The 72,089-nt window shown below is 40.7% G+C and overlaps 2 protein-coding genes across 2 annotated transcripts; both read left to right on the top strand.

Moving 5' to 3' along the window:
* Positions 1–18,646: 18,646 nt before the first annotated feature.
* cart1 (cocaine- and amphetamine-regulated transcript 1) lies at positions 18,647–29,615 on the top strand. The gene is made up of 3 exons (XM_028814685.2): positions 18,647–18,935; positions 19,583–19,666; positions 29,218–29,615. Exons 1-3 carry the CDS (start codon positions 18,807–18,809, stop codon positions 29,323–29,325), a joined length of 321 nt encoding a protein of 106 aa, XP_028670518.1. The 5' UTR covers positions 18,647–18,806; the 3' UTR covers positions 29,326–29,615.
* A 3,704-nt stretch (positions 29,616–33,319) lies between these two features.
* LOC114662621 (electromotor neuron-associated protein 1-like) lies at positions 33,320–71,864 on the top strand. The gene is made up of 7 exons (XM_028816206.2): positions 33,320–33,495; positions 39,766–39,867; positions 58,092–58,174; positions 58,643–58,783; positions 59,133–62,193; positions 67,161–67,384; positions 69,341–71,864. The coding sequence occupies exons 1-7, from the start codon at positions 33,339–33,341 to the stop codon at positions 69,494–69,496; spliced, it is 3,924 nt and encodes a 1,307-aa protein (XP_028672039.1). The 5' UTR covers positions 33,320–33,338; the 3' UTR covers positions 69,497–71,864.
* Positions 71,865–72,089: the final 225 nt, after the last annotated feature.

Genomic DNA, 72,089 nt, shown 5'->3' with positions numbered 1-72,089 from the left:
GCATCAACATATATACTTGTACAATACGATACTCTTTCAGATTTGTTTTTAAATTACCTGTTCAGTAAAGGAAAAAAATCGTAATCTGTGTACTCAGGGGTACACCATTATTCTAGCGGAGCCCAGTTACAAATGAGGAGAAATGTTTTAATAGACTGCACTAACAGGCTTCAAAAAATCACTCAATTTCCATGACAGTAAAACTCACATTTTAAGGGCAACAAATTATGAAAAAAATAAAAATAACTTGAAAATGGTGCAGAAGTTTAGGTCAACACAACATTTCCAAGCTTCGTTAATCAGATTCAGAAGCACAGGGAGCCAAACGCGGCAGCTAGAGGGGTCAAGGCAACAGCCAATCACGGACCTTTGCGTGTCAGGACACACTTAAACACCTTCAATCATACTGTATACCCAGTTTAAAATCGGGAATGAATCTCAACACTCGCATCTTTTGGGGATATTGGACAGAAACTGTGGAGTATCAGAGACAGGCTTAGGCAGCCACTGGGAAAATGTGCAAACCACACAGACAAATATACAATAGAGAGAGTGATAGGGGAAGAAAGACACCATATAAGAGAGATGGATTCTTTTTTATTAGTATATTTTATCCCAGGATTGTAGGTTGCTCCTTTCTTCTCACTGTCCAAATGCATGGCCTCTACTGTGACAGATGAACCCGAGTTGCCACACTGCAACTTCTCATTCATTCTGGGACTCCCTTGTACGTCACCTTGTCGCCAGTGTGTTCACCTCTCAGATTTTATTCAAAAAAGTCCCTCTTGTTGCTTTCACAGTAGAGAAAATATCTGGAAGAGCACATATATAAATGTAATGAATTATTATTATTATTATTATTATCCCTATTCGGACCTACATTCCTAATGTCCATTTTTTCTCTACTCTGTCCTATGTATCCGGTTTTGTCATATTTTATATGATTTTTTTTTTTTTTTTTGTAAAAGTAACTTTTATTTACACATTACAAAATGCAATCCACAACAATTCCATCACCTCATAAAAAATAGTTTTGTTAAGGAACACTTATTTTCCCATTTTCATTTCTTAACCAAAGCCATACTCCCCCTTAAGCAGTGCTCCAGACATGAAAACTATACACATACATTTTGCATTTTAACTCAATTCCCATTAAAGCTCTATTTCCCATTTCCCAATGTTTTGTCCATATCTCCTTCCATCTCTCCTTAGCTGCTGTGAAACCTCACTTCTTAATATCTCTCTTAATTTTTCTTTGTAACTCCTTTTCCAAAATCTTTTTTTCCACTGTACATCTCTGGTCACAAATCTCTTTATCATGATAAACCTGGCACTTCTTTGCCAGGCTAATAATAAGACATCTTGTACGTCTCCCATTTCTAATTCATAATTAAACTATGCAACATTTCCCATTATCAATAATCCTTCCACACTTGTTGTGTCCAACTGCACTCCCAAAACACGTGTCTAATTGTCACCATCTGGGCACAGTCTGTTTGGGGGCATTTCCTCGTCTGTGTCAAAGCTTGACTATACATCCTCTCCCTCACACATAATCTACCCCACACCGTCATCCAATGTCAATGTCAATTCATTTATAGAGCACGTATAAAACAACATCAGGAAATGCTGTGCCAAAGTGCTTAACATTAAAACATATCTTCTTCTTTCGGCTGCTCCCGTTAGGGGTTGCCACAGTGGACCATCTTCTTCCATATATTTCTGTCCTCTGCATCTTGTACAGATGAGATTAGACAGGAGTCCCCGTGGACTATGATGTTTGCTGATGACAGTGTGATCTGTAGTGATAGTAGGGAGCAGGTTGAGGAGACCCTGGAGAGGTGGAGATATGCTCTAGAAAGGAGAGGATTGAAGGTCACTAGGAACAAGACAGAATACATGTGTGTAAATGAGAGGGAGGTCAGTGGAATGGTGAGGATGCAGGGAGTGGAGCTGGCGAAGGAGGATGAGTTTATATACTTGGGATCAACAGTACAGAGTAATGGGAATTATGGAAGAGAGGTGAAAAGAGAGTGCAGGCAGGGTGGAATGGGTGGAAAAGAGTGTCAGAAGTAATTTGTGACAGACGGGTATCAGCAAGAGTGAAAGGGAAGGTCTACAGGATGGTAGTGAGACCAGCTATGTTATATGGGTTGGAGACAGTGGCGCTGACCAGAAAGCAGGAGACAGAGCTGGAGGGAGCAGAGTTAAAGATGCTAAGATTTGCATTGGGTGTGACGAGGATGGATAGGATTAGGAATAAGGACATTAGAGGGTCAGCTCAGGTTGGACGGTTTGGAGACAAAGTCAGTGAGCTGAGATTGTGTTAGTTTGGACATGTGCAGAGGAGAGATGCTGAGTATATTGGGAAAATGATGTTAAGGATAGAGCAGCCAGGGTAGAGGAAAAGAGGAAGGCCTAAGAGAAGGTTTATGGATGTGGTGAGATACAGCCAACAATGAAGTTAAAGAAAAGAAAGAAGATGACTAAGAGCAGAGCAACCATCAGCATCAGTGAAGGTCACTGAAAGCAAGAGAATAGAAATGCATCTTCAATCTCGTTCAATTGATGGTGACTCCTTAATGTAATGAGGTAAAGAGTTCCACAGATGAGGCGCTGCAGCTGCAAAAGTCCTGACCCCCTTAGTTTTACACTTAGTGCGAGAGACCATAAGAGACAACTGACCAATAGATTTAAGTTCTCTGGATGGCACAATTCAGATAATTAGGCAGGAGCAGACCCATGTGATGGTTTCAAAACTAGTGTGATGGATGGCCAGAACTCTTGCCCTGCCGGGACACCTCCGTATCCAAAGGACCAGAGAAGTGACTGTGTTCTGGGCATTTCCGTCCCCAGGACACTAGAGGACAGCTGCCCTGGCTTGCTGTACGACCATAGGTTTGGAACTTAGAAGCTCCACCTTGCTGGGGCACCATGGCCACCGCCAGAGGGCACTTGGATTGTGTTAGAGCCCTGCGTGTGTTGCAGCACTACCACCACACCCAGAAGTGCTGCTGGAAGCCGGTCAGGAAGTACCTGGAGCACTTACGGGTGCCTTATAAAAGGGGTCAGCAGCCACTACTCTACAAAATCTAACTTTCTTGCCCCAACTGAAAAAGGAGCAGCAGCATTCTGAACCAACTGCAACCTGCGGTGTCATGGATTTGCTGATCCCAGAATACAACAAGTTGCAGTAATCAAGACGAGAAAAGACTAAAGTATGAGTAGCTTTCTCAAGATCCCTAGGAGATAAAAAAAAGGTTTGATCTTAGCTAAAAGACAGCTGGAAAAATCAACTCATGACTACAGAGTTCATCAGTTTCTCAAAAGAGAGGTTACTGTCAAAAATGACACCAAGATTACGGACTTGAGGTTTGCAAAAGTCAGCGACATAGCCGAGAAGTTCGAAACCAATCTGAGCTTTGGCAGCTAGCAGCACTTCCATTTTATTTTGATTGAGATCCAGAAAATTGTCAGCCATTCAGGATCTCAGTTCAAAAAGACAATTGTGCATCTGATTAATTGTAGAGATCTAAACAGGAATATAAACCTGTGTATCATCAATATAACAATGAAAAGAAATATTAAATTTCCTGAAAATAGCTCCTATAGGATGAAGAGAAGCAGAAAATAAAATAGGACCCAAAATGGATCCCTGAGGAACATCACATTTAACAAGAGCCGTAAGACAAGAAACAGGAATTGAACAAAACTGAAAGTGTCTACCAGTAAGATATGAGCTGAACTACACATTTCCCCTTTATGTGTGGCTTTCCTTCAGGGGCTTCAGCTTCCTCCCACAGTCAGAAGACATGCAGGTTGGGTGATTTGACGATGCTAAATTTGGCCCCTGGTGTGTGTGTTCACCTTGTGATTGACTGGTGGTCTGTCCAGGTATTGTCCCTGCCTTGCGCACACTATCACAAACTAGACACTGAAATCTCATCTAGCATTATGGGATGATACAGATGAAGAGCCATCAAGACCAGACAAAGGAGCAAAGGAGCTACACTGGGATAGGCTCCAGCTTCCCATCACCTCTGCTCTGGAAAAGGCGGTTAGGAAAATGAATGGACGAATGATTTCTTACCACATCACGTGTGCCATCACCCACCTTCAAACAGGTGTTGTTTTCTTCCCACACACAATACAATCTCATCCCCCACTTTTATCTGGTTAATTTCTTTTTCTCACACCTGAGCTTTAATATTTCTTTTAGAGATCTCTTCACACCACGTTTCATGTTGGCATAGTCTTAGACCCACACTACGAGGAACGGCAGGGAGTGACATGCTGTCCCTTCAAACATGTGTTACCATAGCAACCACTCTTGGTCACATGGAGCATTCAGGCAGGGCCATGGAAACGTGAGGTTGGTATGTGTCTTTGCACGTGGGCTTCAGGAGTATTATTCTGTGGCACAGAAATGTGAGAATGGGGCACATGCCAGCGTGGACGTGTGCGTGACGGGGTGGGTTCTCCTTATATCATCTTGGCTGTTGCAAACTAAGACAGCAAAAAGCACCTCCATTTCAGATGGACTGTGTAATCAGATAAGATTTGTTGGTGGGCATCATCTCACATGAGACCATGTTGGCCAGCCCAAAGCAAGTGAAATGAATCCATTGAGAACAATAAAAAGGCCTACAGGTTAGCCAGTTAAAAGGCAGCTGCTCAGCTTATTGTTTTTATCTGATTAAACAGTCACATCTCACTCTCCTTGCTAGTGCTTTAACTGCCTGCTGCAGACGACTTTCAGATCTTAGATGGGCAGTATATGAATCTTTGTCATGCTGACCAAACACTGCATGGCAGATGTGGGTTGGCACCTGGCAAAACTCAGGGTATTGGCACAAGTGACAGCATCTCTGTTTCGAGTGTGGTGACCACTTGAACTCATCATCTGTCCTCCTCGCAATCCAACTGCCTTTTTGTTTTCTCCCAAAATTAAGATTGTTTCATGTTAGTGTGGAACTCATATGGCTTATAGTGCAACACCTTAAGCCAACCTGAAAAAGCACAGCGTGAAATGATCTGCTGTGAAAGCTGCTATATAAAATAAATAACAGATGGATTGTGGCTAATGTTGGTCTTCTGTTTGGAAAAGGAAAAGTCTACCATCAGGTGAAATAAAGAGAAAGGGAAAAACTCAGGCCAGAATAGTAAAAGAGCAGCCTTGGGTGCTCAGGAAACATTGATCAGCAGTAACTAACCTGGCACATGGAAGGTTGGCAGACAGTCCTATGCATTACTATGGTGGGGATCACCGCAGAAAGATGTGTAGTCCTTAGTCCGTGGTCTTAATGGCGATGCTGCAGAAGTGATAGCCCAATAACCTACCCCCTACAAGGCCCTACAAGTTTAAATATGGCATGTGAAAACATTTGATAAGATGCCACATGAGAGGTTGGGCATCAAACTAAAAGAAGTGGGAGTTCAGGGTGATGTTTTAGATGGGTGAAGAATTGGCTCAGACAGAGGAAGCAGAGGGTGATGGTGTGAAGAACCTCATCAGAACTGGCCGATGTTAAGAGTGGTGTCCAGCAGGGTTCAGTGCTAGGGCCGCTGCTATTTTTAATACATGTATATATAAATGATTTGGATAGGAATATAAGTAACAAGCTGGTTAAATTTGCAGATGATACCAAGATAGGTGGATTAACAGATAATTTAGAATCCGTTATATCATTACAGAGGGACTTGGATAGCATACAGGCTTGGGTAGATTTGTGGCAGATGAAATTTAATGTCAGTAAATGTAAAGTATTACACATAAGAAGTAAAAATGTTAGGTTTGAATACACAATGGGCGGTTCGGAAAACGGAGAGTACACCTTATGAGAAGGATTAAGGAGTCATAGTGAACTCTAAGCTATCGACTTCCCGACAGTGTTCAGAAGCCATTAAGAAGGCTAACAGAATGTCAGGTTATATAGCGCCTTGATGTGTGGAGTACAAGTCTGAGGAGGTTCTGCTCAAGCTTTATAATGCACTGGTGACGCCTCATCTTGAGTACTGTGTGCAGTTTTGGTCTCCAGGCTACAAAAAGGACATAGCAGCACTAGAAAAGGTCCAGAGAAGAGCGACTAGGCTGATTCCAGGGCTACAGGGGTTGAATTATGAGGAAAGATTACAAGAGTTGAGCCTATACAGTTTAAGCAAAAGAAGATTAAGAGGTGACATGACTGAAGTGTTTAAAACTTAAAAGGGAATTAGTACAGTGGATCGAGACTGTTATTTTAAAATGAGTTCATCAAGAACACAGGGCACAGTTGGAAACTTAAGGGTAAATTTCGTACAAACATTAGGAAGTTTTTCTTTACACAAAGAACAATAGACACTTGGAATGAGCTACCAAGTAGTGTTGTAGAAAGTAAGACTTTAGGGAGATTCAAAACTCAACTTGATGTTTTTTTGGAAGAAATAAGTGGATAGGATGGCAAGCTTTGTTGGGCTGAATGGCCTGTTCTCGTCTCGATTGTTTTAATATGCTGGCTGAGGTGTTGTTGACCTTCTCCATGTCCCTTTGAAAGATGGCACCTGCAATATAAGGGCTGTATAAATTAAGCCAATACTTGGCCACACTGCCTCTGTGACAGGACAGGCAGTTCCACATCTTAATGGTGGGGTAATCAATCAGAACTGTAATGCTGGATGTGCCACCAGGTATTGCCATCATCAGATGAGAATAAGCTTTTTTGGAATGACGTTTATGGTGAGAACTCATTGGCTGGAGAAATGGCAACCGGAAAAAGAAGAGAAGAATGGAAGACGAAAGTCATAGAACATGACAAGGGAGACATGTCCCAAATGAGCAAAGATTCAGTGCCTTTAAAAAGTATTCACCCCTTGGAAGTTTTCACATTTTATTGTTATACAAATCTGAATCACAATAGATTTAATTTGGCTTTTTTTGACATTAATCAACAGATCAAGACTCTTTAATGTCAAAGTGAAAAGAGATGTCTGCAAAGTGGCCAACATTGATTACTAATATAGCACAAAAAATAATTGATTGTATAAGTATTCAAGTCTGCCTCGCAGTTAGGAGACCCGGGTTCACTTACCAGGTCCTCCCTGCATGGAGTTTGCATGTTCTCCCTGTATCTGCGTGGGTTTCCTCCGGGTGCTCCGGTTTCCTCCCACAGTCCAAAGACATACAGGTTAGGTGCATTGGTGATCCTAAATTGTCCCTAGTGTGTACTTGGTGTGCGTGCGTGTGTGTGTGGGTGCGCGCCCTGCCTGGGGTTTGTTTCCTGCCTTGCACCCTATGTTGGCTGGGATTGGCTCCAGCAGACCCCCGTGACCCTGTAGTTAGGATATAGCGGGTTGGATAATGGACAGATGGATGGATGTATTCAAGTCAGTATTTAGAAGATGCCCATTTGGCAGCCATGACATTCCTGAGTCTTTGTCCAATGGTCTCTATTAACTTTGCATATCTGGACTTGGTCATTTTTCCCCCATTCATCTTTGCAATACTGCTGAAGCTCTGTCAGGTTGCATGGGGATGGTGGGTGAAGTGACTTTTACAAGTTCAGCCACAAACTCTCCTCTGGACTAATGGCTAGTAAGATTATAATACTTGACTTTCTTTCATAGCAGCTTAGATTTATTGCATACTGGTTAAAGTATAGAATTATCCCCAAACATAGCATCAAGGTGGCTAAAAAATATAACAAAGAAAAGTAACAAAAATATCAAATACAGAAGGGAATTCATTGATGGAAATTAGTGATGGGCAAAACAGGCAGTTTCTTGAATATGGCGCTAAAATTCACAGCTCTACAAAATGTTTTTTTGGGGTGGAAAACAAAGAATATTGCCCATAAAGTCTCTTTCACACTTTGTGTTTACCTGTGTCCCCTTCCATAGCTGCCCATTGCAGGCAATCCATAGCCCACCTTGGAAGCACAGCGCATTTTTTATTTTTTTAATGTGACATGCTGCATATTTTCCACACAAAGTCTCACCAAAACACACCATCATGTACATTACTGTTTTATTCCATAGAAACATTCATTAAACAGGAAGCCACAAGTTGAATAAATTATGTTTTTTTAAACAAAGTATAACCACAAGGAAGGGGAAATATAAGGAGGTTTAAAAATGACTAAATAAATTGAAAACAAAATAAGCCCCCCCCCCATTACCTACCAACCACCCTTTCCTGTTTCTTCTTTCCTGCAGATGAGCTTGAGGGTATGGATGCTCCAAGTGCTGTTGAGTTGCAAAGCTTCTTTTCTGTCTCTGATGTATCTTTAGGATTGCAATCCCAAGATTATCTTCGTCATAATTGGCAAAGTGAGAATCGTACTACCAGGACACATCTGGTAATTCAGCATAATGTCTACAAATGATAGGAAATCACTATGGATCTTTATTTAAACACTAAACAACAGACGGAATGAATGCATATAAATGCTGCTGTACAGGAAATAATTGCCTTTATTTTTGTGTCTGTTTAGCCATTATTACTGTTGTGCACTATGAGCTACAGTCGTGTATGAAAAAGCACTATATAAATAAGTGCCAACAGAAGATGGAATTCTAATTAATGTGCACTGACAAATACGTTGTGAGATTTTTCAGGCAAGGAATGCAAGTGTTTCGACATGAGGTTCATTATCACTAGCTGGAAAGTGGTGACATGTTGTATGTTGATTAGTACTTGCAACTGTCACTGTACCCTGTGAATAATAAAGACACTATAAACCTATCAGCCCAAAATTCCTTAATTTATCAATATGCTTTTTTATTTGTCTTTTGCAGCACATTGACTAGATTTCATTTGTCTATTGTTAGAAGTAAGTTTTGTTGCTGGTTACATACATGACTGTGGCATTGCATGTGTCATAATTAGTGCGATTGATCTTTGTTTTTACACATTTGGAATCATTTACTATTTTTGCAAAGGTTTACATTTGTTGGCCATTTTTGTGGGGGATTGTTGGTTGCAGGTGCCCCCATTTATCCAGCTCTACATGGCTATGGTCACAGTTTGTGGTTGCTATGACTGTTGCCAGTCATGTGACATATTATGGATCTTCTACCTATATACAGTAAGATGGTCGAAACCAACAGCATGCAACTGAGCGTAGATCAGAGATAAAAGAAGAAGTGTTGATTACTTTTGTAAGTTAAAAGTTTGGTTGTTTGATTTTTGTTTGTTTTTTTTTTCTTTTGTTTGATTTTATTGATTTAATTGAAATCACACAACATTCCTTACAAATAAATCAATTTTTACAAACATAAGATCGAAAACAGATCAACCCCCACTACTGAGAAAGAGAGCTAAGCCAGCAGAGTAAAACTTAAAGCTAGTAAAAATAAGTAAGCAGAGGAATTAATCTATATATATAAAATTCTTCTCGCGTTTGAAACAGAAATTTCGTATGACCACAGAACATATTATAATACAGGAACTAATCACTTCGTTTGTGGACAAAATTTTTATATCGTCTTTACAAGTTGTCATTATTTGTGTGAGAGTTATTTTACTGATATTGAAAAGAAGTAAACACAAACACGCCGATCTATCCCATAGAAGTGCATCCCCTGTCGCCCTCTCCCTCCTCTGTGGACTACAGCGCTGAGCCGTCCGCTGCCAGGCGCGTTCTGACAGAGAAGTTTTATTTATTCGTCCATGTGACTGTCATGGAAACTACCGCATTGTAACTTTTTTTTAGTTGGCAGTACTTGATAGTAGAAGAGATGAGTAAAACAGCTTTGCATCTTTCTACTTTTTAATGGCGCCAAGCTGTAAACAATGTGAAGATGAGACCGCCTTTAGAGGCGAGGGGGTCGTGAGAACAAAGTGGACGCTGGGAGGTGCGGAATGTCGGGCTGCTCCGCCGGGCAACGTCCTCTCTTCTCACACTGTTTGTGACACTTCAAGTTCCCCGTCGGATCCTGGGAGAGTGGAAATCTTTGTGAATGAGTGTAATCCGCGCCATCGAAGCAGGACTCTGTTTGTAAATTGCCCTGCACGACTACTTACTGTCTCTTAAGGTGAGTTTGGGTCACTAAAACCCCGCAACATTCAAGGTTCCTTTTGTGATGAATTATTTTAACAAGTAAATCACAGGCACATAGTGCAAGGTTGTCAGGCAGAAATTTGGACGATCACATAGAAAATGTAATTTCTATACCACAGCAGTCATGTAGCACCTTTAACAAGGGATCTGCTACCGAGAAATTATCCAAATACATTTTAGCTGCTGTTAGTACTACTTACCTGTTGTGTTATAGCGCCTTTAAAATGTAGTTTACCCGAAACCACTCCAGTAGTGCTCAATGTATCTTTACTTCTTAAATGTTCATGTTTTACTGTTTAATAACTTATAGACTACATTTTATTTTTTTGCCTTGCGCTCAGTGAGCGAAGCCACTGGGTAATCAGCTAGTAAGTGAATAAAGATAAATGGAGAAAAAAAAGGAAAAAAGGGGAGAGAATCTGCTTCCTCAGTGCTTTAAAAGCTTATTCTAAAATGTTATCGATTAGATCCTGCCAGGTTTTGAAAAAGTTCTGCACAGATCCTCTAAGTGAGAATTTGATTTTTTCCAGTTTCAAATAGTATACAACATCAGTTACCCAATGACTTAGAATAGGAGAGTTAGGATTCTTCCAATTGAGCAAAATAAGTCTACGTGCCAGTAGTGTAGTAAAGGCAATCACAGTTTGTTTGTCCTTCTCCACTTTAAGCCCATCTGGGGGTCCACCAAACAAAGCTGTTAGTGGATTAAGAAGGATTGTGACACGACGGATTTTTGTTTATGGTTTGATGATTCTTTTAGCTTGATCCTGTAGTCAAAGTTTTGAAGTGTGCCACTGTGATCTGTGAGGTTTATTCCACACACATTCCCTGTGAATGGCAAATGCAAGTTCTTATATTGGAACCTGAAAAGTATAAAGCTCTGGTAATTGTACTGGATATTAGAGCTCACCAATGGATAGATGGAAGACATCCCTCCTGCCCGTTCTTAGAAAATATGCCTCCCACACTCTCAAAGAGGCCAGAACCAAATGCAGGAGCCCTCAACTGCATCATGCTTTTTCCAGTAGCTCTTCTTTAAATACTGTAATATTTTAACTGTTTAGCCCATATTAAAAAGCAGCTTTCTGTAGTGCTAGATTTTCTTTCTTCATCAAACAATCATCACCGTACCACTTGGAAATATATACATACAGTATTTTGGGAGATGGCCGGAGCCCTTACCTGGCCGGGGAGGCCCTGAGTATGGAAGGACTGGGGGAGAGAGTGTTTTCTGCAGAGGCAGAGGGCAGCCCCCTTGGCTTGCAGCAGGGCCATGGGTTTTGAGCTCAGATGCTCAACCCTGCTGGGGTCCGTGGCCACTGCCAGGGGGTGCCTGGACTTTTACAGGGCCCTATTTGACCGCACTTCCGCCACACCTGGAAGAAGCTCGTTGGACACCTGGAGTCCTTACAGGTGTCTTATCAAAAGGGGCCGGTAGCCAGAGGTCAATGGCCAGAGTTGGGAGGAAGAGGACAGAGTCTGAGGAGGAGTGGAGGCGGAAAAACTGGTGGCAAAGAAGGGACTGTGTTGGTACTTTAATGTGTGTGCTGGATTATTGTAAATAAACCGTGTGGTGTGTGGCAAAGTCGTGTCTTGCCTGTCTGTGTTGGGAGTAGGGTGGCTGTCCTGGGAGGCACAGGAGGAGGACAGAGAAGGAGGGAAATTCTTTATTGTGTGCTGTGCTGTGTTATACAGAGGATTCGAGAAGGGCCTGTAGGGTACTAGAAAGAATAAACATCACTCTGTTTGAAACTGTGACTGTGTCTGTGGTAATTTTGTCCAGGATTTGGGGCTCAGTGACTGCTACTACCTTTCACTGTATATTTAAGTTTGTGTTGAACTTCTGTAAAAAAGCCAAATTTCTCCTTGGGGACAAATAAAGTGCTATCTATCTATCTATCTATCTATCTATCTATCTATCTATCTATCTATCTATCTATCTATCTATCTATCTATCTATCTATCTATCTATCTATCTATCTACAGTGGATTCCAATTAAGATTAGGCTGATTTTAAAATCCTCCTTCTTGCATATTAAGGTTGAAATGGCCAAGGCCTTGTTTACCTACCTTAGCTTATTTTTACTTATAAATCAGATTGCTCAGTACGCTTGTAAGATGCCAGCCTACTAAATATTCAAAGGATATTCCAGGTAGTGAGTCTTCAGCCTGGATATAAAAGTTGAGACAGAAAGAGCATCTCTTTTGTAAGCAGGGAGATCCTTCCACAGCATTGGGGCCCTGTAACTAAAAGCTTGACTTCCTTATTGCCTTATTGCCCTTGGCCTGTGATCTAATGGATGCTCAAAACTCGAAGGAGGAATAGCACCTCTGATCTGATGTTAGCAGTGTTTGAAGTGGGCCAGTACTTACCAGTACACAGTAATGGCACTTTTTCCAATTTCTACCTAGAGTCATTCATTCATTCAAAATACTGTGCCAGAATCTTGACATGGGTGGCAGCTTTGGCTTCTTTCTCATGTATATATTTGAGATTCCTCAAAATGTCGAGAGTCTTCATTCCAGTTACTCATTGCAGCCAGCTAAGAAACATTAATCATTGATGACCCCTTACCTGTTTACCCTCTATCTGTCAAGTCAATACTTCTTCTTCTTCTTTCAGCTGCTCCTGTTAGGGGTTGCCACAGCGGATCATCTTCTTCCATATCTTTCTGTCCTCTGCATTTTGCTCTGTCACACCCATCACCTGCATGTCCTCTCTCACCACATCCATAAACCTTCTCTTAGACCTTCCTCTTTTCCTCTTGCCTGGCAGCTCTATCCTTAGCATCCTTCTCCCAATATGCTCAGTATCTCTCCTCTGCACATGTCCAAACCAATGCAATCTCGCCTCTCTAACTTTATCTCCCAACCATCCAACCTGAGCTGACCCTCCAATGTACTCATTTCTGATTTTCTTCATCCTCGTCACACCCAATGCAAATCTTAAATATGAGTATGATTTATGAATATGATTAGATACTGGATATGAATAACTGAAAATCATAAGGAGTGTGAATGAAATAAAAAACCAGAAAGAGCAACATATAAGAACTGGAAATGAATAAAAAAGTCATAAAGGTACAGTATAAACAGACTGTAAGGTTTAATGGAAACATAAAAGAGTAGTGGAAAGCACAGTGAAGTGATAATAGCCAACGTTATCTTGAAAATGACATGGAAATGAATGAAATAAAACTTTATAGAGCAAGAAGTGAAAAGAGAGTAAATGATCAAGTATTAGATCTAAAATAATTCATTTAAAAAAAGGCTAACAAAAAGAATGAGGACATTACATGTCAGGTAGCTTTACAAGATCTTGGACACACAACAGGGTGGCATGCTGTGCTAGGCAATTAAAAGTGATGACAGCATCAAAGCTCACATCCTCATTAAGACTTTCACTTGAGACACATTGTTGGACAGGAGCATCATGATGATAAGCAGTCTTTCCATCATCTGTATTAAATATCCACTGAAGTGAGTCTGCAAGTGATGAAAGGGATCTGAAGGCCATGTCTGCCTCCTGGGTTTGAAGCATTGGCCTCTCAAAGTTTTATTCCCTCATCTCTTCAGCCCCCATCCCATCACCATGAGACAATTTAGATGCGGATGTAAAAGTGAGGGGCAATGAGAAGTCTTCAATCTTTACTATAGATTCAAATAAGAAAAATTAGCTGACAGTGTTCTTCCCTCCTCATTTGTGCTCAATATTTCCTGTGGGCCATTTCAGGTCACTCATGGGGCAGTACAGCCTGAAGGGCATGGGGGGTGGGGGTGGCATTACTGACAGAACATCTTTCATCCAGTGCAATTTGCATGGCATAGTGTTCATCGATGCTGAGGTGCTGACGTTCATTATCTCTATTCCCAATGCATTACCCACCCACTCACCTCTCTGTTCAGCAAATGAAGAAGCAGAGCCAGGCTTCAAAAAATTGTTCAATAATCATCCAAGTATGCCTGCTGTTGAGTTTGATGTTTGCATAGCATTCTTATTACAGGCAATCTACCTGCCAGCATCTACTTGTCCCCAGTGATCCAAGCAGACATTCACCAGGGTCATACTATGCATTTGATCACTATCAATTTTTAATGAGGCCCTTATTGGAAAGCAACTAAGGGCATGCAAGTCTGAGTCTGAGGTCCCTGCTGTTTGCCAAGCCTACGCCTGTTGACGCAGGCTTCCAGCTGCCTCACGTCAGAGGTCAGGGGTCATAGAATAAAACTGTATACTGCCATCCGTTAAAGATGGAAGCTCTTCCATGAGCCTTGCTCACTGATTTGTTTGAGAAGTGTGTGAAAGTTGGCATGTCTCAATATACAGTACAAGTGGTTTTCTATGTATTTCACATAGAGCAACTTGTCCTGAAAGTTATTCAGTAGTCTGTAAAGGATTCTGTTCTAGAATATAGGACTAGATGTTTCAATAACTTAAATGAGCAATCCTAACTTGGGTCATAGCATTGGGATCTTGAGGAGGGTTTTAATGGATGGCAGACACTTCCCAGGGGAAATCAGGTGAGCACCCCATTCTTAGATGTTTCAGTGATTTAACCCCTCCAGGGGTCTCAACTGTGTACTCTGGCATTCTTCCACATCTAACCACCCATTGATATCCATAAATCATTTTGAGGTCCAGCTGCCATCACTCCTCTTAATCTATAACCAGTGGCTGCTTTGCTCAGCTGTTTCAGAAAACTGTTTAATAGCTTTCCATTGGTTCTGGCCTCAGACTCTCAACCCTTTTAGTAGTCTTACCATGGAAGTAGCCACACATTCTCTGCAACCAACCTCTACTGGAAGAATCTACATCTTCTATCCATGCTGCTTAGCATCTGTGGCTAAATCAGCATACAGTATGTTAGAAATTCTGCTTATACACCACCAGACTGCATCTTCCCTGAGCATTGTGATCTGCGAGGTTAATACAGCCATTAGACTGCCAGATCACAAGACCAAGTCTGGTTGGTAGGTTGTAGTGGCTATCTCTTGTGGAAATATTAGCCTTTTATTAAGGTCAACAAACATAATCCCATCATGAGCTGGTTCCAGTATGCTTAACACCAATTATGTCACTCCAGGATGCACTGAGTGTCCATTCTGAATGAAAGGAGATCCTAGTTGTTCCAGTTGTAGGGGGCATTGAGTTGTTTCTCTGTCTTTGCTTCTACACAATGGATGCCAAACATCTAAGAACCATGTTATGAATCGGGTTAAACCTCCATGTGCATCTTCATTGAGTGAGGCTTACTTTGTAAGATGAGAAGATGAGTTTTGAGGTTTGCTGTTGTTCTCGAAAGTAGGTAAGCAGGGTCATCAACAAGCCCCTGATTCAAATTTTTGTGAATCGGAAGAACATCATAAACCACTGTTATATGGAAGTTAATCCTGCTTCTTTCCTTTTCCCATAAATCTTTCCAATTGATGTTTTTTTTCTCAGTGCTTTCCCACCTTGGTCATGCTCCCTGTTTTGCCTGAGACACTGCTCTTGCATAACTCCTGTCGCTGTACTTCCTCCATTACCACAGCTCACCTTGCCTTTGTGTTGCATTTTGACACCTGGGCTTATATGAGCCAGTACCAAGACCCTCTACTTCAAATTGCACCTGACCCACAATGTCTGCAAACCTGAGTGCTGATTTTGGCTGCTTAACGAACTCTGCTGCAGTCCACTTCCTTCCTGTTAAGGTCTTGGGTGCAATATCATTAATAACAGAATATCACGGGAATATGAAAGAATCAACTCTCTTGGCACTCATGGACTCTTCTGTAAACCCTGTGACAGGAAACTCCGGAGCCCAGGATGACCTGGAGAAGCAGCTCCAGTACCCAGAGACCATCACTGCAACCATGCTCAGGGCAGACATTGTGCTTATGTCAGTCATTAAGGCAGGTGGTTGTGCTGGAGCTCAAGTCAGAATGGAGAAGGCCACAGAGAGAAAGTGAACCAGGTATGCTGACTTGGCAGTGGAGAGCTACAGACAAGGGTGGAGTACATAGTGTTTGCTCACAGAGGTGGAGTATAAAGGGTCTGCTTGCCTATTCCTTCTGTAAGGCATTCCATCTTCTCGGCTTCAAAAGAAAGAAACCAGGCAATCAGGAAAATTAGTGAGGCAGCAGAAAGGGACTCAGGATGGCTGTGGTTGAGGAGAAGTGAGCCATGGACTAACGCTGCTCACACAGGTGGGGGTCTGATCAATCTCTGCTGTGTTACCTGGGAGAGCTTGTATGATACTGAAAGACCTGAAACACCCAGTGACCCTGAGCTACATCAATGATGCTGTGTCTGACTGCTTTAGCAGATGAATGTATGAAGCTTAGAGAAGGTATGATTGATTTTTACATAATATAATAAATAGAAGATGATGTCTGACAATCAGTGCAGCTTCACTAATCCTGCAGTTCCAGGATCTTCATGAAACTCAGCATAAAATATAAAAATGCATTAACTGCTATATCCTTAAAAAATACAAGATTTTTTCAATGATAGGCAGTACACAACATACATAACAGTAATCTTGCTGTCATCTTCAAAGCACATTAATATGGTCTTAATACAAATTCAAATACAATATAAAGTAGATATGACCTCTCTCAGCATAAATCATTTTGTGGTGATCTTTAATGATCAGTTAATTAATTACAGTACAACGATATAGTGTTTTTCTCACTGCTCAAAGTGCTTTACATAGACAGACAGAGATAACCACTTCAAGCACCACCAATGTGTAGCACCCAACTAGATGATGTGACAGCAGCCATTACAGCACCAGTATGCTTGCTACGCATTAGCTTTTAGATAGTGAGGGGTGAGAGGGATAGTTAGCCAGTTAAAGACAGTGGATGATTAGGGGGCCAGAATGAATGAAACCATGATGGGCATTTAAGCCAGGACATTGGGATACTCCTTACTCATTTCAAAAGATGTCTAGGGATCTTCAGTCACCACTGAGAGTCAGGATCGCAGTTTTACATCTAATCTGATGATTGTCGCCACATTTACAGCACAGCACATTGGGATCCACTCACATTAAATAGTGAAAGTCCCTATGCAATACAAGGGTGGCGGCACGGTGGCGCAGTGGGTAGCACTGCTGCCTCGCAGTTGGGAGACCTGGGTTCGCTTCCCGGGTCCTCCCTGCGTGGAGTTTGCATGTTCTCCCTGTGTCTGCGTGAGTTTCCTCCGGGCGCTCCGGTTTCCTCCCACAGTCCAAAGACATGCAGGTTAGGTGGATTGGCGATTCTAAATTGGCCCTAGTGTGTGCTTGGTGTGTGGGTGTGTTTGTGTGTGTCTTGCGGTGGGTTGGCACCCTGCCTGGGATTGGTTCCTGCCTTGTGCCCTGTGTTGGCTGGGATTGGCTCCAGCAGACCCCTGTGTTCGGATTCAGCGGGTTGGGAAATGAATGGATGGGATACAAGGGCATAAAACTTTTTTTAAAAGCAGTTCCTAATTCAATTTTTAATTAAAGTTGGTGTATAATTGCAGGCAAACTGTGCAGCCTATTAGCCGAGGTGTTGGTCTATACATGACGAGAGTTCAGTGATCCTGAACAAGTTAAGTAACTAGTTTGTGCACCAGTTGTTAAAATATAAGTGTGTATGTGTGTAGGTATAACATGTACTGTATGTATTGTTCATACAAATTTATGCATATAAATGTAAATAAATGCAATGTGTGTGTCTAAGCAAATGAACTGTAGCTCTCTATTTGAAAAATGAGATGCAGAAGACTATACAATAATGAGAAACTGTGTTATTCATCAACCATTTTCTAGGTTTATCTCTGTTAAAAAACACCAAAATACAGTATAACAAATGGTGGATCATATATTATTGCACTTTAATCATTAACATTTCTTTTGTTGTGACATGGTGAAGCAGTTATTAGTGATGTGGCTGCATGTCTTTGAATCTTTTAATTCTGGATGGGTGTCTGGCTGTGTTTAGTTAGTGTACATTCCCCAATGCCTGTGTGTGTTTTTATCAGGGCACTCATATTTTCCTTCAAATAATGCGCATTTTCATTTAAATAACCTTATACTTTGATACTGTTGCATGTGAGGATGTGTACTCAAGTGGACTCTAGGCCATGTTCAAGTTAATTCCATGCCTTGTGTTTAACGTTTTCAGGAAAAGCTCCCACCAGCACAACAATAACTGGACAAAATGGGTTTAATAATAGATATGTCATGTTATTTTCTAACCCACTTAAACCAGATCAGAGTCATAGGGGGGCCTGGTCCCGATCTAAATTAGCAAAGGGTGCAAGGCAGGAACAAACCCTGCACACAGCTCCAGTCCATAGCAGGGTGAACACACACATGTCAAACACACACTGAGGCTGATTAAGCAGAACAAATTGACCTAACATGCATGTCTTTGGACAACGGCAGGAAACCAGAGCCCACACAGACATGGGGAGAACATGCAGATTCCACTCAGGCTTTCATTACTGCCAGGCAGCAGTGTTACCACTGCACAACCGTGCCACTTATGTTGGGTGTGTTTTGAACATTACATCATTTATTATTTTTTGGACTAATTTGACGGGAAAGGTGATTGTGATTTTCTTCTTCTTCATCATCTTTTTCAAATAGTTTTCAAAGCGTAATCCATTCTGCTAGATTATTTTCCAGTAAAGCCCTCCGGTTCTCTACATCACCGAAATGGCCCCAACCCAACAGTCATGGGTCTGATCACGTGAGACTAACCAGGCATATAAAAGTAGCCCCGGGGTAACTCCCGGTAGAGAGGGATTTGAGCAACATGAGCAGCGACCGCGTCCTCATCCTTTGCCTCGGCGCCTCTGTCCTACTGTTCCTTGGCTGCTGTGAAGATTCGGTGGAGCTCCGTTCACTGGAAACCCCTAACAAGAGCCAAGAAGAGAAGGAGCTGGTGAGGAATGAAAGGCGCTATATGGGATAAGAGGGCTAAAACAAACATTTAAAAGCTAAATGCTTTGACCGTAGATAATCGTGCACCCGAGGTATGCACACACCACAATAGGTGGACGGGTTATTTGTCAAAGAAAGGGGCTATAAGTAAAGCGCTGATTGCCGATAACTACTTTGATTAAGTATTTATTTTTGCAATTTGCAAAGCAAACAAAAAAAAAAGCTCAAATTGAAACGTTTTAGATACGTTTGAAAAAGGGTAGATGATGTATAACCGTTCAAAACAGTATGGATAGATTGGCACTCTTTACGATCCCTAAATAATTGCACCCATTTCCATATTCCCACTGAGCACCGACGCACCTGCCGCGGGGTGTTTGCCTGGGAAATTGGACGGCTCATTGAAATTAAATGTTTGCAGTTCAGTGTGCTCCTTGCGCATTAGAACGGGAACAAAGGGTGCATGTGGAAAGGCATATTTGTGACCGAGATAAAGTACTCGATCCAAGCTCTCTTTAATAGAACGTGCAGACAGCATGTGCATTTGGACGATTATCTCTTTCTTACGCTCAGCATAGCCAGTAGGTATAATTCCTCTATAGAACACAAGCATATTACACCCGCCCACTGTGTTTTATTTCATCGCAGATCGAGGCGCTACAAGAAGTACTGGAGAAGTTGAAAAGCAAGAGAATGCCATCCGCGGAGAAGAAACTGGGCTGGGTACCCTCGGTAAGTGCCAGAAAAACACTCGTTTGAATTCCATGGGGAGTTTGTGTGGTCGTGCTCATCAGACTTTGTTCACAGGCATTTCACGTGTAGCTTGCGATGAGGTTCATTTTCGACCTGCGTGAGTTTTTCTTTCTTTTTCACTCTAATTTGAGTGGTCGAAACGAATACCGCATCATTCTGAATCGTTTTTAATCGAACCGGAGTGAACTGCGTCCTTTTTTTTCTCACATGGGAGTGAACTGAATACATTTCATTTCCTTTAGGACTACACGCGCTGAAAGCTTTGTTTTAACTGATCTGCATCTTTGGACCTTTATTATTTCAAATTGACGGTAAAACGAGAGAACTGTTCTTATAAGACAACAAACAACACGGAAGAAATTTTGAAAATAACTCCCAAACGACATTTACACTAACATTATTATTATTATTATTATTATTATTATTATTATTACAAGTAGTCAATATCTGCTTGTATCTGCTTGTGTTGTTGCACCATGCACTTACAGCAGCTGCAACGGTAAAGCGCATTGCCGTGATGACAATCATTTAAAAGTGACTTATAAATATTTTGCTACTGAAATTCCGTTTTGATTTTTTAATTCGGAAGTTCAAACTATTTTTCAGTGAAATTGTTCCGATTGGTGTGGCGTAGTGATAACGCAGCTGCCTTACAACAAGAAGGCCCTGTTGCTCCCTGCGTGGATTTTGCATTCTCTCCCCGTGTGTGCGCTGATCTCCTCCGGGTGCACCAAAGCTAAATTGGTGCGATCTGAGTGTGCGTTGTGTTCATCCTGCCGTGGACTGCCGTGATGTCCAGTGAGTGTTCCTGCTTTACGCCCAAACCATGCTGGACTAAGCTCAGCTACCTCGAGGCACTGCTAAGGAGAAGCGGGTTTGAAAATGAGTGGATTGTACTGAGCGCAGGTGACCTATAATCATAAATGCTACTTGAAAACAAAAAAACTTTTCACCTGTAAACCACAAGGAACGCTTGACGTTTGCGACCGAAAACGCGATCAGAACATACATCGCCAGTTTGTTTCGTACCGAGGCTATTTCGTGATGTGCATGTGCAGTAATATTTCTGCTCTGCAAGTTAAAAAGCTATAAATGTATAAATGTATCTATGTATCCGTTGATCCATCCACCAGAGACGTGGGAAGAGCTTTTAGGGAGGAGTTGTTGCCTGCATAAAGTTAATTTGTGATGTCATTAAATATGATTATTAATAGCTGGCATATTCTGCATTAATTAAGTACTGAACATAGCGCAAAAATCGCATTCATATTCTTGATATGCACTCCAAAAGATTATATAAAAAGTAATATTATTTATAAAGCATCAGGACACGAAATTATCTCCCCAAAGAACAAACTATACTGAAAGAAACGAATTACAGCTGCTAAATTGCTTAACAGCATTAGCACAATGAGTTTTTTTTAAATATGACACTCCCGAAACGTTTTGCGCAAACTTCGGTACTAAAGTATGTGGTGGAAAACACAAAAGAATAACTGAAAAGACGCCAGATAGTGTAGATGTGCTAAAGAGCTCTCCGAATTAGAGGGCTTATTGATAGTTGGTCTGTTAATGGCCTATACAAATATGACTTACCTGCTATGATTTATTGTTTCATTTTTTGTTTGAGATCTGGAGTTTTTTTTTATTTTTTTGGCCAAGTTAAATTCCCTTCCTGCCCCCGTCTGTATTGGGATTCGTTGGGATCCTGGAACCAGCCAAAAAATTGTTAACGGGGTAGGGGAGAGAGGGCACCATTTGAGCGGGCAAGCTATAAGCCAGGGAGGGGCGAGTTCCAGACAGAGGGGCTCCGCCTTAGCGATTAGAACGGTTCCATTCATTGTGGATCAACCAAATGTTTTGGGGAGTTAAGGGTCTTCCTTGAAAATCAGCGTCTCATTTGGTTGAAGATTGATCAAAGTCCCTGGGTGGGGGGGGTTCCTCTTGAACTCACATAGATCACAGAGGGGCGTTTTAGGGGGCTTGGCTTCTGAATGGGGGGGAAACCCATGCCCCAGCCCACTCCGCCCCATGTCCAGATCCCCCCCCCCCCCCATAACTTCACCCCTGCTCTACTCAAAAGAGTGTAATTGCGGACCACAGTACCTATGAGATCATTCATTTAATGCCCCTGGATCACAAAACCCCATCAACATTGTGGTTAAGATTAGGGTTATAGGAGGGTTATCCGAGGCAAAGGGTGTTTTGTGACTGATGTTTTGGAAATTACCTGATCTGTGTCATAGGTATTGCAAGCTACAACTAGATCCTTCTCGCTGTACTCTTAAAATAATGGTTTTACAATGTTACTTTACTTGGTTGTGTGGTTCTTAATACAACCTTTGCTTGACAAAGATTCATGTCAAAGGAGTTTGAGTTTTGAAAAGCTTCCTAATATATATGAACAGAGCAGAAATCTTTCATTTATATTAAGTGCAGGATGCCAACAGATCAATGAAACCTGAACTATAGCTATAGCAGCAAAAGTCCTTTTAAAATCAGGAAAAATTGGTATTTCATAAATCTGTTATTGTGTAATCATTTATGGAACCTGTTACAGATCTAAATAAAAGCTTCATACCTTCATGTGGATGGTTCTTTTGGGAATCTAAAATGGTTCCCCTAAGGTATTATTCTGAAGAACCTCTATAGCACCTTTATTTTTAACAGTGGTATTAAACGAATTTAATGAGATTGATGGTTGCAAGACAAAATTATCTGCAGAACATTCTGTAACATGTACCTGAGCAGTACCGTACCTGTTTCTCCACGCCCAGCCTGCAGTGATGAGGATACTGTGCCATTGAGCTCTGATGTCAAGAAGGTAGTGAGCAGCTGTTATTCAAATGCACATCTTCGTTCATGAAACTGTCTGAAAAGAGAACTCTCGACCCCTAGCCAAATGTACTCGCTAGTAGTTTAATGCCATCTTTGGATCAAAACAGGATTGGAGCTGCTAACCCAGTTCACCCAATTCATGGCCGTGGAGGGCTGGCGCCTGACTGAACGGAGAGCTGGTTCATCAAAGGGTGCACTCACACAGACACGCACTTGTTCAGGTTGGGCAAGAATAATTTGTGTTGTTCTGACTGCTCTGTAAAGCAATGACAGTGAGAAATGCAATAAATGTGTAGTAGTATCACCTATCCATATTACTAACCGAAGGTTGTAAACCAGATATGGACGCAGGGCGCTGGGCGCAGGGCGCATCGAGGTGCACGCGCACTGCTGCACTGCAACAAGCCCGCCACAGAGAAAACAAAAACGAGAGGATTCAGCGTATATGTGAATCACATTATAGTATTACAGTACGGAATCCCCAGACGTCCAAATTACGCAGCATATTGGAATCACACATCAAAGCGCACGCGCACTGCCGCACTGCAACGAGCCCGCACGGATAACGCGCTTCTGAAACACCAGAGGCAAAGGAGTCACGGCTCAAGAACGAAACAGCTCAACTAACGGAAATACAAATCCGAGCCCATTGCTAACGACACAGCCACAGAAAAAACAAAAACGAGAGGATTCAGCACATATTTCAATCACATTACAGTATTACAGTACGGATACCCCACGGGTCCAGACTACACAGCATATTGGAATCACATTACATTATTAGAGTTCGGCATTCATGTGACATTAAAGTTAAGGTTGTAAATACTCCATACCAAGGAAAACTCATTCAAGGACAAGACACCATCGTTACTACAAATGTTGTATATAACGAAGTATTTGATTAAATATCTGTAATCTACCATTGGATTACTTCTTTACTTCCTATGTACTTCATGTACACCCATACCCTCAACACGGAAACGACACCAGGTGGAAAAAAACAATAAACGAACGCTCCGTATTAAACGTAAGTGCGATTATAATTCCTATCAGTAAACGACATATAGCTAACGGAGTCACGGCTCCAAAAAGAAACAGCTCAACTAACGGAAATACAAACACAATGACTTCTCGCTGACGACACAGCCATAGAAAAACAAATATATTTATTTCATTACATGAACTGTCCCAGGACGCACCCACCCTCCATGATATGTCATCCCTCCAAGTATCAGAGGGAACAGAAAGTGATTGCCATTCTTGGATATGCGATTCTTTTGAGAATCGCGGGCTTGCTGGTAATATACAAGCATCACAATATCAGATAGCTAAACATGCAGTACTACCAGACAGACCTGTAAGTGCCATGCAGTATAAATATGTGATCTGCAAAATGGTTAGCAACAGGAAGTGACTTTTTAGAGTTTGTGATCAAGTCATTATACACACCTAGGGCGCATGGAAGGAAAGCCGTGGACACAATTTGACTTTAACAAGAATATAATTCATAGTGCCATGGCATTTATTACATCTTAATTAATTAATTAATCAATCCGTTATTGTGTTGAGATTATTTCAGACTTTTAAATTTGACAGAGGAAACTGATACTGATAAGCTACAAAGCCCACAGCTCCTAATGCCAAAACAGTCCTTTTTTTGTGGAAGATTGTTTTTTCTTAATGTAATAAATCTGCATTTTTCCATCCACTGTGAAGAGTTCACTTTATTCTGCTTTAAATAAAACCAGGTATTTGCAAGATTTTGTTACGTAACAGAATCATATCTAAATGACCTACCTGAAATATGGCCTTAATCTGCACTCACATATCCTTTCTTGGAATTTTCACATTAGTTACATCAAAGAGGTTGAACTTGAAGCCAAGGGCGATGTCACTTGGAAGTTTGATGCACATCCTGGCTGCATGTTTGAAATAATATTTTTGAGTTAATTTAAAGGAAAAGGAAACAGCAAATCAACAAAAGTCCTTTGAAATCTTCTGTAATCTTAAGTAACTGGATTCTATTGTTTTTTTGCATTTTTTTACGTCGTAAGTCACTAGTTTATATAAAATTAGCTTAGTACTGAAGGTTTTGCAGTGGATCTCTGTTATATCCATTCCATGTATTTACTGGCTCTGCTGCATTGCTTTTTAAATTTAAACATTTAACCTCATCAATATTTATGCCCATGTAATTTTGTTTTTTAGTCGCAGTTCAATAGAACCAACTGAACAAGCAAATGGATGTCAGCAGATCCCCTAGTGTTATTGAAAGGAACTCATAAATAATGTAATAATCCATCCATTTTGAATCTCTGTCGCCAGTTCAGGGCCACAAGAAGCACTGACTTTAAAGCAGCCACACTCTTAAAAATAAAGGTGCCAGAGTGGTTCTTCAGAGCGATGCCATAGAGGAACCATTTTTGACTCCAACATGAACCATCCACATGACGTTTCCAGAAAGAACTTTCATTTATTTACATCCATAACAGGCTTCCTACATTCAATAACCCTGACTAGATGATAACAAACTGTGAAATGCCAACAACACATGATTTTCAATGGACTCTTGCTGCTTACATACTGTAGCTCAGCTGGTAGGCCGGAGGACTGTAGTAGTTAGCCTAGCTATCATAAGGTTGGCGGTTGAATTCTGGCTTAAAGGAGGTCAGTCATGCTTTTATAAGAAGACAGTGTGGAGTAGGAGTTAAGGATCTGGATTTCAAAACCCTGAGGTGGCGGATTCAAACCCCACACTGTGCGACCATGAGCAAGCCACCTGTGCTCTCATTGGAAAACCACAACAAATGTAACCAATTGTATCATAAATTTTGCAAGCTGCCTTGGTTAAAGACATAGCCAAATAAGTAAATGTAAATACAATAGCACAAGTATGATTTCTTAATCTGTTAGTGTTCTGTTATATTGCCTACCAAACATTAAAAATTTCAGGTTTTTTTTCTACTTATTAGAAAGTTTTTAAAGCACAAAGAACCAAATTCATATGCAAAGAACTCTTCCAACTAAGAAATGGCAGTTTTTCAGGAAATGGTTCTACAAATAACTACACAGCCCAGTAAAGATCCATGAAGACCATTGAAGAACCTGGATTTTTTAGAGTACACAAACTTGGTGTACTTCACCAGTCAATTGCAGCTTACACTTGTATGCTGTATACACAATGGCTGTGTAGATCTGATTATCATCCTGACACATACATCTTTTGGGATGTAATGGGCAAAAATTGATTTATCAGAGGAAAACCCATGCTAAAATCTGGTGCATAAATTATTTTCTTGTGCTCTAGTCTGAAATAAACACTGAGTGTAGAACTCCGGTTATGCCTCACAGGTAGAAAATAAATCTGTCCATCCTTTTTTTTTAATGAAAGTAGTCACAGGCTGTCAGCATTGGCTGGAAGGTATGAATCAGTGCTAGATGGCATGTCGATGCATCTTTTGGCAACTTAACACAGCACATGGGATCAAATGATATTTAATGGAGAAAACCTGGAGGGAGACAGGCATGGGTTGTGAACCTGGATCTCTGGAGCTATAATTATTAAATTCCGTAATAATTTATTCACTTAATAATTACTTTCAGATGCAGCAAAACACTGTTATGAGTATATTTTATTATGTGTAAAAATCTATTTTTTACAAAATAATAACCTTCAAGTCTCTTTCCATGAAAAGCTGCCCAGACAATAATATCGCACTATTTCAGGTTTATGAATATCTCATGTTTTTCTATTGAAATTGAGATATGGCTGTCTTTAAGGAGTTTATTTGAATAACCTTACTTGATAGTTTGGTCCATGTATCTACAGTTATCTATATGAAGAAATATTTAACATTCATGTGAAATTTATCTCTAACCATCCATCTCTCCATTTTAGAATCAGTTCAGGATTACATTCTTTCAGTATCAAGTTGTTCCAGCACTGGGTATTAGAAAGTCCAAGGCACTGTCACATATAACCAAATGTATTCTCAGGACCAAATTAAAGTCACCAATTAACGTAACATGTGGGACGTTGGGACATGGGAAGAATACAGAATAGTGTATTCAAACAGTACGTAACAGTAATAAAGAGTGGCCGGGCCAATTAGAATCCAGGATGCTAGTGGTGTGAGCCAACCTGTACATCAGCAGCACCCTAGCCTTAACTAAGAGGTTTTAAAGATAAAGCTGGCATTCATCCTAATCAGTGATTTCATTATTTTATATTTTTCTATAATATCATCTTTAAATCACTTTTTAAGCTAAAAAACAACCTACAATAATGACAAAGTTCTTCTCTGGACTTTTACTTTTGCTATTATGTCTTTAGAACATGGAGAACACAAATGCACCCAGTATGCCAGATGTGACCTCTCATGTGTGGCAGTCAGCTTAAAGGATGACCACTTTTGATTTATCATAACCACTTTCGAAGTATAAATTCTGTTGCAGTAAAGAGTGGTTTTGCAGTTAAAGTCGAAAGACACCACTGTAGCAAGAAAAGTATGTGAACCCTTTGGAAAGAACCACATTTATGTATACATTTGTCTTAAAATAAGATCTGACCTTCATCTAAGTTACAATAAAAACAAACACAATCTGGTTTAACTAATAACTTACAACTTACTGTATTTTTCTTGTACATATTGAATACATTTTTCAAACATTCATAGTAGGCACTGGAAAAAGTATGCAAACCCGTAGGCTGATGACTTCAAGAAAGGTCTTGAATTGGCAGACCTGGAGTTCAACCAACGAAAGGAGTTTGGAGGTATGGTTTAGAGTTATTCTGACCCAAACAAAAAGACTCAAACATTTTGAGTTTGCTATTCATAAGAAGGTTTGCACATTCTCCCCGTGTCTGTATGGGTTTTCTCCAGGTGCTCCGGTTTCCTCCCACAGTCCAAAGACATGCAGGTTAGGTGCATTGGTGATCCTAAATTGTCCTTATGTGTGCTTGGTGTGTGTGCGTGTGTGTGTGTGTGTGTGTGTGTGTGTGTGTGTGTGTGCCCTGTGGTGGGCCGGCGCCCTGCCCGGGGTTTGTTTCCTGCCTTGTGCCCTGTGTTGGCTAGGATTGGCTTCAGCAGACCCCCGTGACCCTGTAGTTAGGATATAGCAAGTTAGATAATGGATGGATATTCATAAGAAGCATCTGCTGATGTAAAGCACACCTTACAAAAAAAGAGATCTAAAGATCTCCACATCAAGAATTATTGATTTGCATAAAGCTGGAAAGAGTTATAAAGTAATTTGAAAGTGTTCAGATATTTATTCACCCACAATTAGACAAACTGTTGTAGAAATGGAGATGATTTTGTACTTTAGCTACTCCCCCTAGAAGTGGCCACTCAGTCAAGATGACACAAAACACACAATGAAGAATGCTCAGTTGGGTAATAAGGAACCACAGAGTAACAACTAAAGACATGAAGGAACCACTGCAACAGGTTAACATCCGTGTTCATGAGTCTAGGATACACAAAACATTGAACAGGAATGGTATCCATGATACCAAGGAGAAAGCTGATGTTCTCCAACAAAAATTCTACCTGAAGCTTGCCAAAGATCACCTTTACCCTCCTTAAACACTATTGGGAAAATGATTTCTGGGCTAATGAGACTAAGGTTGAGTCATTTGGGAAGAATACACAGCAGTACATGTGGCATAAAAAGGGCACCAAGTACCAACCTAAAAACATCATTCCAATGATAAAGAAAGGTGGAGGGAGCATCATGTTTTGGGGTTGTTTTGCTGCCCCTGGGCTTAGACAGACTGCTATCATCTAGGGACAAATGAATTCCCAGCTTTATCAAGGAATCTTGCTGGATAATGTCAGCATAGCTGTCCACCAGATGAAGCTCAGCAGAAGTGATGCAGCAGGACAATAACAATAAACATTGAGGTAAATCTACTACAGAATGGCTTTAATAAAAAGAAAATCCACCTTTTAGAGGTTGTTGTTACCAAAGGAGGTTTCGACCACTTATTAAATCCAAAAGTTCACTTACTTTTTCCATTACAGATTGTGACTGTTTGGTGGGCGTGTTCAATAAAGACATGAAAGATTATAACTGTTTGTGTGTTATTATCTTAAGAATATTCTGTTAGCCGATACTCGTGACTACTTAGATGAAGATCAAATCATATATTATGACCAGTTAATGCAAAAAAGTCAAGTAATTCTAAGGGGTTCACATACTTTTTCTTCTCTGATTCCCACAGTTACTGAGGTGAGTATTGCTGAGAGCTGAATAGGACCTTAGAGGTTTTTGTAATTAAATTACTGTATATTATTCTTGCTTTAATCACTATAATTACACTCATTCCATTATTCTTTCTTATCTCCAACTAGTCATTTGAGTTATTGCTCCTGTTACTGTTTTTTATCCCTTATACATTCCCTTCCAGATCTAATCATTTTCTTTCCAGACATGTTATTAATTCCATAGGTATCAGTTCAATAGAGTTGCTAGTGTTGTTTATTGCCTGACCTCAGCACATTCCTATTCTTTCTCATTAATTTTTCTCAACCAATCTTTTTTCAGTTTTGTATTTGGATTTCTAGTTTCCTTTCTATGCCCATGACTGCTCGTTCCTCTGACATCAGTTCAACTCCTTATTTTCGTGTTCTACCATATGTTCCACTGCCTTTCTTGCACTCATTGCTAACCTTTTTCATTCCCTGTAGTGTGATGCTGGGGAGCAGTGTGCTGTCCGGAAAGGAGCCAGGATTGGCAAACTGTGCAACTGCCCACGTGGCACCTCATGCAACTTCTACATCTTGAAGTGCTTGTAAGGGAAGCACCATCTGGTAGAGTCCATGCCAAGAATGAACACCAGTGAGAGAGAACCACTGCTGCCGTCATCACTGGCAAAGTTTTTGTTATACTTCTTTAAAAAATAAAGAAAATTAAATAATTCAGCAGCCTGGACCAGTGTACCTTGCAGCCATTCCTACCTGAGAGGCACATCCTGGATGTGAGGACAGAGTATATGACACCACATAGAAGGGGCACCTGTGATATACAATGTCACCTTCATCAGCACCGCCTGTTTGGCTGCAGAAGAGGCTGCTTGACTTTTTTTTTTGAGATCTTGTGTGCAAGTGACTGCACTGATGGGTGTGTATGCATGCTTATGAATAAACACTCTTGTCTGTGTCCATGCAGGTGTGTGTGTCTACAGGTAAAGCCACTGCATCTCTGGGAAGAGCCACAACCTAATTGTGTACTTGTGGCTAGGTGTCTGTGTGCCTAGAATGTCTGCAAGTGAGTCTCAAAGAGTATTGAGGTGGGCATAACTACACAAGAGCGTGTGCTTGTCTATGAATATTCACAGCTTGTTAGCCATGCAATTGACTTCTCAGCAATTGCCTTTGTAGCTTTATGCCTGTGCTTGAGGGAAAGAATTATTCTCAATGTGTGGCTGCCCCATATAACTGTTTACAGTGTTAGCACCATCCTTTCATACTGTGGTGAACTTGGGGTTTTTGGAAGTTGGAACTAACTCTTTAAATGCTTAAGGTAAATTGGATTCCCTAGCATAGACCACACTATAACAAATATGTCAATGCATCCTTGGCACTTTGCACTGAAGACTTCCCTCATTGTTAGTCTCTTTGGCCCAGCAGCAAATAGATGGAGAGTTTTCCAATAACACCAAGCTGCCTGTAGCTGTGCCACCCTCCTTCTTCTCATTTATAGGATGTCCACACCAACAACATAGTAAATTTACCACAGAACGTACTCTTGTATGCACTCTGTACAAGATAAGACTACTAAAAATATTGTGAGTTAGTAAAGTAGAAGTATGTCTAATAATATGAAGAAAATTTTTGGTAAAGTTCATCTATATCTGTGCTGCTATTTATGTATTTTGGCTATGTATGTGTGTGTTTGTGTGAATGGTCTTTAGAATCCATTTTACTGTATCTCTTCCTGTCAGTCCATTTGTTCATGGGTAAGTGTGTCTATATCTTGGACTGCAGGTGTGCTTGAGTCTGTTACTCCATTTTCGCATTGGCTTTGCATGTCTGGATCTGTAAATCTGTTTGTGTATGTTTCTGTTTAATTACATGTGGCATGTGTTTGTATGCATCATTGGGTGCCTGTTACACTGGGAGAAGTAAAGGTTTCATCATGTCAATATTTTTGAAATCAAACATACAGTATTTCCAATGCAGCTATGCACATGCAATTTAGACCAGACATTGCTATCCACAAAATAAAACAACACAGCCACAAGAATTGCAAGATTCCAATCCATTACAAAAGTTATGTGCAATAAAGTGAAATGAAACAAGAAAAAAGGACTGAACACAGTAAGAAAAGGCACCAAAGCAGCTGATTCCATTAACCATTTCTTCTAACTGTGCTAATAAGAACTGGCTGGGTTAGTGCTTGTTGGTTGGTTAGGACTTCCACTCTTCAAGAAAGGATTATCCACCTCTGTATGCAAGTTCACTAATAATTTGTTACTAGACTGTCACATCAGAAACATCTCATGATTGGTAGAGGCAGAGATCTCTCACAAGACCTTTTCAACAAGCAGCATAACTGCCACTGGTCACTGATGGATTTCTCAACTCCTATAAGCACCATTGGGACCATCCTCAAGTGAAAGGACAATCACTCCACTATCTACCATCCATCCACAGAAGCTCCTTGCAAGATTTCCAGCTGGACAGTCAGTAGGTTAGTCTGAAGAGTAGCCCACAAGTCAGGGACCACTCGAAAAGAGTAGGCAGCAAATACAATCATCACAGAGAGAACAATACACAGTGCTCTCCACTACCATACTCTCTGTGCTAGATCTCCACAGAAAACTCAGTTACTGAAGAAAAGTCACATTGAAGTTCATTTAGATTGTGTTACACAAAAGTTTGGAGTCTGTAGATTACTGGAAGAATGTAATGTGGTCAGATGAGACAAAAATTAAACTTTTCGGCAACAATCCTACATATCATGTTTTGAGGAGAAATGGCTCTGCATATGACCTTAAAAATTCCATACCTACAGTGAAGTTTGGAGGTTGAAGCAACATGGTATGGGGTTATTTCTCTTTTCACGGTACCACTAGGTTCAAAATGAATGAAGGCAAAATGAATGGAGCTATATACTGCAAAATTCTTGAGAAGTATCAGTTACTGTCCACACGGACAATGAAGATGAGACATGGTGGGGGGTTTTCCAGCAGGGCAACAATCCTAAACATACTGCAAAGAAGACTCTTAAGTGGGTCCAGAGGAAGAAAATGAAGGTATTGGAAATGATTTAGTCAATCACCCAGCTTATACCCAATAGAACATTTTTGGAAGGAACTGAAGTTTAAGATTCACCAGCTGGCCTCTCCAGAATCTTCAAGATTTAGAGACTGTCTACATAGAAGAATGACCAAAAATCCCACATGAACACTGCAGGAAACTTGTTTCTTAATAGAGTAAGTGTCTTCAAGTTGTTATTGCAAACAAAGGCTTCTCCACCAAGTAATAAATTTTAGTTAGCATGTTCAATACTTTACTTCTGTGTCATCCCACTTTACTGCCAAAAATGTTTTAATGGATTGGAATGTTACAATTTCTTTGGCTGTGTCATTTTATTGAGTTAATACCAATGTCTTTTCTAAATTTCTTGTGCATAGCTGCATTGAAAATATGTTTGCAATATGTATTTTACATACAAACTGAGCACATGAATCACTGGGACTGTCCTAAGAAGGAATATGGTGTGATGGCAGGGGGAGGGTTTGTGACCTACTGACAAAACACTACCAACGTACCGTATTTTACACCAAATAATAACGCTCACATTTAATATCAGTATAAAGGACCAATCAGAGTTAGAAGACGGGCCGGCTCTAGACACAGGCTGAGTAGGCACCGACCTAGGGGCACCATGAGGTCGGGGTGGGGGGACAATTCCTATCCAAGCTTCCCACCTCATTGCTATTGCATTTATATGATCTCCAAGGGTATCCTACCACACTTGCTAATTTTACAAGTGACTGTGAGCGCCCTTTGCGCTGATCTCTGAGGGCATTGTCAATTTCACATGTGGCTGCGAGAACCCCATCTCTCCAATCTCTAAGGGGGCCCTTGCACTCTAATGTCATCTACAGCTCGGGGGAGGTTCCACACACCACTGCCAAAGGGCACCATGTACCCTTGATCCGACCCTGGGTGTTCAGTGTAAGGAAGCATATCACGGGGCATATTAGCTTACAAAATAAAAACAATGCCTGCACTGTCTGCAACAACACCAAGGGAAACAATGTGTGTAAACATCACTGCCTGCAACTGAAGATGAGGAGCAGGCCATCCACTTTAGAGGGGATACTCACAAACTTGATGAAAGCCTTAATACTGCAATGACGAGGTGGGTGACAATTACTTCTACATCCCAGTCAATGAGATATGAATTTGAAAAATGCTATCATCGTGCACTACAGTCAACATGGAATGAAACGACGTTATGCTGCGGTCTTCAGATTGTTCTAGGATGACATGACTCTGAAATTCTCCATCCTGAAGAAATGCAAAGTCATTCCTGATTATAGGAATTATCTTGCCCTCAAGCTCCATATTGTTGGGGACGATTTATATTCTTCATGCTCGTGGGGGGTGGTGCGTGAATAATACTGAAGATGATCCCAACCCAGACGCCTGACACGCGACTGCCAGACAGAGGGCGTCGGCTCTGCTCATGTGCACGTTGAACGTACAATCTGAAGGTGCTGATTGGTTGCCGACGGGAAGACTCCGCCTCCACTTATAAGGAGACACGCGGGTGACGTCAAGGGCAGCTTGGCAACATGGCGACTGAGCGAGGTGGTGGGGATGAGGCGGTAGTGTGCCAGAGCCGCGCCTCGCAGCCACGTTTTAGAGAGCGAAGGTATTCTATGGTGGTAGTGGTGGGTCAGTACAGCCATCCGGGGCTCCCGGAGAGTGTGGTGGCCACGGTGGAGCGAGGTGAGTGTGCTTTCGGAGAGTGGGGTGGTTTGTCCAGTTCGGCGGCGAAGGGCGGGCGGAATCCGCGGTGTGTTATATGGAGAATAGGACTGGGGAGGGGTTATAACGGAGCAGAGAGATGGGGTGAAAAAAAAAAAAAAAATCTGCATTCGTAGCTGTACTGTGTATCTTACAGCAAAAGGGGAAGGAGGACGTCAGTTGACTGAAAGTCGCGAACTGTGTGTGTGTGTGTAAATCTTATAAAACTAAAAAGTGAGGTATGTATTTAATTGAGTGCAGTGCTGAACGAATGCTTTTAATTGAGAAAGGTATTTATAATTGTAAAAATGTGTATTTAACTCTTGACGGAGTAATTGCTGATATGTATCTCGATGGAAGAGTTTTGTTTTTTCCCCCTTAAATGGGGGTGTGGTTCAGTCGGAAAATGAAGCGTTCGTGTATTAAATGGAGAGAAAGGCTCATCACTTAGAATGGAATGAGTGTTATGTATTGTTACAGTTCAGGGGATGAGTGTATATAAACACTTCCGGGACTGATAGCGTTTGAAGAAAAATACAATGGCAAAAGACAGAGGAGGATGTGCACGAGTGTTTAAGAGATGGCAGTTGTACAGAAGAGAAGCCTTGCATGTCAGTTTTGTAGGAAGATCCTGTGGCTTCATAGAAGCTTCCAAAATAACAGCTGCCAGGCAGAGCTGGAACACCTGCCAAAGAGCCTCACAGTGCAGAAGGGGGTGCTGAAGTTCTGGCTTCATCTTCTCAAAATGACTCGGCAGTCCAATAAGCACGGTTTGAGGCTGGAGTGCAACTCTGGTTCAGACCAACTAAGTCAAGTCAAGTTGGGGAGCATTTATCAATTTTGGTACCAATGCTTAATTAATAACACTGAGCTACTGGAACTACACAGTTACTGACAGTCATCGCTACCCACCCAACACTTCAGTTAATTTAAACATGGGCACAAAAATAGAAAGAGAATCAGGCAATGTAATAGGTGTGAAGGAGAGACAGGTCAGCACTGGATGCATGATTCCTGACATTAATGACTATGTACTACCTCATGTACATGTAGGAACAAAGAAGCATATGACTGTATGCCCTTAAGCTTGGAAATGCAAGAGCAGTAATATGGTTTGCTATAATCATCACCAAATGTGTGGGTATACCATACATACTTTGCATCATCTTTCCCAAGTTCATTTATAAATATTTTCTACCATCATATGTGATGAATTTGTAATTTTCCTCAAGTGGAATAGTGGTTTTCCCATGTTGATGTATGTTTTAGAATACTAGAGAGATAAGCCATAACAAAAAACCGCTAGAGATTAATTTATGCTTTATTTGAAAAAAAAAAATATATATATATGTAATTATTATTGTTATAAATTATCAGGGGTCCGATTTTTGGGAATCATGCAAGTTATGTAAAATATCTGATTGAATGTAGAGTGGAGAATTCCCACTGCTTTTTCAATCTAAAAGTGATAAAAAGCTTTTGTTATTGTTAATTGTATTCCATTGTAATCATCACTCAGAAGAGGTGTTGGTGAGGCCATCAGGGGTGACTACCCTGTGGCCTATGTGTGGATCCCAATGCCCCAGTGCAGTGATAGGGACACTGTCCTGTAAATGTTGGTATCATCCTTCAGATGAGATGCAAAACTGAGGTCCTCACTCTGTGATCATAAAAGATCCCTGGATATATTTTGAAAAGAGCAGGATGTTCCCTGATGACCTAGCTTAATTTCCCAGTGCTCACCATGGACTTGTCCATTCAGGACCTTCATCATCATCATCTCTAATTGGCTGACTATTGCTCTCTTCCTTTCACCACCTGATAGCTAGTGTGTGGTGAATGGGCCGGTGCAAGAATGGCAGGCTTCACATTGTCCAGGTGAAGGCTACACTTTGTTGGTGGTTGAAGTGGTTCTCTGTTGTCTATGTAAAGCACTTTGAATAGGTTAGAAAAGCGCTGTTTAAATGTAATTTATTATCATTGTAACTAGACTTAAGAAATAAGAATAGATGATGCATTCATGCCTTGAGAGCACTGAATTTAAAAATGATGGTACGGTGAATTGCTTTCTAGTAAAAACACCGTACAAAGCCAAATAAGGGATTGTAGTCTTCACATTCACTCTCTGAAAACAATTGATGTAGTGACATTTGACAACCTGTGTATTGGCTTGAAGCTGGTCTACAATGATGAAGAAATTAGGTGCTATGTATGTGTATTCCAAAATAAAATTTTATTAGTGTTTCAAAAGTTCCTTATTTACCAGACATTTATGTGTCTAATATCATAATGTTGCTTTGTAAAGCATGAGTCTGCAGTAAAGAAGTATTTTGTTAGGAACAGGAAGGAATCACAGAAGTGCAGTTATTGAGGCTGCTTAAGGCACGTAATTTGTTACAAAAAACTAATAAGCAAAAGCTTAGCATGTGATGATTATTGGGTTTTGAAGTCAAATGAAAATGTATTAACAGAACAAAATAACTTAAATGTGATGAATGCAGTGAAAAAACAAATTGCACATATTTAAATGCAATGGCATCCTGTCCAGGATTTGTTCCTGCCTTGCGTCATGTGCTAGCTGGGATGGGCTCCAGCAGACCCCTGCAACCCTGTTCAGGATTCAGCAGGTTAGACAATGACTGACTGACTTTAGAATACAGCCTTCACTTACGAGTCCATTATGTTCTATGGCTGATTTGGGGATAAGCTCAGTCCTAAGCTTTGATGTATATTAGATACATTGAAATAATTCATCAAAGATTGGTTTTACAGGAATTCTAAAATAAACAATTGATTTTTTCAGCTGAGAAAATTAATTTCACAAAGGCAATCTTTAAATTTGAACTAATGTGAAGAGGAAGGAGATATTAAAAATAAAGGATCAGTAAGTTTGTGACTGTTGAAATTTAGATTTTTGCTTGTCTATTGAATGTAAATTTTCAGTAAGTTGTTAGCAAGTAAAGTTTCCCACCCACACTGATCCAAAAAAAGCAAATATCATAAAAATGTAAGTTTTAAAGAGTTCTTATAAATGAGATATTGTAATTGAAAGTATCCTGAATAATACCAGTATTTACTACTTCTTGTGTTACTGCTTTATTTGTAGGTTTTTGCTTTTGAGTTACCACTAAGAAAACATCAGTGGATAAATTATGTGCACATACATGCAGACATGGACAAATGTGTTGCTATCCTTACGGCTCATTGATAAAGTACTGCATGCCTCCTGAAAGTAATTAAATGAAAAGCAATTGTCCTCTGTATATCTGCATGCCTTTGAAATGTCATCGAGTTAAGCAAAGCAAGCATTGCTTATTCTACAAAGATATTCTAAAATAGCCTGGACACATTTGTTAGTACCCCAAGAAAAGATCCTAAATACTTGGATTAGAGTGATTTTTCAAACTACCTGTTTTGTTTATTTAGTATCACAATTGTTTTCATTCGTGCAATCAGCCACTCAGCCTATTTAAATGGAGAAAAAATATTTGCTCTCCTGTTCGGTATTATCGTGTCCCATACTGAACATGGACCAGAGAAAGCAAAGAAGAGAGCTGTCCAAGGAGATCAGATAGAAAATTATAGACAAGCATATTAAAGGCAAAGGCTATAAGACCATCTCCAAACAGCTTGATATTTTTATGACAACAAATGCAAATATTAACAAATTTAACCAATGTACTCAACTTCACTGGACGCAGCAACAAGAAGGAAATCGACCCCTGAACTCCAAGGTAAAGGTACATCAGCATCTGTCACTTTTTGAGTGACAGTGGTCTCAGTGGAAGAAGATGTAGGTGGACTACGCTGTTGAAGGGAAAGCATAAAAAAGCCAGACTGGAATTGGCTAAAATGCATCTTGACAAGCCACAGTAATTCAGGGAGAATGGCCTTTGGACAGAGGAGATAAAACTGGAGCTTTTTGGTGAGTCACAACAACTCTGTGTAAAAAACTGATACATGTAGTTTGGAGAAGGTACTCTTCAAACCTGACACAGCTGAGCACTTTGCTCAGGAAGAGTGGGCCAGACTACTTGTTGACATGTGCAGAAGTCTCATTGAGAGCCCTGGAAATCACTTGTTTTTAGTGATTGCTTCTAAAGGTTGTGCAACAAAATATTAGGTTAAGGGCTCCATCATTTTTGTCCAGGCCATTTTCATTTGTGGTATTATTTGAAATATTCTGTTGAATCAAAACTCTTAAGGCAAAGATTGATTTTTGTTCAATACGGAATAAACAACAATGGGTGCCAGTTTCTTTTGTAAGTTTCAAGTTATTCAGAGACAGTTGTGGGTTCCTCTTTTCTTGTGGAGGGATACCAACAAATCTGTCTGTGTCTGTGGATTGGGTAGTGCACAGTAATCATATAATTCATTGTAAAAACCCTGCTGAATCTTTACCCCAAAACTGTAGTTCCTCCATTTATAGTTAACATGGGTGATGGGGGTGTAAAGTTTCTCTTATTCAAATATTAAATTCATGCTCTGATAATATTTATAAAACAGTTACCCTTGGCTGAGGTAAATTCTGACAATTCACATGCAGAGAAAATGTCTTTATAATTCTAAAAATCACAGAGTCGTTTAAATCAGTGAGACAGAGTGTTAATTCCAGTAATGAGCGAAAGGAAAAGGTGTGTTTTAGTGGGGTTAAAGTCTGCATGGTTTACTGGAGTGAATAATGTTCTGGTTCTCATGACATAATGTATGATCACTACAATAGTGCATAAGTCTGTCTGTGTGTGTATATGTATATAATACATATATATAAAAATATTAATTTATATTAATTTGTCTAGTTTTATCTGCTGAGGAATGTGTTTGTGAGTAACTCTGATTGAATGTGCTACAGCCAATTTATTTAAGCTACTCTGTACTCTGTTACAGGGAGTTGTAGCACAGCAAGGGAGGGGTTTGTTCTTTATCTTGAATCCACAAGTAGACTTTGGACTATATGCATAGAGTTACTCCCATTTCTGTATGCGCTACATCCATTTTGTTCTTTTAACAATAGGAAACACATGCAGCTGACATTGTTCTGGATTTGCATACCTTAGGGCTAAGGTTTGATTTCTGGATAGGATGCCTTATTTATGGTTTTTGCATAATATGTGTGTTTACATGAATTTCATTTACAGACTTTAATTTCCACTATTGGTAAAAACATTGAAAGTTAGTCATCATCCCGAGATCTTGGGACTAATGTCTCATCCAGAATTAATTAAGGCTGTATGCTTGACCTTGCCTGGTTAGGCTCTGACTTTATGTGACTTGGAACAATGCTAAAGTTGTAATGTAAGGGGATGGATGGATTTTCATTTGCTGTTTTTCCATAAATGCATTTCTGTTGGATCACATTAGCATGTTCTTTTGCATCCTCAGTCACCTTTTACAAATAGCATGGGTTTAGATCCCCAAATACTATGCTAACTGGTCAGAGATAACAGTCCCATCTCAAAAAAAATATGTATCTTGTAAGGAGGTATAATGCATGTGCATATACAGTGGAACCTGAGGTCACGACCGTAATTTGTTCCAAAACTCTGGTTGCAACCCGATTTGGTCATAACCCGAAGTAATTTCCCCCATAGGATTATATGTAAATACAATTAATCCGTTCCGGACCGTATGAGCTGTATGTAAATATATAGACACGCTCTCTCTCTCTCGCTCAATGCACAGGGAGAGAGTGAACACGTTCGGAAATCATCGGCGCATACGAACCGGAAGGGAAACTGGCTTGTTCATAACCCGAGTGTGTAGTCGTGAACAGATGCAAAAGTTTGGCGAACTTTTTGGTCGTAACCCGATTTGTACGTGGTCCGAGACGTTCGTGACCCGAGGTTCCACTGTACCAGCAGTGGATGCTGAAGTTCCTCTGCTATGCCATCAGATGGACCAAACATGTTGTCCATTGACCTCAAGTTTAATAATCCATGTCAGAACATGTGATAAAATAGTTGTAGATCTGAACTGAAAACAGGTCTTGGGTAAGATTTTTTTAATAAGAGTGACAAATTCCTGTTTTTCAAGATATGACTAAAACAGACAAAGCTACAGTTTTGAATGTGGACTTATTTTCATGCTATATGAATAGTCTGAGACAGTGTGACACATCTAGACAGCATTTGACCTATATTCCTAGGAAAAAAACTAGATTCAGACATTAATCACAGTAGTTTAATACTCCCATTATTTCACCCATATGTGCAGTATATTTTTCTGTTGCTAAACAGTGTCTCCTTCCCCCAGGAATACGCTCATGGGATGTGGACCTCTCTCAGTGCAACCTAGATGAACAGCTGAAGCTCTTTGTTTCACGTCACACTGCTACATTCTCTGAAGAAGTCAAAGGTATGTAAGGTTAATTGTCATTTTTGTCTTTCCCTCCACCACATGAAGTTTGATTTGTCAGTCAGTGATGTCAGCATATTTTGAAATCAGTTGGTCTGTTTTATGCATTCCCTTTATGGATGAAAATACACTTGGTGAATTGCCTGTTAAATTTAAGTAAAGCTTGGAGTCTTCCATCTTGTGATTCAGTGAGATTAAGTGATTTACACAGTGGTGACTTTTGAGCTAGACTAGTCCTTGGACATAAAGTAATAAAGGCAGTAGCTACCAAAGTGAAAGCTAAGGCGTAGAGAAGGACAGTCTGTGGAGAATGAATTTCAGATTTTTAACAGCTCAGGAAAGGACATTGCTCAGCCTGGCTTCAGCCTAAAACAGGTCTTGGTGAAAGTGCAGAATGCAGTGAATACTGTGGGTGTGTTTTGACTAACGCATCTCTTCAGTGTTTTGTGAAAGATGGAAACAGTGCCTTTGGCCTTGCAGATGGGAGTGTTGGTCCCCATTTTTATTGAATGAGAATAATATGTTTTGTTCCAGTTACTAATGAAACCTTAGCCTCCCTATGCTGGGTACTGTCTAATAGTTGAACAAATCCAGGAGGAAATTTACAGATTCTGTCCTTGCCATCAAACATTAGAACAACCCTTTACCTTTACAAAGGTATCTGAGGAGGGGCATTCTTGACTACATGTGTTTTGTGGATTTGGAAAAAAAAAAAAAAAAGTTTCCTGTAGTATCTTTGTGGAAAGTGCTAAAGTAGTAAAGGGTTTGGGGGTTCTGGTGTATGCCATCTATCACTGTGTTTGCTGGGATGGAGTCGTATTTGTATACGTGGAATTAATTGAAGTCTGCTCAGTTTAGGTGTTGAACTCTGACAAGGTTATGTCTTGTCTCCTCACCTGTTTGATTTAAATACACAAAAGAAAAAGGAGATTGTGGGTTTGGCAAAAGAATTAGTGTAGCAGTTGTGTGATCATTTTACATGACCGTGGTTGTGAAGTGGTGTCTAAGTCGTGTCGTGTGTCTTAAGTCGTGTAATTATGCTTTTAATGCCAGTCCGTTTAAAACCTCATCCTCACCTATGGTTACCAAAAATGTGATTGCAAGTACAAGTAACCACAATGAGATCACTGCATTGTATACATTGTACATAAGTTTTGGGCGGAATTCTTTGTTCCATGCCTGATTATATTTACCACTATGTACATCATTTTCAATACAGTCAAACATTACCTTATCCTTGGTTTATTTGTATTGAGATTGTAACTTGAGAAGCTTTAATATCAAAAATATCAGTGATTGCATTTTTCAATCTGTTGACATCTGTATAAAAAGAACAGTTCAATTAATCACCAAAAATGACAAATAAACATTATTAAAGAATGTTAAATATTAAAGTGATCAATACATGTACAGGCAGGTCTTGAGATACAGAAATGTTTACTTACAACAATTCTGGAGATACAGATGAGCACATAATACCCTAAAATATTTCTTTTCAACTGTTTCAGTCCATTTTAATCTTGCGACAAAGAACAAAGCAGGGTAGTTTTGAAATGATTGAATACATAGCAGCCATCACTTATAATGATGAATAGTACTGAATGTACAGTACGGACCTTGTCGTAATTTTTATTCATTTTGTGCTTTTGTGTATTTGTCGTTGAATATTAACTGCTGCTTGTAATTCCCAGCGTCCCTGCCATCCTGTCTCGGAGTATAGGTGCTTGTGTGAGGTGATACTCTGAGTGATCCCTCTGCAAAAATAGCATGTCTCTGCTAAGAGATTTGTTGTCAGTTAGTAGTGGTTTTACACGCTATCATTATGCCTTTTCTGGTTCAGTGAGGTACTGTTTTATCATCATTTTATTAAGTTTGAAACATTTTTTCTGCAGAATAAGAATTTAAGCATTATTTGTGTTTATAGATTTTTTTTTTATATATCTTTTTTGTTGGGTTTTTTAATGGTCAGTTCCAACTTGAATTAAAAATCAGATACAAACGTCCATAGTAAACCTACTATAGCATGGCATTGTGCTGTATTAGGTATAGGGCTGCAACTAATGATTATTTTGGTAGTCGACTAATTGTTCGATTTTTTTTTTTTCAATTAGTCACGATTATTTCATGCCTGACTATTTTGATGCCTGTGGTTGCACATCCTGTTCTGGGTTCCAGTGCATGTATTACCTCATCTGCTCACGTCTGTCCACCTGTGAATGTCACCTTGATGTCTCTGCATTAACACAATTAAAGTTAATAATAATCAAATTAAAATAACAACCATGAATTTGAAAATAATCACATATTTTATATTAGTGTGACCATCACAATAAAAAAGAAATACATTAAACAATACAAACTAAAGTGCGCATAGTCTTTAAACAAAAAAAGTGCATTTAAGTTAACCAGAAATGGCCACTGGTGTGTCTTAAAGTCCAAAAGTTTAAATAAAGATTTAATTCAAATAAAATAAAACAATAATGTACAGTTTATAAAAGATTCAGGTCATATATTCCTGATTGCAGTGCAGGAACATAAGCATTTCGACATGCTCTGGTGTGAAGCTGGCTCTCTTCTTTGAGACAATGTTCCCAGCTGCGGAGAAGAGACACTCAGAGGGAGTAGAGGTAGCAGGAATACACAAGAATGATTTTGCAGACAGAGAAAGATGTTTTAATCATCACACTCTGAAGGAAAAGTGTTGCAGTTTATCACATCATGTACTATATTATGCCAAAATAAAAAAAATAATGGACTAAAATATGTAACAAGCTAATTACTGATATACTCCAAAACACAAGTTACCTAACATTAGTTAGAGATGGTTTACTGTTCATATGAACTCAAATATTATACGAAAAAAGAAGGAAAAAAAAAAACTAGGATGGCTCAGCTGCTCCTATTCACTCGTTTACTATAGCTCTAAACACGTTAGCAAACATAACATTGAAATTATATTCACTTAACCCTTAAACCGCAGCCAGCTAATGACCACTGCTGGTCCCGGCAGAACTGCAGCACCACTGTCTCTGGGATTCAGCCACCGCACTAGAAGAGCCTGCAATCATCAGCGTTTACCTCTGTGTGTTTGCTTGTAGTCAGTTCAAGCACAGTTGGCTCTGTGATTTACTGAATTTCATCAATGACTTCAGTTGCACCTTGAACATATAAGAATAGATTGTTGCAGTAGTTTTTTTTTTTTTTTTTTTTTTTTTATAGTTTTTACAGTTCATTTGCAGTGTGTAAAATGATCAGTGTTGCAGTAATTGTGATGCTCTTTGCATGAAACAAAATACGTGTTTCATTAAAATGTAATATTTTCTTTGTGATTTGTGACGTTTACTTAAATAGTCAGCTAAAAAAAGTATTTGGTGTCCATGGGTGCATTAATCCCCAAGTATGTGTCGGTTTAAGGGTTAACTATCATTGTCAAAACCTTGATATACACATTATAGTACAAACATCAACGTTAACACGTGACACTATCTTTACACGCTAAAACTTACCTCTCAAGAGACAGCAGCATCACAGCTCCAGGATGCTTGCGTTTCAGATGCTCTTGCATTGCGGTGATGCTGCCGTGAAAAGAAAGCTCCGCTTTGCATAATCTGCATTCAACTTTTTTTTTCTTTTTCAGTGAAGTGCTCCCATAGTTTAGAAAGTTTCTGTCTCAATTTGTTTCCATCTCTTTCCCCCTCCTCTATGCGACTCGCCATTGCAACCACGTTTATTTTCCTCTACATTCTTCTTCTCCTCAGACGTTCTTTCTTCGTTGGTAGGACTCTGTGCAGTCTTGACAAACAATAACAAACGATACTGCCCCCAGATGTTCATGTAGTGCATTGCAGTTACAAAAACCAATGTGATTCTTATTGACTAGAGCCTCTATTGAAGATTCTATTTATTAATGACGCGTTGACAATAAAAAGTCCGCGTTGATGATTTTTTGTAGTCGACGTCGTCGATTATGTCGACTAATCATTGCAGCCCTAATTAGGTAATTCTGTTGACTTGTAGTGTCATGGTCCTGGTTTTGGTTCCCAGCATTGCTGCTGTCTCTGGGGAATTTGTAAATTCTCTCTATATACAGAAAGGTTTTTACCCTATACAAGCTTTCCCTGCTTTGCAAGCTAATCTATTCCTGAAAAGTAAATTTTAATAATCTTAACATATTATTACCATTAATTTACATGAAAAAAACTACTCTATGGCCTCAAAAAATACTGTTAATTTTTGCTCTCAAATAACACAAAAATAGATGAAAGCTGGCAGAAGCAGTTTGATAATAAGATTAGTAAGCAAAACAAACAGTTATAAGATAGTTTGGCTTCATTAACTCTTTTAGGGCGGATGTCGACTTTTGTCGACAGGAGGGGTTGAAGGCGAATGTCGACAAAAGTCGACATCCAGGGATAGAGGGCGACAATCAGCTGTTAATGGCGACAAATCTCACTGTCACGTCACAGGCATTCCCTCTGTGCTTGGAGGAATGCTAGACTCGTTGACTCGGCAAATAAACATTGCGTGTGCGTGAGTTGCGAAATGTAAACAAAGGCAAGATGGCACCGACATGTGAAAAGGCAGCGAAGCAAGTGCAGAAAAGAAAACACTTGGCAGACGTTGTTTTGCACATTATCGCGGAGTCGGACTCTTGATTTTTTAGAATCGGACTTTATTGGCAGTGATCAGGAGATCGAGCAAGAGAGTTAGAAGCAGGCATCAGCTGATCAGACACCAGCCGATGCCGCGCCAGCGGATCTGCTGCCAGTTGAGTGCCTTCGCGCAGCCGATGCATCTACGGCAAGGTTCGCATGGGATAAATACACATACATTGATCCGTTGAGAGCCGATCTGGCTACCGGAGTTTACAAGACGGCATGGCTTGCTTTTGGACACGACAGATCACCAGCTGCTGTACTTCAGGCTGCTCTCTCCTGATGCTGCTTTTCAGCTACTGTCAGACGAGACAAACAGGTAGGCAGAGATTTTTTTTGAATCGCGGGCTGCGTTTGCATCGCATTCTCGTTTTTCAAAGTGGAAACCCACAACGAAAGACGAGATGAAGCACGCTGTGGCATTACAAATAGAGATGGGACAGAACTGGTGATATAACTTCAGGGAGCATTGGTCCAAACGTGTTTTGTCCCCTGGTGGCTTAGGTACGTGCTGCTGCAAAGTTTTATTCACTTCTGTAATAAACAGAAGCAAATCCCATGGGGTGAGCCAGGCTATAATGCCATACATAAAGTTTCAGAAGATGAAAAGAGGTGACAATACGGTTTTCATGCAGGCAGAAAACTTGGTGGCAGTGGCATGGCACGATGGCAAATGGGTGACTTGTCTCTCTACAGTACACACTAACAATATATGTTAGAAAATGCAGCAACAGACAATTGAAAAATAGGCATCAAAACAACACATATTGTAAGGAGTGCAATGTGGCAATGACTGAAATTGGCTGCTTTGAGCGAGATCAGACTTTGCTGTGTAAAATGTATGTGATATGTATGTGAAATCATAGAGTATGCAGGCTCATACAACATGCAAGACAGTAACATTTGTCAAAAGTAAATATTTTTTGTTGATTTGATATGTTAAACAATTGCTTTGTGTTCTTTTTTAAAAAATGTTAGTTTTTGGAAAAATATTCAGCCCTGGCAGAAAAGAAACAAAAAAAAAATTAGCCCTAAAAGAGTTAATAATGTTTAAAAGGTTATATGCAGAATGCTTTTATGGCTTCGAGTTTCCCATTCAAAGGATTGACCTCTCAGTCTGTTTTGGGCTTTTCTGTCTCTTTCACTACTTTTTAGGAGCCATAAGGTTTTATGTAATACAAGGAGACCCAATTTCAACACACATTAGTTACATAGCATGTTAGTGCAGCATAAGCTGTGTAAAGGACTGAGCACATAGTATAGCTATGTGACTTGAGGTGTACGTAGAGGGACAGTGAATATTATCAGGTGTTAGTGTGTATTTGAATATCATCCCACACTTGGTCTTCATAACTGTGAAAATTCAGCCTCATTGCTGTCCTTAAAAAGAGAAATGGTATTTAAATAATTCTTCTTATATCTGAGATCTTGGTTGTGCATAAACACATTTTAAGACATGTAAGTGTGATCAATTGATGACTGGTTTATAAATTAGCTTTTTGCACTATATGGTCTCCACTCATTTGCGAATTTCCCTATGTTCAACAGCTAGTGAGTTAGATTGGGTTTCACACAGCAAATTTTCAAGCAAACCACAAGTAACAATTACTGCTTACTATTTGATGAAAACAAATAGTAATTTTAGTCATTAAATGCAAATACTTCAATTATTTTAATCTTTTGTTAAAGGCAAGCGTAATGAAAAAAAGTAAAGAAGTTTTATTTTGTCATCAATTTTTTTACATTGATGAAAACAAATGCTGTTACTGTGGTAGTACAATGAAATATACCAATGTCATTAAATGTTTATTATATTGCAATCTTTTGTAAACAGTATACATAAAAATACTAAAGCAATCATTAAGCATTCAAGTAAAGAGAACTTTAATGTAGTCTTTTGTTGTTCAGAGAACTTACACACAGACTGCAAATACATTTAAAGGCTTTGTATAAATGCAAACAATGCACATTGCGTTTTTTGTGTAAATAAAAATTATTGTAAGTTGTAAATATTTTGCAAGGAAGACTAGCATGTCAATGCACTTTTCCATGAGGTTTACTTTTGCTGGGCTGCAAATGAGCCCTGATATACTGATTACACACTCTGAAGTACAGTATATGAACACATAGAGGAGTAGTGCCATTTTTTATGCAGTTAAGCACTGAAAAGTTATAGTGTCTTACGTTACATGTGATGTGATTAATTGTGATGAAATATGATAATTTTAAAATTGCGCATAATACAAAAAAGTAATGTGCAACAGGCGAGGGTTTAAAAATTAAGCAAGTGACAGAACTTTAGTGCTAAAGAGTGTTGCCCCTGAATAAACAACACAAAATAAAAGTGACCTTCAGCTAAAAAATTAAAAAAATTGAAGACATCTGTCTTTATACATTAAATGTTTAAGTAGCTACAAAATAAGTGTTGAAAAAAAGTAAATGCCACATCCCTACTTCAGATGCAACAGTTTACAGGTTTATGCTTATTAATGTTTTCTTAATTTAGAAATACAATACCTCTCAATGTTTTGTGTTGAGTCACTTCGAATTCTTTCATACAGGCTTGCATGTATCTTGTGGTTTTCCATCCCCATTTCCCACAAAGCCAAAGTATTTCCTGAGGCCACTGTCCTCTTTATTAGTTAAGCATGTTTGGGGAAGGCTTCGACCTACTGAAGTTGACACCTTATTAACACCTATGAGTGAAAGGAAGCTGAACAGCAACTTGAGCCATGGCAAACCAAAAGTACATTTGTAATGTAGGCTGCAGAATCGATACCTTGAAAAATGAGGGTTAAAGTAATTTTAAAATGTTAAAATCAATACATATTGATATTTCAATATGTCTGACAACCCCAGTGTGGTGGACTTCTTTCCTGTGAAAAATCAGCCTAATGGATCAAAAAGAATTGCGCTTGTGCACCACTGCATTTGCAGTAATTACATGGATTGTTTACCAGACAGGTCTGTGAAAGGAATGCCTAGTATCAGATAACTAAATCTTGTGCAAGTTGTTTTATGTGTACTTGTATGCATGTGTTTTATTTTTATACAGAGATTGCCGAATTACACAGAAGAAAGTTTTTCCCATAATAAACAGTATTTTCTGTAGTTGGATTGGTCCCTTGTCAGATATGACACATACCTCACATGAACTGCTTCATGGTTTGCTTGGTACCATGCCAAGACCACTGTTTCTAAACTGTCTTGTTTTGGTCCACATTAGAGTGCCGTTGGCATGTTTTACATCTACTTAAATAAACCGAACTGTGGGAGAAATCGTTCCAGAGTCAGAAAAATGAACTTAGTGTGAAAATGTCTGTCTGTGCTGTTATTTCTGAGCTTGACCCATACTTAATGCAACATACTGAACTTTCATCCTTCTTTTAAAGACCCGAGTATTGATTTTTCCCTTGGAATTAAATGGAAATTGTGAGCAGGGATCCCATCAATGGCCCATTTAGAATGGTGGTTCTTTCAGAAAGCTGCAAGACTCTCAACTTGACATGGTTTTGCAAGTTGAAAGTGCCAATCTCAGATCTTCAGAAGACACTATTCACTTGTAGAGTTTTTTTTTTCTTATCATTAAATTAATAAAAATGCATCTTTGCTGGTGCTGTCAGGCTATTAATTTCTCCTAAATATTACTGATGGTGCAATTGCCTCATGTCTTGACCACCTTGTCCTAAAATGTTCAAAGATGTGCTAGCCAGCAGTTGGTGCACATTGTAAGGTGTTTTTTTACCCACCATGCCATTTCTCAAATCAACAATTTCTAGGAAACACTGTTAATTTATCAAAATGTTCACAACACCAACACAGATTTTAAAAAATGCCATTGAACTAATCAGTACTAGTGAGCTTTCCAAGAGGCCTAGTTCAGTGAATTCATCTGTCTTGTATTGCATTTTTGTGCTTCAACATTCTACTAGTAGACAGATTCCAGTGATTAGCAGGGATAGTGTTCTCATTCAAGTGTGCAGTGCAGATTCTTTAAATTTACATACACAGTACATAATCAAACCCCATCCATTATGTAAGTCTTTCTTCATAATCAATCTTCCACATTATGTGCACTTCATTTCACTTTATGCTGATTATCTTTCTTTTAATATCTAGTTATAGGATGATGTAGGTTCACTTCATGTGTTTGTGATCATGTCATTTTTGTTGCAATGTAACACCCTTATAAATAGCAATGTTTCAGACAGTGTGGCTTAGTAGCTAATGTGTTGGTCTGTTTTCACAAGGTTCAGTCCCCGCATCTGACTTGCAGTGGTCAAGAGCAAATCGAACAGTGTGCAAATGCTCAAGTGTAAAAATGACAAACATTTGTGCTATTGTGATATTGAATACGGTATTCATTTGGGCAAAATGTAAAATTTATTTCGCATTCTGAAAATTGTGATAAGCTACTACTTTGCAAACGTTTTGCTGCTGATAGAAAATAAAAAAAAATATTTGCAAGTACTTGTTGTTTTCTAATAACTAGCAGGCTACTCAAGTTGAAAATTTCGCTATTATTATTATAGAATATTCCCCATTCCAGCTCCCTGTGAATGCGTTAAGAAAGTGTACCAGCCAACTTCCTCATTACTTTCACAGTCAACTAATGATTCACAGCCCCAGGCACTTCAGTTTGCTCCCCATCCCCCAAGCTGCATGCTGAGTAACATAAGTATGAAACATTTGTTGCTTTACGTGCACGTATCACTGCTGTCTTTATGGGGTGTTGGCTAACCTCATCTTCACGCAGCTTCTTACTGAAGCACTGACAGCCCTTCCCCTTTGTTGAAGACAAACTTTTTGTACCCTTCCTCCAACTTTGTCACTCACCCACTGGTTCCTACACTAGCACAAAGCTTCAGGAAGGAAATAAGGCAAAGAATGTGTGGGATAAAATGTCCAAGTCAAAATATTGTCATGCGTACATATTATATAGTGTATATAATACAGTAAAGTTCTCTCTTGGACTTTTCCTCAGAACAGTTGACAATAATTCAGTAACATCAAAAACATGCACACAAAGTATACATAGCAGTGTGGGTTACATCATGAAACTTTGGAATGGAAGTGAACATGAATGTGACTAGGAGCAATTTATGTAATTAATTTGACCAAGACTGATGTAGATTGTTTTCCTAAAGCCATTAGCCAATATGTTTTTAAAAACTTAACATGATACATTCCTGAATAACTAAAATTCGATGTTTTTATGGATAAAAACATTTCCCTTATTGTTTAAACTAAAGAGTCATTTTAATTTTGAACAATTTTAAAGTTATTGTTCATTCTTTCATTAATTTTCCACCACTTTCAGCTATACTTGCCAGCTTATACTGTAGAATCCTAATGTGTTCCCAGGCCATCTTTGAGATATAATCCTCCCAGAGAGCCCTGTCTCCTTCCAGCTGGTTGTGCCTATAAAACCTCCACAGGGAGGCATCCAAGACTACCTACCTCAGTTGGCTCCTCTTGATGCGGAGGTTTGGACTTAGGAGTCCTACCCGAATTTCTGTGCTTCTCACCCTGTCTCTAAATGGAGAGCCCAGTCACCCTGTGGAGAAAGCTCATTTTTGTCCTTGCCCTGTGATCTCATTATTTCGGTCATTTACCAAAACTCATGAATATTGGTGAGTGTAGGGACAAAGATTGACTGGCAAATCAAGAGCTTCTCCTTCTTCACCACTACAAATGAATATAGTGACCATATAACTGTGCTTGACACCCCAATCCATCTGTCAGTCTCACCATCCCTTTTCCACTTGTGAACAAGAAAGACCCTGATGTACTTACAGCCTCAAGAGGAGGAGTTTAACTCGTCTCCCACTCGGAGAGGACAGTCCACCTTTTTCCTACTGAAAACCATGGCCTCAGATTAAGAGGTGCTGATCCTCATCCCTGCCTCTTTACACTGGGTTGCAAACGGTTGCAGTGTGTGCTGGAGTTCACAGCCTGATGAAGCCAATAGGACCATGTCATCTGAAAAAAGCAGTGATATAATTCTAAGGCCACTGAACTGGACCCCCCCCGCTGCACTTTGATATCCTGTTCATGAAAATCACAAACAGGACTAGAGACAAAGTACAGCCCTGGTGGAGTCCCACACCTCATGGAAATGTTTTTCCCGAGTATGGGGACACAGGTCTAGAATAGCCCTTATCAGGTACCCCGGAAACATGATTCTCCCAGCAGTCCCCACAGATTCCCTCAAGGCACACGGTCATATGCCTTCTACAAATCAAAAAAACACATGTAGACCATTTTGGTGTACTCCCATACCCCATTCCAGAATCCTCATGAGGGTAAAGAACTGTTCCACGGCCTTGAGGGAATCCACATTGCTCCTCCTGGATTTGAGGTTCCACAACTGTGCAGAGTCTTCTTCCTAGCACACTGCCATAAGCTTTTCCGGGGAGGCTGAGGAGTGTGATTCCCCAATAGTTGGAGCAAACCCTGCCTCCCTCTTTTTAAAAATGGGGACCACCACCCTGGACTGCCACTCAAGAGACACAACTCATGGTGACCAAACAACATTGAAATGGCGTGTTAGCCATGACAGCCCAACAATGTCAAGAGCCTACAGCATTTCTGGGCAGATCTTATTCATATGTTGCTTAACTACTTCAGTAACCTCCCTCAAGAAAATGGGCATCGATTCCCGCATCATCTTCAGGCTCCACTTCCTCCACAAAAGAGGGTGTCCTCAAAGTGTTCCTTCCACTACCAGACACATCCTTAGTCCGAATCAACACTTCCCCCCCTTGCAGAGAGCAGCCTGGGTGAATCCCTGCCTTTCCTTTCTAAGTCGCCTAATGGTTTGCTGGAACCTCTTTAAGCCCTTCAGTAGTTGCTTCCCTGACCACCAAGGTTGCCTTTTGGTACCTCTCTGACACTTTGGGAGTTTCCCGTTCAAACCATATATGGAAGGCCTTCTTTTTCAGCCTGATGGCAATCCTTACCTCTGGTGTCTACCATTGGGTCTTTCGGTTGCGGCCTTGAGAAGCACCTATGGCCTTCAGGCTGCAGCTGTTTGCAGCTGCTTTCAAAATAGAGGCTTTGAACAAGGCTCATTCAGACATTGTGTCCCTAGCTACGTCCGAGATGCGGGGAAAGCTCTTCCGGAGGTTGGAGTTGAAAGTCTTCTCGACAGGGGCCTCCCCCAGATGTTCTCAGTCCACCATCACTACTCACTTGGGCTTTCCAGGTTTGTTCAGGCACATTCCCCACCATTTTACCTAACTCATCAGCAGGTGGTGATCAGTTGACTGCTCTGCCCCTCTCACATATTTACATAAATATGATGAAACGATTATAAAATTTATCATAGATCTGTGGCCCAAGTTGCTTTTGTACCAAGTACATTCATAAGCCATCTTATGTTGAAACATGGTATTCGTTGTGGACAAACCATGCCTAGCACAGAAGTCCAATAATGAAACAAAGCTATGGTTTAGATCAGGGTGGCTGTTCCTCCCAATCACACCTCTCCAGGTGTCTTCATCATTACCCACCTTGGCACTGAAATCGCCTAGCAGACTTATGGAGTACCCAGCCTGGACCCTTTCCAGGATCCCTTCCAGTGGATCCAAGAAGGTCTGATACTCAAAACTGATATTTGGTGCATAGGCACATATGGTAGTCAGATTCCTCTCCTCGCAGACCTTCAGCCGCATTGGGGCAGCCCTCTTGTTCTCTGGGACAAACTCCCAACATGATAGCTACCAGGCTGGGACTCGGCAAGGAGCCCAGTCCCGCTCCATGCCTTTCCCCTGGGCAACTCCAGAGTAAAGGTGAGTCTAGCCTATTTTGAGGGTTTGGTTCCAGAGCCAAGTGAGTGGACATGAATCCAGCTATATGTAGTTGGTAGCTCTCTGCCTCACCCACCAACTCTGGTTCCTTCCCCCCAAGACAGGTGACATTCTATGTCTCAAGAGTCAGTTTGTGTCTGGGTTCCAGTCTGTCAAGGCCTCTGTGTTTAGTTGCCGCCTAGGTAACTTTGCACTCAACCACCCAGCCCCTATTCCTCCTGCAGCTGAAAGGCATACAGGAGGGTAATCTCATGTTATGTTTTATGGCTGTACCTGATTGGCCCTGTGGTAGACCTGGCCACCAGGCAGTCACCTGCAGGCACTTCTCCCAGGCTATAGGAGGAGGCTCCAGTAATCCCATACCAGGTGGGACCTTGTCTTTATAGAGCAACATTATTAGGTGCTTTGAATCACTATTTGTCTGACCCCTCACCTAGGACCAGTTTGCCTTGGGATCCCTACCGGGCACTTCTGCTACAGACAATATAGGTCCCAAGGTCACAGGTGCACTGAAACCTCTCCACCACAATAAGGTGGTGATTCCCAGAGAGGTAAATATTATTGTATTTATTTTATACATTTTTTATATAAAGTATAATATATATAGTATAATAAATATGTATATTAAATATTTTTTTTATTTAATGTGTGAAGCATTGTTAGGTTAAGTACTTTGCCTAGGGCACACAGTGAACAGGAGGAAAAATTGAACTGGGAACCTTAGGGTCAAGTTGTGTAATTATTTTCAAAAATACTAAATTCATTGGCAAAGCAAAATGATATAACATTTACAAACCTGCTTAATACAAGTCGAACAAAGTAGCTAACAACCCTGATCAACATGCAAGTCCATTAAAGGTACATTCATATACACACCCACACTTGCATATATAATGCCATAATTTTTACTTGCCAGTTAAAACAATCTGCACATATTTGGAGATATAGGAGGGAAACCAGGATTATCCAGAGCCAAAGCCATGCAAACACAGGAAAGAAAGTTTATACTCCACACAGACAATGATTGCTGGATCCGTGAAGCAGCAGTACTGACCACTGTTGCCCGAGAGACATTTTTCAAAAAAAAAAAAAATCCCCACCTGAAAATAAACCAGACCACACACCAATCACCAGTGATAGACAATCAATTGCTAAGGAGCCTTCTTCAGCTTGACAGCATCCCTCACCGCCGGTGTCAACCAATGGGTTCGGGGATTGCCGCCACGACAGGCACTGACCACCTTACGGCCGCAGCTCCGGTCAGCCGCCTCAACAATAGAGGCACGGAACATGGCTCATTCGGACTCAATGTCCCCCACCTCCCTCGGGACGTGGTCGAAGTTCTGCCAGAGGTGGGAGTTGAAGCTACTTCTGACGGGGCTCTGCCAGACATTCCCAGCAGACCCTCACAACACGTTTGGGCCTACCAGGCCTGACCGGCATCCTCCCCCACCATCGAAGCCAACTCACCACCAGGTGGTGATCAGTTGATAGCTCCGCCCCTCTCTTCACACAAGTGTCCAAGACATGTGGCCGCAAGTCCGACGACACGACCACAAAGTCGATCATCGAACTGAGGCCTAGGGTGTCCTGGTGCCAAGTGCACATAATGTATGAACACCCCTATGCTTGAACATGGTGTTTGTTATGGACAATCCGTGACGACCACAGAAGTCCAATAACAAAACACCACTTGGGTTCAGATCGGGGGGGCCATTCCTCCCAATTACGCCCTTCCAGGTCTCACTGTCATTGCCCAAGTGAGCATTGAAGTCTCCCAACAGTACGCGGGAGTCCCCAGAAGGTATGCCCTCTAGCACCCCCTCCAGGGACTCCAAAAAGGGTGGGTACTCCGAACTGCTGTTCGGTGCATACGCACAAACAACAGTTAGGACCTGTCCCCCCACCCGAAGGCGGAGGGAGGCTACCCTCTAATCCACCGGGGTAAACACCAATGTACAGGCTCCAAGTCGGAGGGCAATAAGTATGCCCACACCCGCTCAGCACCTCTCACCGGGGGCAACTCCAGAGTGGTAGAGAGTCCAGCCCCTCTCAAGGAGATTGGTTCCAGAGTCCAAGCTGTGCGTTGAGGTGAGCCCGACTATATCTAGCCGGAACCTCTCAACCTCGCCCACAAGCTTAGGCTCCTTCCCCTTCAGAGAGGTGACATTCCACGTCCCAAGAGCCAGCTTCTGTAGCCGAGGATCGGACCACCAAGGTCCCCGCCTTCGGCCACCACCCAACTCACACTGCACCCGACCTCCTTGGCCCCTCCCATAGGTGGTGAGCCCATGGGAAGGGGGGCCCACGTTGCCTCTTCGGGCTGTGCCCGGCCACCAGTCGCTCGCCATCGAGCCCCACCTCCAGGCCTGGCTCCAGAGTGGGGCCCCGGTGACCCGCGTCCGGGCGAGGGAAAACGCCGTCCAAATTTTTTAAAAAACTCGGGCATGGAAGGAGTTTGGGGAGGCCATGGAGAACGACTTTCGGACGGCTTCGAGGAGATTCTGGTCCACCGTCCGGCGTCTCAGGAGGGGGAAGCAGTGCAGTGTTAACACTGTATATGGTGGGGATGGTGCGCTGCTGACCTCGACTCGGGATGTTGTGGTTCGGTGGGGGGAGTACTTCGAAGACCTCCTCAATCCCACTAACATGCCTTCCAATGAAGAAGCAGAGCCTGGGGACTCGGAGGTGGGCTCCCCCATCTCTGGGACTGAGGTCACCGAGGTGATCAAAAAACTCCTTGGTGGCAGGGCCCCGGGGGTGGATGAGATACGCCCGGAGTTCCTCAAGGCTCTGGATGTTGTAGGGCTGTCTTGGTTGACACGTCTCTGCAACATCGCATGGGCATCAGGCACAGTGCCTCTGGATTGGCAGACTGGGGTGGTGGTCCCCCTCTTTAAGAAGGGGGACCGGAGGGTGTGTTCCAACTACAGAGGGATCACACTCCTCAGCCTCCCTGGAAAAGTCTATTCGGGGGTTCTGGAGAGGATGGTCCATTGGATAGTCAAACCTCGGATTCAGGATGAACAGTGTGGTTTTCGTCCTGGTCGTGGAACAGTGGACCAGCTCTACACCCTTAGCAGAGTCCTGGAGGGTGCATGGGAGTTCGCCTAACCAGTCTGCATGTGTTTTGTGGACTTGAAAAAGGCGTTCGACCGTGTCCCTCGGGGAATCCTGTGGGGGGTGCTCCAGGAGTATGGGGTACCAGACCCCCTGATAATGGCTGTTCGGTCCCTGTACAACCGGTGTCAGAGCTTGGTCCACATTGCCGGCAGTAAGTCGAACCTGTTTCCAGTGAGAGTTGGACTCCGCCAGGGCTGCCCTTTGTCACCGATTCTGTTCATAACTTTTATGGACAGAATTTCTAGGCGCAGCCAGGGTGTTGAGGGGGTCCGGTTTGGTGGACTCAGGATTGGGTCACTGCTTTTTGCAGATGATGTTGTCCTGTTTGCTTCATCAGGCTGTGATCTTCAGCTCTCTCTGGATCAGTTCGCAGCTGAGTGTGAAGCGGCTGGGATGGGAATCATCACCTCCAAATCCGAGACCATGGTCCTCCGCCGGAAAAGGGTGGAGTGCCTTCTCAGGGTTGGGAGCGAGATCCTGCCTCAAGTGGAGGAGTTCAGGTATCTCGGGGTCTTGTTCACGAATGAGGGAAGAATGGAGCGTGAGATCGACAGGCGGATCGGTGCGGCGTCCACAGTGATGCGGGCTCTGCATCGCTGTGTTGTGGTGAAAAAGGAGCTGAGCTGTAAGGCAAAGCTCTCAATTTACCAGTCGATCTATGTTCCTACCCTTACCTATGGTCATGAGCTGTGGGTAGTGACCGAAAGAACAAGATCGCGAATATAAGTGGCTGAAATGAGTTTCCTCCGCAGGGTGTCTGGGCTCTCCCTTAAAGATAGGGTGAGAAGCTCAGTCATCCGGGAGGGGCTCAGAGTAGAGCCGTTGCTCCTCCGCATCGAGAGGAGTCAGATGAGGTGGCTCGGGCATCTGATCAGGATGCCTCCTGGACGCCTCCCTGGTGAGGTGTTCCGGGCACGTCCAACCGGGAAGAGGCCCCGGGGAAGACCCAGGACACGCTGGAGGGACTATGTCTACCAGCTGGCCTGGGAACGCCTCGGAATTCTCCCGGAAGAGCTAGAAGAAGTGGCCGGGGAGAGGGAAGTCTGGGCATCTCTGCTCAAGCTGCTGCCCCCGCGACCCGACTTCGGATAAGCGGAAGAGGATGGATGGATAGATGGATGCTAAGGAGCCACAATATTCCCTTAAACACTCTTGACTTTATCAAAATTACTTGCATTCATGTTAATGTACATCCAAAATAAAATATTAAGAACAAACCATACATCTTAATATAGTTTAATTGTGCTTACATAAAATAATGTTGAAGTGAAATTCCAGAGCTTTGTTAAAATACACTATTTATTGAGACTGAGCATTTTATATTTATTGCCAATTAGTCTACTGCTTTCTTCATCTGTGGTGTAAAGGACACTAAGAAAGTGTTCACTCTCTGGTGCTGCATGAGTCATAGAAACATTAAAACTCTCTAGAAATAAATGCCAAGCCTTGTTGTTTGCGCGTGTTCAAAAACATGTAAAGTGGTTCATCCTAAGTGAATTTTCTGGTAATGTGCATGGGATTCTGCATTAGTATTGATAGGAAAGAGAATTTTTCATATCTCTCAAAAGAACAACAAATATTCTGAAACAGTAAACATATCTCTCCACCTGCACTATAAATTAAGCATATTAAAAGCATAAATTAACAAGCTTTTTACTTGTAAGTTCATCTCTCTCACTGGAATATAAAGTATGCCAGACTTTATTTTAGATACATCACAACCACATGGGTTTACAAATTCAGCTGGCCAATATTTTGCTTTTAAGCAGTTATTAACCAATGTATCTTGCACTCTTCAGCTCTCTTATGGTTTTATTTTGAAGTACCAGGCTGGCAGGCTGCTGTGGACTATAATGCTTTACTTCACTTCGAGGGAGGCCTGTTCACCCAGTGGTTAAAGATATCAGAAATTGGGACTTTTCCAGTTCTACTCCGTTTGGGCCTTTGAGCAAGACCCTTAACCTGCAATTGCTTTGTCCTGGGTATGACATTAATCTGCATCCAGCCCTGCAAGCAGGTTTTTCAATTTGCAGTGAAAACATGGAGGTTGCTGGCAGGATTGGCACACCAGGCACCGTAATGCAGATAGGTTAGTTAAAGAATTTGAAAACTTGCTTACTTTTGAGGTATATGTAACTCTTGTCACAACTCATCTTAATTTACTCTTCTGCAACAGGGGAGAGATTAGTGGTTCCTGATTTCAGACTCGCTTCGTTAAGATTGTGCTTCCGTGAAGCTTTCTGGATTCCATCATATCCTGCAGAGGAAATGTGCCATTAGTGACTGATAAAAATCATGTTGTTTTATCTTTTGAGATGATGGTGTGCACTGAGCAGATTTAGGCAGTCCTCTTCCATGGCTCCTTGTCATGAGATTGCTTGGGTTAGAGGAACGCATTTGCCGTAGGAAGTTTTGTTTTTGTGCCTGAATTGTGAAATGTGCATTGCATTTGAGAAAGACCTGTTTAAGATAAAGACTGGTCTTCAGTTTTCTGTGATCTTGCGCGTGCGTATGAAAGACAGGCAGCTAACAGCACAGGATTAGAGAGCAGATTACAAGGAATTAAGGAACTGCCCCAGTTTTATCTCGTTATTTCATGGTTACCATTCTGCTAATAGTTTTCTCTGCTTTCCAGGACAAAGGACCCTGCATCACAGTGGAGAGGCGCTTGAGACAAAAGTGCTTGTTGGCCCATCTGCTCAGTGCGTTTGTGGGGAGGTGAGGCTATTTTCATTTAATTCCCATAGTTTTTCTTCTTTTGGTTTTTTGTCTGATTTCCTTAGTTAACCCTGAAGCTGTGTGTTTTGGTAACACCACAAAAACTAGATTTAGCATTCTGACTGTCTAATTTGTAATTTACTCAAATTGTACTTGATCGACTTGGTCACTAAAATGCCATTCTGTTACTTGCTGAGCCCATTGTGTTTTTTCTTTTTCTTTTTGGGTGTATTTGTAGGTGTCTGTGGTTGCTGTCAGAGGCTTTTCAGCATTACCTTCTCTGAAACATTTTCCTGACTTAACTGATAACTCCCATCCCTTCCAGTAATCCTCTTTGCTATGGTCACCAGATGCTCAGTCAGAACTAGCACACATTGAGATGCATACAGATATAGTGATATATATGTTTTGGTTTATTTATAAGTATTTGTTCATGCATTATTAAATAAATTGTGTTCTTGGTTTCAGGTAAGGAGCCTGATTTCAGATGCTTCTCGACATAAGTTGCTTGTTTTGGCTGGACAGTGTTTGGAGGAAAGTGGAGACTTGGTGCTGCCTTCTGGTTCTTTTTCCCTTCATGATTTTATTCATATATTCGCAGACAAAGAGGTGAGTAAAAAGAGGTGGCAGTGGAGATTCTCAATAGATTACTCCGTATAGGTATATTTTGGGATTTGTCACAGCAGTACTGCACTGTCGGGGAAAATGTTGATGAGTGTCAGGCTTTTTAGCCCCAATTATAGTGATTAGTCTATGTTATGATATCTTAATGGTTGTTTTTAGTGAAAAGGGATCAAATATTAAAAGTAGCTGGATGGGCTTTTCTGTAGTCTTGGCCTTTTGGTTAGATCACCTGATGGGAATATTTACCCTTGTACTTATAATCATGTTGCTCCAACTGCCATCAGCATCATCTATCTTACTACATCTTTTGTTTTCCAACATCTCCCCGCTGCAGATCGGTGACTTACTGAGCTCTACTGATCCTGTCCACAAGGCCAGTCTGACTGTGGCCTGCCCAAACTACGGGGATTGGAAGAGCTCAGCACTGGATGGACACAATCTGCAAGATTTCATTGAGATTAGGTGCAACCCATTGGCCATCTTGCCAGAAATGGAAGGCTTGCTGGAGTTCACAGAGTACCTATCTGAGTCATTAGAACCTCGTCCTCCTTTTGAGCTGCTTGAACCGCCTGGCACAGTAGGCTTCCTCAAGCTGTCCAAGCCTTGCTGCTACATCTTTCCTGGTGGCAGGGGTGATTGCGCCTTCTTTGTAGTTAATGGCTTTAACGTGCTGGTGGATGGTGGTTCAGATGCTAAATCTTGCTTTTGGAAGCTGGTGCGACACCTCGATCGCATAGATTCACTGCTACTAACCCATATAGGAATTGACAATCTTCTAGGTATCAATAGCTTGCTACTGCGTAAAATTGCTGAGCTAGATGAGGAAGAGCAGTCAGCTGGCTCACAGAGCAATGAAGACTGGGCAAGAAATCTGATCTCACCAGACCTGGGAGTTGTTTTCTTTAATGCCCCTAAAAGACTCCGGGACTTGCAGGGTGATCCTAAAGTACTGCGTGCTTGTGACCAAGCTGCCTTGACACTGCAGTGCCTGGACAGACTGAGCATCATTCCTGAATCTCTTTCTAGACCTGGTGGCACCTCTATTGAGCCACTTGTTCTGTTTCAAAAGATGGGAGTTGGCTGCTTGGAAATGTACATTTTAAACCCTGTTAAAGGCAGTAAAGAGCTGGAAACCCTAATGAAGCACTGGCCTGGGGATAGCAGCCCCAAGATGTCAGATACTTCTCTGCAATGCCTGACTTCGATTTGCTCACTTCTGGTGTGGAGGCCAGCCAACCCACAGGAAAAAATTATTCGTGTACTGTTTCCAGGTTGTGCCCCTCAAGTGAAGATCTTGGAAGGCTTGGACAAGCTGAAGCATTTAGAATTTTTGAAGTTTCCCACAGTTTGTCCCAGAGACCTAGAATCCTCAAATACAGATAAGTTGTCGAAGAGGACAGAAAGTCATGAGAGTCTGAAGGTCTCCAAAGGGCCTAGTGTGACAAAGTTGCCAAATGAGAAGAAGAAGCCAGAGGTGAAATTGGTCACAAAGGAAAAATACAAGGTTGTATCAAATGACTTACCTAAAGAAGGGTTTTCCGGAAAGAGCAAGGAAGAAGAAAAGCAGAAAGCCGATGTAAAGCCAAAGCTCATGAAGGAGCGTCCTGTAACTAAGAAGGAACCTAAGGACGAAAAAGGGGCTGTTCGAAAAGATGAAGATGTAAAGCGAGATCTTGTCAAGAAGGAGCAAGCTGCACCAAAACCCAAGAGAGATGTCAAGGTAGAGCCAAAGAAGGAAATTAAAAAGTCTGTTAAGCCACCAGTCAAAGAAGTTAAGAGGCCCTCCAGTGCTGCATCTTCAATGCCAACTGAAGCCAAGAAACCCACTGGAAAGGTAGGAGTGCCAAAGAAAGAGCCAGTGAGTTTGAAGAAATCAGCACCATTGAAAGACTTAAGTGAAGGAGAACCACACAAAGAGCGTGAGACAGAAATTAGTCGGTCCAAAATGTCTACTCCCGAGGACATGACTGCTGAGTTTGAGAAGCTGAGGGAAGAAAATGAAAGGGAACAAAATTTAGATGCTAAGACAACAACTGAGAAGAAACGGGGAATTGAGGATGTTGAGGAACACCTGAAAGCAAGTAGAGAACCGGAGAGTCCAGAGAAGTTCTGTTCTCAGAATGCTACACCCAACCATTGCAAAGTTGCAGGGCCCCCTTCTCCTCTAACTAGGACTCCAAAGAGCGACCGCAGTGTGAACTTTGACTTAACTCCTACTGAATACAGGTTGCTAGAGGGAGGTTTACTCAGAAATGGCCAGGAAGATGCATGTGCCAGCTCAGATGAGAAAACCTTAGAGTTGGTGTCTCCTCCTGACTCCGGCCCTGCCAGTGCTGGTCATACTCCCTTCCACCAGTCTCCTGTTGATAGTATTCAGCAGACTGTTGATGGGAAGCCAGCTGGCACTATTTCTGGGGGCTCAAAGTCTGGCTACCTGTCCCTTAGCCCCTTCAAAGATGCAGTTCCAGACATCTCTCCCACCATTACCACTCCCTCTTTACCAGCTGAAGTGGGTTCTCCTCACTCTACTGAAGTGGATGAGTCCCTCTCTGTGTCCTTTGAGCAAGTTTTGCCCCCTGTCAGCGAGTCTCCCCAAGACGATAGATCATATCCAAATGGACACTTCATGGACCCAGAAGCCAAACTGGGGATGACTCTTCCATTACGGGCACCCCTTAACCCTCGTGTTCCTGGAGATGGTTCAGAAGGTCGTGTACCTCATCATCATGGCGTCCTTCCTCTGTCTGACTTCCCACCTCATGATGTTGATCTCTGTTTAGTGTCCCCTTGCGAATTTAAGCACCCCAAGGCCATAGAGCAACCACAGTTGTCCCCTTCTGCTGTTAATGCCAGCCCACGAGATATCTCAGATGATAGTGACCTCTCTCAAGAGCTGGCCAAACCCTTGTGTCAGAGACGAACAACTGCTAATCGCAAGGTTCCACAAGGTCACGAGACTCCTCCCACTTCAGCCAGTGAGTCTCTTCCCACTCAGTCAGATTCAGATATTCCTCCTGGGACTGAAGACTGCCCCTCAATTACTGCTGATGGTGGCCTAGACTCCGAAGAAGACTCGGAAGGCCTTCCATCCTTACATCGGGGCCTTGTTCCTCAAGACCCACCTCCTATCCCACTACTGGACCCTGTCCCTCGGCCCCCACAACCTGGCACTTGTATGGCAGATCCTGAGACTGAACCATCTGGCAAGCGGGACACCACCAAAGCCAAAAAACCTGTTAATGCAGGCAAGACAAACAGTGCCACATCTAACACTAAAGCTAAGGGAGGAGCATCAACTGTGCCGCCTAAGCCTAGTTCAAGTCAAGATTCTCGACCTGCATCACGGAGCACTCTAGGCAACTCGAAAAGCACCGTAACAAGGCTCCAAAGTGCAGGTAAGAGCTCCCATTATGTATGATGAATTTGCATGCATATTAATCCAGTGCAACTAATCTTTTTTAAAGTTGGCTGTTTGATTAAACTCATTAGGAGTTCCATTTGTGCAGTCCTTTTATTTATACAAGTTTATTTATACAAGTACGTCATTTGGTTCACAAACTCTGCATACCTTTCTTTAAAAGCACTAAACGTCTGATAATGCTGAACATTATTGGAGAACAAGTGATTAATGTAATTAGGTTTTTAACTGTGCTGTTTATATACATGGTGGTGTTGCTGCTAAGAATTTCAAAAACAAAAATTCAGATAGTTGCTAGAAAGCCAGTGTTTTCACTGCCATTTTAAAGTCTTTAATTGAGTAATAGATAAGCAAGATGAAAGTCATCCTAGAAATTTCACTTACTAAGGGTTGATTGACCAATTCTTATCATAATGTTGATTTTGTCTTGAGCTAAGCTTAGTTTCCAGGATCAGCATGCATACTGAAAATATCTGATGAAAAATTTTTTCAGTGTTTCTTTTTAAGTCTGTCAAGTTTTTGTAGCATTAGGGAAAGCTGCATTATATGATTAGTGAAAATCTTGAAGTATGTCATTTGCAAGATACTGTACAGACAGACATTCATATAAGAGATCATTACTGTAATTGTATTTATATAGTGCTTGGTGTGCTTGACCCATCTCTCATTAACTTGATTTTTTTTTTGCTACATCAGCTAATTCTACTTTAACAAAAGATGGTACCACCTGGCCATCCCGAACATCATAGGCAATGTAATGTAACATGTAGCTTGATAATTAATTGAAGCAGGTGTCCAAAGACTAAATTGAGCGACACATACTTCATATCATGTTGTTAACATGGGTTTAGATGGAAGTGTGTGTGTTTCTCTAATACTAATGGATTTTTTTTGTGGAAGCAACAAAGGAATATGATCTGAGGAGGAGTGTTTATAAATATGTCTTGATTTTTCAAAAAATATTTTAGAGGTATTAAGAGGATGATATTCAAACTGAAAAAAGAATTCAAATTTCATAGTGCAGATGGGTGCCAAATTTAAATAAGTACATGAAGCAATAGGTTATGGTGTTAGGCATATAGGGATCGAGGCTGAGTATGCTGCTGTTTAATTTATGTACATAACAGAGTAACTAGCATGTTGTTTAGGTATGGACATTACATAAACTGAGAGTACTGGCTGATAACCTAGAAAGAGAAGCATCATTGCAGATGTACAGACAGAGTTCATACATTTACTGTATATATACCTGGCAAATTATGTTTCATGTAAAGTTTCACACAGAAAGTAAAATATAATGGCAAAGTAGGGTTTTGAAACATGAAAATACCCCTTGTGAGAAGGACCTAAAAGAGTTGTAGTGGACATGTCGCAGTCTACAACCAGAAAGTTTGCAGGTGCTATTAAGAAGGCTAAGAAAAAGTTTGGTTACGTAATGACATACTGCTATTTTGCGTTCAAATCAAGGGAGGTTATGCATCTGTTGGAAAAATGCCTCATTAAGGCTGGCAGATCAAATGCTACCATTCAGATAGAATTTGAATGTATTGAGGAAAAAAAAAATACTTTAAAGGCAAAAACTGACACTCAAATGTAAAAGAACAGTTGGTTGTTTTTCCTTGCTCTAACTTAAGCAATGATTCAGGACATATGCAGTGCCATATTGTGGTACGGTTTTTGTTCATCCAGGGTCAGCCTGTTTGTTTTGTTAGGTAGTGCTTTTATTAGTGATTTTTTTTTTTTTAATTTTTAAATATTACCTTTCTGATAGCGCTCCCCTTCATTTCTGAACCTGAGATCTGTGACTTACTACATATATTTGTTTGCTACAGTTGTTAAAACATCCATGACATAAAGGAAAAGGTGGCTTTGTTTCTCAAATGGAAAATACCTGCAATATGTCAATTTTATTTTCTGTTATTATCACAGCGCCTTTTCAGTGTTAGCATTGCTCATTTTAGCTTTGTCGGCCAATGCTCAGTTTCAGACTGTCTTTGTCCTAGTTCTTTTTTTAATTGACACACTCTGTCCCGACTGAGGGCGTCCCGGCCGGGCCAGGCTCATGGTTGTCCCTCACAAAAGGCATTAGTAAAGTAAATGATCATGAGGAGAAAATACTTGAAGAACATCACAGTTTAACATTTGGTACATTTTAGTTGTTTCATTTATAAAACTTGTAAATGCTCAAAGTCTCAAAATAGATACACTGCTCAAAAAAATTAAGGGAATACTTAAATCACATATCACATATAAATGCTCCTCCTGTTCCTCCTCGCACAAAGGAGCAGATACCAGTCCTGCTTCTGGGTTGATGCCCTTCTACGTCCCTGTCCAGCTCTCCTTGTGTAATGGCACATCTCCTGGTATCTCCTCCGTGTGCTTGAGACTGTGCTTTGAGACACAGCAAACCTTCTTGCATGTATAGATGTGCCATCCTGGAGTAGCTGGACTACTAGTGCAACCTGAATTGGCTGCAGATGTTGCCTCCTGCTACCAGTAGTGATAAGGACACTAGCAAAATGCAAAACTAGAGAAGAATCAGTCAGGAGTGATGAGGAGAGAGCAATTGTCTGTGGCCACCACCTGCAAAACTATTCCCTTTTTTGGAGTTTTTCATGCTGTTACCTGTCCAGTACACGTGTTGTCACTTTCATTTGCACCAAAGCAGATGAAGATGATTCACAGTATCTTATGCTTCCTAACTGAACAAATTGATATCCTCAAGCTTTATTGAGTTGGTGTTAGACTGTGATGATTAAGTGTCCCCTTAATTTTCTTGAGCAGTGTATTTTTAAAAACAGATGCCCAAGGAAATATCTTCTGGCCTCTGAGTGTAAAAAAAGAAGCATAGTTCTGACAAGTGTGCCCAGTTATCATTCTTCCTGCATTGACATCATTTTGTGCGTGCTGGTAGTCCATTTTTTAAAATTCTGTGCAAGTGTCCCATTTGTTTTAAATCCTCAGCTTGCACCTGCATGTTTTATGCAGTAGTACATGAGTCATAAGCAATACATGGTTTGCAGGTGCACCTCAAATTAAAAGGTAAAAATATTAATCAGTAATTATTAAAAAAAAAAAAAGTCAAAATACCTCATACGACAATCTGTTTTAAACATATTTTCAAGTATATACATTTTTTTCATATAAATATTCACATATTCTATTTTGGCTAATTTGTTCTCATCTTTAATATTTTCTCCTGTTCTCCATGTTATGAAAAACAATTCAGTGTAAATTGATAAAGGCAAATGTGGCCTGAGAAAAGATTGTTGGAAATGATTTTTTTTAGTTTAAGTGGGGACTAACAGGTAACCTATTAGAAGTGTTTAACCTTATGGAAGGAATTATTAGGATAAATGCTCTGTTTTAAAATGCATTCTTGGATAAGAACACAGTGCTCAAGTGTAGGCAGGCTAAGGGTATACAGTAATTTCACAAACGTTCAAAAGTATCTCTCCATGAAGAGAACAATAGATCTGTAGAGTAAGTTACCAGGTGGTATATTACATAGCAGTATACCTTGGGGGCATTCCCATCAGAGTCTCTTTTTCCTTTTCTTTTTTTTTTTTTTATAAAGTTACAAGAATGATTGATTAGCTATTTTTGGCCGAGTAAATCATTCTCATCAAAATGTTTCCTGTGATCTTGCATTATTATACAAAGTATCAAAAAAATAACACAAACTAAAGCAATACTTGCTGCTTCACTGTCTTGTGGAGTAACTTGCTTACTTAACGCCTAACTCAGATGCTACAACATCTCTCTCCCTCCTCACATTCTGATTCTTTCTTAGTCAATTTTTTCAGACCATGGTATTTTTCTTCTCCTACCAGTGAGTCTTCACCTCCATTCTTCTTCTTAGTCTACCCTCAACATATTTCTTGTTTGTAATAGACATTGATTATTCCAGGCTTAGCTCCCAAATCAGTTCTGGGGTTAGAGGAAGTCTTATCTGGCTACAAGATTAATGCACCCAGAAGTCTATGCCCTTCAGACCCTTAATAGCCCTCAGGTACCTTGAGTCTTTAGGGCAGCATCAGAGCTGCATACTTTAAATGTGCATCATAGTCCTACTCATGTTTTCTAGCGCTACCTTTTAAAGTGCAATATATTCTTTCTTGACAGTGTGGACTGCTGCCTGTTTCTCCAGTTGTGTTTTTTTTTTTTTTTTTTTTATAAATACCAGCCTTCAGTAGCACACCAAATGTTAGAGAGTCTGGAACTCCAGTCATGTCCACTGCCATTTTGTAGAAGCAGTTTTGGCTCCTACTAAAGCCGTAAACTCTCCTTTACCTTCCTTGGTGCCATTGAAGGTTTTATTTTCAGGGCACAGATCATACTCCAAAAGATAAATGAGTGACAATGGTTTTCCACACCACCTCAAACCCATAAGCATGCAGAAGATTGAGGAATATATTACTTTTTTTATTCATACTGCATTTGAATACTGTCTCTCTTGACCTTATTTCTAGTTCATATCCAGCAGCAATATTTTGATAAGATGATGATGGTAATTATGGCTTTCATTAGTAAATATCATTCTCAAGTGTCTTCTCATCATATTGCTTTTTTAGCAGTTAATATGTCTGACCCAGTATGAGAAGAATAAATACAGTTGCATGATCCCCAAAGGAATATAAATCTGAGCTGACAGTCTGGAGTATGACAATTTTCTCTACCAAGTTATTTTAAAAGTAGGTCTAGGAAAAAAAAAATACATAATAATTCTGTCATGAGCTAAAAATGTACAGCAACAAATGCAGTCACTGAAGATCTACCTGACCAGTGTTCTTCACTGGTGTGAGTTCTAACTGTAAGTAGGACAGTAAATAATATACAGGGTAATATATCAGAAGGAATCTGTCAGTTGGTTTCAGATTGTTTCGAATGAATTAATATTTCTGCTTTCTGTCTTTGCTTTGTGTTTTGTTTAATTGGTCTTAGGACCTTCTGCACAGAAGACAGTTTCAGCTAGCCCACCAGTCTACTTGGAACTTGCCTATTTGCCATCTGGTAGTGGCGCCTCATCAGTGGACACTGAGTTCTTCTGCCGTCTGAGATCATCTTGCTATGTGATCAGCGGTGATGAGCCCTTGAAGGAGGCTGTAATGCGTCCCATCCTAGATGCACTCCTTGAAGGCAAAGCAGCATGGGCTAACAACCTGCAGGTCAGTATGGGTGCGTGGCTATCTCCCACCTCCCACTGTATACTCTGCCAGATTTTGTTGTTGTCTTAATGCCATTCTTATTCCTTTATTTTCAATCTTCCTTAATCATTCTGCTTACTTCGAAGTTTTACAAGCACAAAATTACTACTACAGATTTCATCAAATAAAGCCTAACTAAAACTACATAAATGACAGATTGACTTTTTAATAAAATGCAGTGCTATCACCAGTAGAAATAATTTTGTTTTACTTCCCTGTTTTGCAAACTTGCATTATTCCAGGGGTTTATCAGTAAATTACATGTGTCAGTTTAGCTCGAGTGTACTATACCAGGATGTTTAAGTAACAGATCTGCAATGCCAATAGAGGTTTGCATAGTTTTTATACTGTTATTTATCACTAATATTCTAATCAATGTTTTTCTGTAAAAGCGCCTACAGTTGGAAAGCAAGAAATCTTTTTTTTTTTAACGAGTTTTTTAAATTTATTATTACAGACATTATGGTGCATAGTAGCTTGTAAAGGCAGATGCACAATAGTGATTACCGGTTGGAGTATCACATTTTTCCTCCCCATGTAGATTCTGCTTTTTTAATAATCCACCCAGGTTATGTACAAACATTCACATGTCTTTTAGAGTGGAAAACCAGAATGCAGTAAGGTACAGAGTGGAACTTGTGCACGACTGTGAGAAAGCAGACAAGAGTTGGTGGAAATAGAATGGAAGGTAGCCACAATTGGGACTGAAAAATCTGTAATGTGTAGACCTCTATTATAGTGCGTGGTATAATTCTTCAGAAACTTGCCAGGTCTGTTTTATGTGTAAACCTGATACAAAACTGTAGGATCAAATGCAAGAAGTGTCGGGATGCTTTCAAAGAAGATGTGGTGGCATGTATGACCAATCATAAAAGTCTTTGGCATTGATGTAATAAAGAATAAGACTGACACAGTAGTTTTTAGGAAAGATGACATAAAATGTTCCGCTTTGTTTTTGCAATGTGAAAAGTCTTAAAAAAGGGTAATGTCTGAAATAAGCTACAGTCCATCAGAACCAAGATGGGAACTGTTAATCCTAGTTATCATTGGATGTGATGATGAGTCTAAACTAATCTTTTTTGGCAAAAAGAGGTGTGGACCCTTCAAGTGGCAGTGAAGCAGCAGTGAATAGAACTGTGTTTATTGTAAACTAAGGTATGTTTAGAGTAAATATCCTCTAGTACCTTATTGATATGTACAGGTGCTGGTCATAAAATTAGAATATCAAGACAAAGTTGATTTATTTCAGTAGTTCCGTTCAAAAAGTGAAACTTGTATATTAGATTCATTCATTACACACAGACTGATGTATTTCAAATGTTTATTTCTTTTAATGTTGATGATTATAACTGACAACTAATGAAAGTCCCAATTTCAGTATCTCAGAAAATTAGAATATTGTGAAAAGGTTCAATATTGAAGACACCTCATTCAAGACATTCAAAAGAAAATCGTAATTTAAAGATAATCTGTAAAATTAGATTTGATTTTTGTAAAGAATATCATTCTCACCAGGATTGCCACAGCTCCCCACAAGCAGTCTGCTGGCCCCTATTTTATAAATGATTGTGACAGATTGCAGGGTGTCAAATGGATGAGCGAAATACTCTCAAGGAAGAATAACCTTTGAAATTAATCAATGGGTCAATGCTTTAATCACTAAATTGCACAAGCAGCTTCTAACATTAGACAAGTACTACAAAAAAGTACAAAACCTAGTACTCTGTAATTTCCCTTGAATTATTTTTGTCCGTTATGTCATTTATAAAATTTGTGATGGGATTCTTAAATTTCCAAAGAGTTAATTTCTGCTTATAAGAAAGGTTTGTCTTGAAATTACAAGCAATTCTATGTCATTATTTTACGGAGTTAATCTAGGTGCAGTTCTAACTTGTTCTTTCATATTGATGTCTGCAGGTGACCTTGATTCCAACGTTTGATTCTCCTGTTATGCATGAATGGTACGAGCAAACTCACGAGCGGCAGAGGGACCTCAACGTTACCGTCTTGGGCAGCAACAGTACGGTGGCCATGCAGGATGAGACCTTCCCTGCTTGCAAAGTGGAATTTTGACTCTGAGACTGCATGCAACACTGGCACAAATGTAGGGGCACCTCAGCTACACTTCCTTATGGAGCCCTATCTAATTCTTGTATATGCTTCTTTTTTTGTTTTTTTTTTTGGCAACAGAGACTAAATGTGTAGCTTGTGCCCTACACTTGTGGTCTTTGGTATCAAATCAGTCAACTTCAGTCCTTCCTAAATCATGCACAGCCACACTGACACATGCACACAAGCCACTCTTATGGACCCCACTCCTCCTTGCACATATACTGTCTTGTGTCTATCACAGATTATCTATCTGCTATTCAGTTCCTTGAAGCCATAAGAGGGATGGTCATCTGTGACACTTACAGGAGGTTCTAGCATGCATTTAGGACTTTAGGGAGGGTCATTTCTGTGGGAGTTTGAGAGTAGTAGCACAAGATGAATGTAGAGAACATCGTTCAGTATTTTGGCCTAAATTGTTTGGGATAGAGTGATAGAGTACCTTCTTCCTTAGGCTGGGTATGGTGCTCTCTTAGACTTTTTTCTTGGGGTGAGGAGGTGGAGGATCGTTCCTCTCAAGTAGAGGTGTATTTTTTTTCACAGTTCTGTAAAGGGGATGCTCATCACCACAGCTGTTATTTTACTTCAGTGCCGTCCCCATCATGCATCTTAAAAAAAACATTTTAATGAAGGAATTTAGCATTAACAAAGTAGGAGTAGGGTTTGCCATATCCCATCTTCTACTAACAGAAGTTAAATGCTGAAAAGGGGCACAGTGGGCACCCGTGAAATCTAAAAGACCATCAATGGAAAGTAGAAGGTAGAAGGCTCCATTTTAATTAAGATAGACATGTTTGTGGTATTTCAGCGGAGAGGCGAGGATTAGAGGATCAGTGAAAGTTGTGTTTTAGTAGGGGCTAACTGCTTTATCAGGATAAGCTGCCAGTTTCATCTGGGCACTGTGCATATTTATTTATTTATTTATTTATTAGAAGTGTTTTGGCAATGCCCTGCCATCCTTCTCCCAGCATCGGTCAGATTCAGTATTGAACACTAAAGATTGTTTTTTTTGGCTCTTTTAATCTCTAATTAAAAAGAAAAAAAAACTTTTTTATTCTCTTTTGCACATTTTTGTATTTCAAACTTTTGATGTTTGTTGTGTCAGAAAACACACACATTAGAATGGGAGTAGGAGGGCATGGTTCATTGTATATGAGCATCCCCTTACACTTTTGTTAAGCTGTAGACACAGATCAATTTCATTTTTAATTAATAAAAAAGGGGTGAGAGGGCTTATCGGCAAAGCCTGGTATGGTCTGTGGTACAGGCTGCTTTCTGTCTCCCTTAGGATAGGGTGCTTTAACTATTGCCTTTCCAATTATTGTTTGTGAAGCTACATTGTACACGAACATCATTGGCTCAATAAATCTGTGGCACGATGCTGTGCTGGCACTTTGTATTAATTTTGGATATGCTAATGAGGTTGAATGCATGGCTAGAAGGTGTACACTCATTTTTATAGTAGATTATTTGTTAAAACAGTCAGTAACAAAAGTGTAGAGAAAGAGTTTCGTCCAAGTTGAATGGAATAAAGAGCATCAAAATTTCTAATTTAATACTGCTTGCATCATATCCTGCCCCAGCCCACTTTGAAAATATCAGAGGCTCTGGTGCCACCTAAGGGTCACTATTCCCATTTACAAAAAAAAAAAAATTGGCAGTTCTCCACATTCTAAAACTTGCAATTGAGTTTACACATCCATATCTGGAACTGCACACGTGCACTACTGGCAAGGTTTGAGTGGAACATTTGAGTGCAGAAACCGTTTTTTAAGAAATGATGAACGTCAATTGAGTTTCTCACCACATGAAACAGGTCAGCAGTTGGGGATTGTGCTAGATGGACTCGCATCGTATCCAAAGCAGACTCTACTGGGACCTGTTCTCAAAAACTCTTGAGAGTAAGAGTGTTGCTCAAAGAAAAAGACATCAAGAATCTTGGCATTTGTCTTTGCTGTCCAGACCCTTCCTGTGTTCCTCTGAGGGGGGATTCAGGTGTGGGGCTCTGACTTTGTGTTCTTGGAAGCTTGTTTGTTTTACATCCAAATAAGATAATTCAGCTTTCATCCATGCAATTGTAATCGTGTTTACAACAAAATCAGATGTATAAAGTAGACTGGACGTGGACTGTTGCTAGTTAAACTGATGGTAATACACAGTCTTTTACTGGTATGAATGTATTTCTGAAGCTGTGAAAGTCGAAAGATAAACACAAAGTCATACACTCTGAATTCAGACAGTATTGTTTTGCACTTTTAAGAAACAGTTATAGCAGAAAGAACGCTAAATGATCAAAGAACAGTAGTAAATAAATTGGAAAAGTAAAACAATATTTTGTTTTTGTCTTTTTATATTGTTGACATATTTTGCCTCTTTCAAAGATTTGCCAGGAAACAACTTAGTACGGTCATTTTACTGGGGGGTTTATTTTTGTAAGGTCCCTGCATGTTTTTCACCTTTGCTCAAAAAGCAAATTAAAGTCAGAAGTCTTCGGCCACCCAAAATAATTTGTAAAGCTAGTTATCTGTATTTACTGGTGACAACATTAGAGTAAACA

The sequence above is a fragment of the Erpetoichthys calabaricus genome, chromosome 12, assembly GCF_900747795.2.
Source record: "Erpetoichthys calabaricus chromosome 12, fErpCal1.3, whole genome shotgun sequence".
Taxonomy (NCBI): Eukaryota; Metazoa; Chordata; class Cladistia; order Polypteriformes; family Polypteridae; genus Erpetoichthys; species Erpetoichthys calabaricus.
This window is presented reverse-complemented; position numbering and strand designations above follow the sequence as displayed.

Bases quoted from the DNA above. Each gene is read 5' to 3' on its own strand.
- cart1 (XM_028814685.2), top strand. From the start codon at position 18,807: ATGAGCAGCGACCGCGTCCTCATCCTTTGCCTCGGCGCCTCTGTCCTA. The intron at 18,936-19,582 runs GTGAGGAATGAA...ATTTCATCGCAG, and splicing joins GCCAAGAAGAGAAGGAGCTG to ATCGAGGCGCTACAAGAAGT. The intron at 19,667-29,217 runs GTAAGTGCCAGA...CATTCCCTGTAG, and splicing joins AACTGGGCTGGGTACCCTCG to TGTGATGCTGGGGAGCAGTG.
- LOC114662621 (XM_028816206.2), top strand. From the start codon at position 33,339: ATGGCGACTGAGCGAGGTGGTGGGGATGAGGCGGTAGTGTGCCAGAGC. The intron at 58,784-59,132 runs GTGAGTAAAAAG...TCCCCGCTGCAG, and splicing joins ATATATTCGCAGACAAAGAG to ATCGGTGACTTACTGAGCTC. The intron at 62,194-67,160 runs GTAAGAGCTCCC...AATTGGTCTTAG, and splicing joins AACAAGGCTCCAAAGTGCAG to GACCTTCTGCACAGAAGACA.